The 72,089-nt window shown below is 38.3% G+C and overlaps 1 protein-coding gene across 1 annotated transcript; it reads right to left on the bottom strand.

Moving 5' to 3' along the window:
- Positions 1 to 42,438: 42,438 nt before the first annotated feature.
- Positions 42,439 to 44,528, bottom strand: LOC111901755 (transcription factor bHLH118). Its single transcript, XM_023897632.3, has 3 exons — positions 44,134 to 44,528; positions 43,719 to 44,042; positions 42,439 to 43,570 (listed from the first exon to the last, which is right to left on the bottom strand). The coding sequence occupies exons 1-3, from the start codon at positions 44,473 to 44,475 to the stop codon at positions 43,487 to 43,489; spliced, it is 750 nt and encodes a 249-aa protein (XP_023753400.1). The 5' UTR covers positions 44,476 to 44,528; the 3' UTR covers positions 42,439 to 43,486.
- Between the last annotated feature and the right edge of the window lie 27,561 nt (positions 44,529 to 72,089).

Genomic DNA, 72,089 nt, shown 5'->3' with positions numbered 1-72,089 from the left:
GAATTCCTAAGGCCTTATGCTAAGAAACCGTCCACCCTATGCTCTAGGGTTTCCTTACCCAACTTTGCAACTATCACATAATTACAAGTTTAGTCCCCTTAATTCAATTAACCTATTTTGACCACAAAAGTAATTCTTGACTAATGTTAATTAAATAAATATGATTTCTCTTTTAATATATTATTCGTATAATATATTAATAAACCATAATAACCTCTTTCTCTATTATTCATCCAGTCAAGTTGCTTTGGTGAAGGAAACCCAAAAGGACCATGCACGACTGGGTCAAGTACACACCAAATGTAGTTATGGACTTAGACATTAATCAAACCGTCTCCCACTTGGATAAGTCTAATAACTATAAATGCAAATATGATTTTAGGATCCGATTAGCAATCGCAGTTCTCAAAACTCTTGATCTTATCAATAACCTGTCCTTTAGATAAGTGATCTTATAGTCCTCCATTCAAGATATCGTGCGAACAATTACATGGAACATAGTCATACTTATTGTCCAACAGTTTTTTTCTCGATCTCTGATTCGTTTGACATAGAACATAACTGAACACATCAATTTAGTCCTGACCGGGCCCGATACATAAGTCAAACCAAATCATCAAGAGGCCCAGATATAGCTTTTACTCTCTTTGGATAAAAGGAGCAGATAAACTTTGACTTATATGCATTTACGATTCACTCATCAAATCATGTACAAAAATGTGTTTTATAACATCAAATTACTGATGCGTTTACGTATTATCAATGGACAACCAACTTGTAAACAATAAACCATATATCTAGGTTTAAAGACCATATGATATTATCGTCTTGTGATCACTTGTGATAAATTCCATGAAGTGATACCAGCAAGCGTCGGTTTAATCCAATGTTCAAATCTTATTCATAAGCACTCATGAATATTGCAGCAAAATTTTGTTGTGTCTAATACACTATAGATAATCTACAAACCAATTCATGACAGTCTTCTTTCATACCTACTTCCAAAGTATGAGCGACTGTGGACTGTTCGAATGATCTTATTTTTCAGGAAGTCAAAACATGCAAAGTGAAACAATAGGTAAATAATTAACACAAGACAGTAACTTTACTCATAAATAATACACCTTTATTTAATCATCAAATGTTAATTACGATGTATCTATTTCACATTTTGAAGCTATCTAATCTAAACAAATATCGTCCTTGAGCCCAATGCTCCTAGCGTGCTGCAAGTGCTTAACCCTACTTAGTCCCTTCGTATGGGGATCTGCTAGGTTATCCGCTGACGATGCCCTCTTCACTATGAGGAGTCCCTCTTCCACCCGATGTTGAATAAAATGATATTTCCTGTCGATATGTCGAGATCTGCCATGATCCCTCAGTTCCTTGGTTAAGACAACTGCTCCTTCATTATCATAGAAAATTTCCATAGGCTCCTTTATGGCAGGCACAACCTCAAGGTCTCCAATGAAGTTCTTCATCCATATCGACTCCTTTGATGCTTTGCTCGCAGTTATGTACTCCGATTCGCATGTTGAATCAGCTACGGTCTCCTGTTTGGAACTTTTCCAAGTCACTGCTCCTCCATTCAGGGTAAAGACCCAACCCGACTGAGAATGGTAGTTGTCTCGATCGGTCTGAAAACTGGCATCACTATACCATCTCACCCTTAAGTCATCACTCCCATCGAGTAACATAAACCATTCCTTGGTCCTCCGAAGGTACTTAAGAATATTCTTGACTGCGGTCCAATGTACTTTGCCAGGGTTCCCTTGATATGTGTTGACCATGCTCAAAGAGAAGGCCACATCAGGGAGAGTAAAGTTATAGCATACATGATCGAGCTAACTGCGAAAGCGTAAGGTACTCAGCTCATCTCTGCTATCTCGACTTCAGTACTCGGGCTTTGAGTCTTACTCAACTTGGCATTGCTTTGGATTAGTAAGTCCCCTTTCTTGAAATTCTCCATACTAAAACGCTTTAATACCTTGTCTAAGTAAGTATTCTGACTGAGTCCTATTAGTCTTTTACTCCTGTTTTTCACTATCCTTATTCCTAGAATATAGGAAGCCTCTCCGAGGTCCGTCATAGCGATACACTTCCCAAGCCAGGACTTAACCTCCTGCAGGGTCGGGATGTCATCTCCTATGAGTAGTATGTCATCGGCATACAATACAAGGAAGCTAACTGTACTCCCACTGTCTTTGACATATACACATGACTCATCCTCGCTTTGCAAGAAGTCAAACTCTTTGTCTTTCTCGTTGAAACAAAGATTCGGTCTATGAGATGCTTGTTTCAATCCATAAATGGATTTCTCAAACTTATACATTTTATTAGGATGCTTTGCTTCGACAAAACCCTCTGGCTGAATCATGTAAACATCCTCAGCCAACTTCCCATTAAGGAAAGCTGCTTTGACATCCATCTTCCATATTTCATAGTCATGAAATGCAGCAATGGCCAGCATCACCCAAATAGACTTTATCTTTTCAACTAGTGAGAAGGTCTCATCATAGTTAACTCCGGGAGTTTGAGTAAAGCCCTTCGCAACCAATCGTTCCTTATAAGTGTATACCTTCCCATCCATATCAGTCTTCTTCTTAAACATCCACTTGCACCCGACAATCTTACGACCTGACACATTGTCAACCAAATTCCAAACTTGGTTGTCATACATGGACTGAATCTCACTGTCTATAGCCTCTTTCCATTTTGCAGAATCCGGGCCTGCCATGGCTACCTTGTACCTATTAGGTTCATCCAAATTTATTAGTGTTTTATCAATAATAAACGTATCACCCTCACTTGTTATATTAAAACCATACAACACAGGTGGAACACTAACTCTACTAAAACCTTTAAGAGGTAGGGACTCATCAATTGGTTCAGGAGTTTCCTCCTCAGGTTGAGTGCCAGCGTTAGAGGTTCCTTCATCGCTTAACTCTTGAAGCTCTTCAAGATCAATTTTCCTCCCACTGTCTCCTTGGCTTATGAGTTCTCGCTCTCGGAAAACCCCTCTTCTCGCAACGAAGACAACATTGTCACTTAGTCTATAGAAGTGATATCCAAAGGAATTTTGTGGGTAGCCAATGAAAATATACCGCTCACTAAGAGGTTTGAGCTTATCGTGAGTCTCTCATCTTACGAAAGCCTTGCAACCCCAAACCTTGATATGTGCCAACGAGGGAGCTTTCCTTGTCCACATTTCGTGAGGCGTTTTGGCAAACTTCTTTGTATGGACTAAGTTAAGGATATGGGCGGCAGACTCTAAGGCATACCCTCAGAATGAGATAGGTAGCGAAGCACGACTCATCATGGAATGAACCATTTCTAGCAAGGTTCGATTACGCCTCTCAGCAACACCATTCAAATGAGGTATCCTTGGTGGCGTTAATTGCGAAACTATTTTGCATTCCTTGAGGTAGTCATAGAATTCAAGACTAAGGTACTCTCCACCTCGATCGGATCGAAGCATCTTGATTTTGCTGCCCAGATGATTCTCCACTTCCTGATTATACTCTTTGAACCTTTCAAAGGATTCTGACTTGTGCTTGATTAAGTAGATATACTCACATATGCTATAATCATCGGTGAAAGTCACATAGAAGCGACTTTCATCCCTTGTGGTGGATCTAAAGGGCCCACACACATTGGTGTGTATGAGATCCAGTAAACCCTCAGCCCTTTCACAAGTACCAGTGAAGGGTGACTTGCTCATCCTTCCAAGTAAACAAGACTCGCACATGTCATCGTCCCTAAGGTCGAATGACTCCAACACTCCATCCTTTTCGAGTTGGGCTATGCATTTCTTGTTGACATGTCCAAGACGACAATGCCACAAGCATGCTTTGTCGAAACTATTGGAAGATTCAATATGCAACACATCATTTCCTAAGTTATCTACAACCATCACAGTTTCATATATTCCTGTAACATCCCAAAAATACAGGACAAAAATTTCATTTTTAAATACGTCATTATAAAACCAACAGTGTAATAAAAAATTTGTAATATCATGTCATGTCAAAACCAAAGTAGAAATAATCAAACATGTTATCATAAAACAATATCAGAGTGTAATCCCAAAGATCTCATGTGCGGAAAACCATAGTGTGATGCGCTGCAATCAAGCCGACTCCTTTCCTTTAAACACGAAGTACCTGAAACCAAAACTGAAAACCGTAAGCACGAAGCTTAGTGAGTTTCCCCATCATACCGCATACCCTACAATCACATAACATACATATATTGTCAGGCATATCTGGGTGCCTGACCTACCCCTTCGGTCCTCTCGACCGGATACTGACCAGTATATCTGGGAGCTTGCCTCCCCTTCGGTCCTCTCGACTGGACACTGACTAGCATCTCTGGATGCTAGTCTCCCCTTCGGTCCTCTCGACCGAATACTGACCAGTATATCTGGGAGCTTGCTCCCCTTCGGTCCTCCCGATCGGATACTGACTAGCATATCTTGGTGCTGGTCTCCCTTTCGGTCCTCTTGACCGGATACTGGGGACTATTTCACCCCTACCACTACCACACAACACATATATCTCAAACTATCTAGCATGGCTGGGCATATCTGCCCCTTTGGCCCTATCGACCGGTGTTCTGGGGGACTATCTCCCCCTACTGTCACTAGCACATAGCATCATATCATACTAGCACAATAACATATCACAGGTAGTAGCAAACCTAGATGAATATCACAAAGACAAACATCTATCATACAATCCTACTGGTGGGCCGACATTGTGGCCGTAGACCCACCGCTACTGGAAGGTAACTCACCTCACACTGTTGAAGTCCCGAAGAAACAATCCCAAATTTCCTGAAGTCCCGCAGACTCAACCCCAGCTGCTGGCTGACAGATTCCCGAACTGTCAACACCAAAATAACACCTAATTAATAATTGGGTCCCAATACATAACCATACGTACATTATTTGGGTGATTACTACATTACCCCTCGCTTGGCTTATTCAAGCCCAAGGCAAAATCCGTAGGCCCAAAGTCAATTAGGAATCAAAGCCCAACACATGGCCCAATTTTCCAAATTGGGCCTAGGCCTATACATGGTCTCATTCTGAGGCCCAACATCATATAATCATTAAGGCCCAAACTATGGCCCATCTATGGCCCAATTTTCCAAATTGGTCCCAAACCCCTTACATGGACCTTACCCTAGGCCCATTAAATTACTCTAGACCATTTGCTTGATCTTAGATAGTCCATTTAATAACCCAAATCATCAAGGCCCAATAAAAAGGCCCAACAGTAAACCCAAGTGAAATTAGGGTTTCACATAAAATGATGATTAGGGTTAAGTTTCCTACTTAACCCATTAAGGACTTAATCCATTAAGGACTTAGCCCATTAAGTCCAATATTGCTTAGATTAATTTCCGCAAATGATTATTATTTAATATTCAAAATTATTAAATAATTCTTGTGTGTGTGACCCGATTAATTCTTAAAGTTAGGTTTTCATTGGCATTAGGGTTTTCCAATCCAAATATTAGCCCACTTATCAATTTGTTGGCCTTTTATGTCAATTAGGGCTTTATTGGGCCTATTAAGCCCACTAAAATCTTAATAAGTTCATTAGGGTTTTATTGGGTCCATTAGAGTCCATTAAGCTTCATTGGGCCCATTAGAGCTCCTTTGAGCCCATTAGGGTTTCAAGAATTTCCAATCGAGTCGACTCATAAGAAAAGCACACCGCCACCCGACACGGCGGCCGGTGGCGGCAGGAGGCGGCAGCCACCACCTCACGGTCGTGGTTTGAGTTTCTTTTTATTATTTTTTCCTTCCGGTTACATTTTACAATGCTAAAACCCCAAATAATCATACACACACACACACTAATACAAGCACATATACAACAACCTAATGGCGGCCAATGGTGGCAGCCACCACCCTATGGTGGTGGTGATGTCCTTTTCGAGCAATCCAGTCAACACCCACACATATCATCACGCCTTCAGCTTGGGGAGGGAAGCCAACCATCCATTTGGTGGTCTGTGGCGGTGACAGATGGTTTTACGTCGATAGCCACCACCTCGTGGTGGTGGCAGCGGTTCCTTTGGGTTCCCAATCGAACAGCCTCCCCTACACCCGAATCTTGAAGCAGAACCACACCCATTACTTCACAACAACAAACACCCTCCTGATAGCGAAAAGTCGAACGCAAAACCCCTTCACGACCTCGCAGGCAACTTGAAGCAACACGACAACAGAACGAAGGGAAGGAGAAAGAGGAATGGTGGCAGCAAACAGCGTCCACCCTTGCGCCTACAGGCGGCGGCAATGATAACCCCGACCATGACGACACCTCACGATGGTTTCAGCTTTGACGGTGATGGCTAGCTCATCCCGGTGGTTCCCCTACAATAATAAGAACTCGACTCGGCGGCAAGGCATCAGCCTCCAACGACAGTGACCGGCTGAGTGGTAGTCGTCGGCGGCCATGGATGATCGGGGGATGAAAGAAAATAGGTGGTATCGGCTAAGAGGTTTGAGTATAGCGGATGCGTAATCGTTTTTTTGGGTTAGGGTTTTGGTAGCGATTCTTTAAACGGGAAGGAAGGACATCGGGTTTAAATCCCGCTTCTCTCAAAACTTTGCTCCTAATACAACTTTAGTCCCTCCCCATAGGATCCTTTTCCAATCAAATCCTATATTTACCCATTAAACCCCAACATTAAAAATTCATTACAAATTAGGTACGAAATTTACCAATTTCACCCCTGCTTCCATAATTCCTCACAAATCCGATCCCAAGTTTACCAAACAGCCCCTTAGCCGCAAAATCACTTCAAATGAAGTCCTAGAAGTTACCATTTAGTCCCTGCCTTCATAATTACTTACAATTTGAATCTGAACTTACATTTTACCCCTGAATAATCCAACTCATGACATTTGGCTTCCCAAAACCAACACATTGCTATATAATTATAAATTTTAGGGCTACGAGTCATCCATTAATTAATTTATTTGTTTAATAAATAAACAGGGTTTTACAACTCTCCCCCACTTAAATTAGATTCCGTCCTCGAAATCAATCCTTACCATTCCTTACTCGCCCAACCACTCTAGTAGCATGGTCACCAACTTGGGCACACCCTAGCCTTCCCAGGGTAGCCATGACCAATCCTCGTAAGGCCCTACAATCCGTAGATGAACAAATTTCTCGCAACAAGGTAACATTTACTCGATCTGAATTTGTTGTCTCGAGATGGTCTGAATCCCTGGCAGACCACTCATACTGAATCATTATCGTTGGACCCAGTCCACTTTATCCTTCAACCGGCTACTCAATTTCTGATAACTCGAGGTTCCCATTATAAAATAGGATCACCGACCTAATCATTTCTGTAGATCACTTGTCACTCCGCAGTAAACCAGCTGTTCGATGTGTACTAGCAACCTAAGACACAAGTACTAATACTACCCAGACGCTAAAAGTAGTATGTAGCCACACGGCTGCTTTCCAAAATTTAATGAGACCTCCCTGATCCCCATTCGTTCACTAATTATCTGAAATATCGGGTTCCTGCCCGGCTGCGGAGCCAATGGACTCCCACCTAGTTGCCTTACACGACTTCTGAATGAAATCCTTCTCTGGAACTAGTTGCCACTGAGGCTCTAACAACCTTCTGGTCTAACCGATCGGGTCCATGCATCGAATCTTGTCATCATCACATCCAAGACTAAAAGTGATTGTTACCTAACCAATGGTAGGCTTGCATCACAAATGCCCTTATGCAATCCATTACTTCCCTGGTATCATAACTGTAGTGGCGTTTCTACAGTCTTATCACTGGCTCAACCAGATCTAATCCATCTGGGTAATACCGAAATCTAATACTTGGATTTCCATATCCTCACTGCTGCACCCGAACTGGTGGGTACTACTATTCCTTCCGCGTTCTAACAACACGCTCATGCCATCTACCAACCTAGTGAATGCTACGACTACACCTACAAACTTACAACACTATAATACTATCTGGATGCTAGTGAATGCTACGGCTACACCCGTAGACTTACAACACTCTAACACTATCTGACTGCCTGGTGAATGCTACGACTACACTCGCAGACTTATAACACCCTAACATTATCTGCTGCTAGTGAATGCTACGGCTGCCCCCGTAGTCTTACAACACTTTCCATACTATCTGATCGCTAGTGAATGCTATGGCTACCCCCGTAGTCTTACAACACTTTTTCCAAACCGGGTCGAACACGCACTCGACCTAACACACCACTACACTTGAGTCCTTACCAGAACTCTAACCTGATTCCCGAAACTAGCTATCATGTGACCCCACTGTATCAGTACCATCCGTACCCATGCCCGTGATCAAAGCGTCACAGTAAACCATGAAATCATCTACGCCCTCTTGCATGGTGAGAATAAGTGCCTCGCACAACCGCTGTCTAAGAGTCTCTAAGGCTGCCTGCTGCTCAAGCCCCCAATGAAAGGCCACCGACTTCTTGGTTAGTCGGGTCAAAGGAACCACAATCTCAGAGAAGCCCCCTGAAAATCTCCGGTAGTAACCTGCTAGACCCAGGAAACTCCGAATCTCAGATGGAGACCTCGGAATCTCCCACTGCATCATGGCCTCTATCTCGGCTGGATCAACTAGAACACCATTTTGGTTCACAAGGTGCCCAAGAGATTGCACCCCGCGCAACCAGAACTCACATTTGGGGAACTTTCTAAAAAGTCCCTCCCCCACTTAGATTCGACTAAGTCTTCACATTACATGAGAATGGAAGGATTTCCAATCCTTCTCGCTTTCTAATATCCCACTAATGGCAACTTGTGCCTGCCAATGCTAGCATTTAATCACCGATTAAACCTTGAGATCTCACATCCTCAGAAGTCTCGATGAGTACTCTTGAAATCTGATCTAGTCTGACACCTCACTCCATTTAACATGCTATCAATTGAAGACCTTAATCTTCACTCTAGCTGACGAATCCTCGTTCCCACTACCAATCTTGTAGTACCACTAAACTCTAACCGAACACAGCCCATGCGAAAACACAATTCTCTTGAAAATCCAGTAACCAACCACTTATGCATCTAACACCTGCGACTGACACTACCCTCTTCCTGTCACCAGTTATGTCCTAGCAACGGTAGTGCCTTGAACTCCAAAGTTCGTCCATAAACAATTAGCGACCATACCTCAACAATGATAGAACCTCTGAATGCTAACTTCATTAGAGAACAATCACTCCAACCCTGATCGAGTATCCTTAAAATAATACTCCTGCATAGATCCTAACAAAGATCTGAAATGATAACGGTGTGTGCGGAACCCACTCCGCAAGATGCGTCCCCCTGTGGGTTCATCAAGGACCTTTCGGCATGCAGGATAGCATATATGATCCTTGGTAACCCAAACTCTAGCAGAAAACCAACCCGAGATCTGACTTATCCAAACTCACTCACAATTCCAAAGCGATATGTATTCCAAACATCCACCTAATATCAAAGAAGATGACATACCCGCAACATCTGGAGGAATACTAACCCCCTTCTGCTGATATGACCAATCCTGCTACCCTGTAGCAGCCTAAACCCTTGGAGTGACAAACTCCCTTGTGTACTTTCTCATACGTGCTGCACTGACTCAGGCCATGATGGCCTTTCACCTGATGATCAGAAGTCATGGGTCTCTTCCCGGGACCCTCTACTATACGCACCTGGCACACACCTCTCTTTCCTGGGTGCTCCCAAATCGATCCCGCATCTGCAACTCTTAGAAATCATATCCTTCAGGGTCTGACACCCTGTCACGCGCACTAGCTCGCTTGCCAATGGCTAAGCTACAACAACTGGAACATCCTCTGTCCCCAAACTGGGTCACGAACTCTTCCCTGAAGCTTCTTAGATTCACCAAAACTCTCATTGATTCGAGTATGGATCCTGTGCTATCAGTAGTACGGGCCCAATACTACCTTCCACACCTATCCATACTTTCCTCAGAAATCCTTCCGGATCCTCCAAGTCACTTCCTCAAACTGGTACTCCCAAGTCTCACTGAACGTCACTACTAACTCACTGAAATATATCCTAGGCTTCCCTAGGTTTCGGAACTCACCCAGTCCTCAGCTGCTGAAATTATCCAGCCTGTGTCCCATGTGACTTAGCATATTCACTTAATAGTTAGCTCACATTACTAAGGGTCCCACAAAGCACAAAGCAAGCAGCATTCAGACAATGGAAAATCTAACAATCATATTCCAATCAAATCATTCTATCCCCTAATCAAGAATCTGAACATGCATTTCAAAGGCTCATACAATCAGGCATAACCTAAATAGGATATCCTATCACTGAATGATCTGTACTACCATGCAAGTGTACAAGCACATACAATAGGCATATAAGGCATCCTCCAAGATCCTTATCCCTAATCTAGCATGCAGCTCTCATAATCATATCACATCGTATCATAACATGTATGGGTATCTTGGGAAAAACATATTTGAGCTCGGCTGATTGCACGCATCACACACTTTGTTCTTCTCAAAGTTCTTTCTCTTTTCAGATTCTTTTCAAACTCCTTTTATAAAATGGTTTTACTTTTGAAACATTTCATACCAAGCCCTTAGTTTGAGTTCAGACACACCCGAGAGTATGTCCGAATCCCTCAAACCAAGGCTCTGATACCAACTTGTAACATCCCAAAAATACAGGCCAAAAATTTCATTTTTAAATACATCATTATAAAACCAACAGTGTAATAAAACATTTGTAATATCATGTCATGTCAAAACCAAAGTAGAAATAATCAAACATGTTATCATAAAACAATATCAGAGTGTAATCCCAAAGATCTCATGTGCGGAAAACCATAGTGTGATGCGCTGCGATCAAGCCGACTCCTTTCCTTTAAACACGAAGTACCTGAAACCAAAACTGAAAACCGTAAGCACGAAGCTTAGTGAGTTTCCCCATCATACCGCATACCCTACAATCACATAACATACATATATTGTCAGGCATATCTGGGTGCCTGACCTACCCCTTCGGTCCTCTCGACCGGATACTGACCAGTATATCTGGGAGCTTGCCTCCCCTTCGGTCCTCTCGACTGGACACTGACTAGCATATCTGAGTGCTGGTCTCCCCTTCGGTCCTCTCGACCAGATACTGACCAGTATATCTGGGAGCTTGCCTCCCCTTCGGTCCTCTCGACCGGATATTGACTAGCATATCTGGGTGCTGGTCTCCCCTTCAGTCCTCTCGACCAGATACTGGGGACTATTTCACCCCTACCACTACCACATAACACATATATCTCAAATTATCTAGCATGGCTGGGCATATCTGCCCCTTCAGCCCTATCGACCGGTGTTCTGGGGACTATCTCCCCCTACTATCACTAGCACATAGCATCATATCATACTAGCACAATAACATATCACAGGTAGTAGCAAACCTAGATGAATATCACAAAGACAAACATCTATCATACAATCCTACTGGTGGTCCAGCATTGTGGCCATAGACCTACCGCTACTGGAAGGTAACTCACCTCACACTGCTGAAGTCCCGAAGACACAATCCCACACTTGCTGAAGTCCTGCAGACTCGACCCCAGCTGCTGGCTGATAGATTCCCGAGCTGTCAACACCAAAATAACACCCAATTAATAATTGGGTCCCAATACATAACCATACGTACATTCTTTGGGTAATTATTACAATACCCCTCGCTTGGCTTATTCAAGCCCAAGGCCCAATCCGTAGGCCCAAAGTCAATTAGGAATCAAAGCCCAATACATGGCCCAATTTTCCAAATTGGGCCTAGGCCTATACATGGTCTCATTCTGAGGCCCAACATTATATAATCATTAAGGCCCAAACTATGGCCCATCTATGGCCCAATTTTCCAAATTGGGCCCAAGCCCCTTACATGGGCCTTACCCTAGGCCCATTAAATTACTCTATACCATTTGCTTGATCTTGGATAGTCCATTTAATAACCCAAATCATCAAGGCCGAATAGAAAGGTCCAACAGTAAACCCAAGTGAAATTAGGGTTTCACATAAAATGATGATTAGGGTTAAGTTTCCTACTTAACCCATTAAGGACTTAATCCATTAAGGACTTAACCCATTAAGTCCAATATTGCTTAGATTAATTTCCGCCAATGATTATTATTTAATATTCAAAGTTATTAAATAATTCTTTTGTGTGTGACCCGATTAATTCTTAAAGTTAGGTTTTCATTGGCATTAGGGTTTTCCAATCCAAATATTAGCCCACTTATCAATTTGTTGGCCTTTTATGTCAATTAGGGCTTTATTGGGCCTATTAAGCCCACTAAAATCTTAATAAGTTCATTAGGGTTTTATTGGGTCCATTAGAGTGCATTAAGCTTCATTGGGCCCATTATAGCTCCTTTGAGCCCATTAGGGTTTCAAGAATCCCTAATCGAGTTGACTCACAAGACAAGCACACCAACACCCGACACGGCGGCCGGTTGCGGCAGGAGGCGGCAGCCACCACCTCACGGTGGTGGTTTGAGTTTCTTTTTATTATTTTTTCCTTCCGGTTACATTTTACAATGCTAAAACCCCAAATAATCACACACACACACGCACACACTAATACAAGCACATATACAACAACCTAATGGCAGCCAACGGTGGCAGCCACCACCCTATGGTGGTGGTGATGTCCTTTTCGAGCAATCCAGTCAACACCCACACGTATCATCACGCCTTCAGCTTGGAGAGGGAAGCCAACCATCTATTTGGTGGCCTATGGCGGTGACAGATGGTTTTACGTCGACAGCCACCAACTCGTGGTGGTGGCGACAGTTCATTTGGGTTCCCAATCGAACAGCCTCCCCTACACCCGAATCTTGAAGCAGAATCACACCCATTACTTCACAACAACAAACACCCTCCTAATAGCGAAAAGTCGAAAGCAAAACCCCTTCACGGCCTCGCTGGCGACTTGAAGCAACACGGAAACAGAACGAAGGGAAGGAGAAAGAGGAACGGTGGCAGCGAACGACACCCATCCTTGCGCCTACAGCCGACGGCAATGATAACCCCGACCATGACGACGCCTCACGATGGTTTCAGCTTTGACGGTGATGGCGAGCTCATCCCGGTGGTTCCCCAACAGCAATAAGAACTCGACTCGGCGGCAAGGCATCGGCCTCGAACGACAACGACCGACTGAGTGGTAGTCGTCGGCAGCTATGGATGATCGGGGGATGAAAGAAAATAGGTGGTAGCGGCTGAGAGGTTCGAGTATAGCGGCCGCCTCATCGTTTTTTTTGGGTTAGGGTTTTGGTAGCGATTCTTTAAACGGGAAGGAAGGACATCGGGTTTAAATCCGACTTCTCTCAAAACTTTGCTCCTAATACAACTTTAGTCCCTCCCCATAGGATCCTTTTCCAATCAAATCCTATATTTACCCATTAAACCCCAACATTAAAAATTCATTACAAATTAGGTACGAAATTTACCAATTTCACCACTGCTTCCATAATTCCTCACAAATCCGATCCCAAGTTTACCAAACAGCCCCTTAGCCGCAAAATCACTTCAAATGAAGTCCTAGAAGTTACCATTTAGTCCCTGCCTTCATAATTACTTACAATTTAAATCTGAACTTATATTTTACCCCTGAATAATCCAACTCATGACATTTGGCTTCCCAAAACCAACACCTTGCTATATAATTATAAATTTTAGGGCTACGAGTCATCCATTAATTAATTTATTTGTTTAATAAATAAACGGGGTTTTACAATTCCATTACAAGGAAATAATTCCATTACAAGGAAATGCTTCAAAATAGAAAACACCATTAAAATAAGCATAAATAGAACCCTTTTCATTATCAAATGAATGTCTAAATCCTTGTTTATACAAACCATGAAAAGAAATGATGTTTCTTGCAATTTCTGGCGAATAGAAACAGTTATTCAAATGTAGTCCTAATCCATTACTAATAAATAAAGAGTAAACTCTAATCTTAGTGACAGGCGACACTCTTCTGTTCCCCATGACCAGGTTTATCTTCCCATGCTCCACATCCCTATTTCTTCTTAGGCCCTGCAAATCATAACAAATGTGAAAACCACATCCTGTATCAAGTACCCAAGAAAGAGCATCTGATGAATCATTAGATTGAATAGTGTAAATACCTGTGAAGGATGGTTTTCATTGGTTGTAATCATCGAAGTGATGATCTCGTACCTCTCCTTCCTTGTACTTTGGTGGTACCTTTCAAGCAAGTCCTAGTGCATTTTGTAGGGATAGAAGTCCTCGTAGGACTTTTGGAGTTCAACAGTCATGGTCGCTAGCATGATGTAATGGACTTTCATGGCATCACGCTCATGGGCCTAAAATGCAGCGATCTCCTTGGGAGTGGCGGTGTTAACATCCACGTCTTTCAGCTCTTTTTCGAGGACATACTCCTTGTCCTCGTAGCGGGTGACCATCCTTATGTTACGGATCCAATCGTTAAATATGTTTCTGTCGAAGATCACTCTCCCAAACAAGTTCATTAGTGAGAATGAGCCGGAAGAGTTTGAGTCGGAAGCGTTGTTGTTCAAGTTCGACATCTGAAAAGGAAAAGAGACAAAGTTTGATTAGATAAGAATCCCCAATTAAACACCCAAATGAGAGACTAGGGCTAGGATTTAACAACATTATTTGCAATTTATAAGAGAGATGTCGTAATCTAAACAACAAATAATTTGAAGGTAAGTGAATGACGATTCACTAATTTCCACCACGAAAAAAAAAGAGAATTAAGTTTAAATGTATTGAAAACTCTTAGATCTTTTGAGATTCATTGAACTTTTCAATGACGTGTTTAAATCTCAATATGCCCCTCAAGTTTGTAACTGGGATACCGAGGATCACAAACAGGGTGTGAATGACCATGCAAATGTACATGGTGCCCCGCAATGTTACTGTCACCTAATCAATGTGTCGGTTAACCACACATGGTCCATTGATCTATGAAAAACATCGAGTCACCCTTTTCCACCTTTGCTTAGAGCCAAATTAGTGTGCCGGTTAACTACACACGCTCCACTAACGTCTTAGCAAGGGTACAAAGTGTAATTTCATGGAATAGCATCAAATTCACATTTTGCCTAAAGTAACTAAGATTGAGAATTTTGTAAAAGCATTTAGTTACTATATATATCCTTATACTTTTAATGAGGAAAGATTGCCCTATCCTACCCGTTCGGCTAACGACCCTCCACCAATCAAAGAAGCAGTGGGTGAGAGTGGACACCCATTAAACGACCATTGTATAGGCCATAACTTTATACCCCCCGTATAGATCGGCTTCGTGAATGAGGTCTACTAATGGTAAGACTAGAATTTATGTTATACATATATATAATAATTATTCTTATAATATTATAATAGTATAGGGTGAATTTTAACCTTGTAAGATTCTAGGGTTTGGAATTTAATTATTTCAAAATTAAAATTTTAATCCAAAAATTTTAATTCCAAAACTTGAGGACACGTTTTGAAACATTTCAAAACTATCTAGATCAAAATTCAAATAAACAATTAAACAATTAATTTGGGTGATTATCTAATTTTGACCTAATCCATTTTCATACAAGATAATGATCAAATAATTCAAATTAATAACATTTATCAAATAAGGTAATAATTATCTAATTAAATGACAAAATCTTTTAATTTTGACAAGGATAATCATAGAGAATCAATAAAATTCATATTTTATCAATTAGAAACAATTATGGTAATTATCCGAAGTCAAAAACAGCAAAAATCAAGAAAATCCGCCTGTCTGATAGCCCGACTCGCCGAGCCCCTTGCAAGAGTCGTTTAGTTCATCCTACTCATTAAGTACCTCATTGGGCTCAACGAGTCTGTCAAGCAGATGGCACAAAAATCGATTTTTAGCAATAAACAAATACACCATGCATCAAATACAATAGAAACCAAGCAAGGCTCTGATACCACTGATGGGTTTTAAGCAAAAGAACATCCTATATGCACATCCAAAACCCTAAAGCTTTGGATCTAGGTTTCTCTATTGTACATGCAAATTTATCCAAAGCTTATAAACCCTAATCTAGTATATAACAAAACTTATTGAATGTCTAATAAACAAGTTAGATGAATACCTTAGTTGTTGATTGTAGATCTTGAAGCTCTGAGAACCTTAGCACCCTAAATGTTATGCCTCTAATGAATCACAGACACCAAAAGCAATTGAATGAAGAAAGAGAGAGGGAGGGGAGAGGGAAAAGCTGGCTCCAAGGCTTCTAGGGTTTCAGTGTTGCCGAAATCTCATGCCCAAGGGGTCTTTATATAGGTGTGGGAATTAGGGTTTCAGTGATTATCCTTATCTGGTTACTTAGCCACCAAGCAGCCCAAGGATAATTCTAGATCCCCCTTGGACAAATTCTTAAGGCCTTATCCTTAGAATTCGTCCACCCTATGCTCTAGGGTTTTCTTACCCAACTTTGCAGCTATCACATAATTACAAGTTCAGTTCCCTTAATTCAATTAACCTCTTTTGACCATAAAATTAATTCTTAATTAATTCTTGACTAATGTTAATTAAATAATATTATTTCTCTTTTAATAAATTATTATTATAATATATTAATAAACCATAATAACATCTTTCTCTATTATTTATCCAGTCAAGTTGCTTTGGTGAAGACAACCCAAAAGGACAATGCACAACCGGGTCAAGTACATACCAAATATAGCTATGGACTTAGACAGTAATCCAACAGTATGGTCATCTCTCAGAGTAGGATGATAACACTTGACCATTCTAGACTATCTTGTGAATTATGTTGTTAGTGCAGGCTCATAACCTACAGATGTAGATGAAAGGTGATACCCTATTTATCAAATTATTCTGACGGTTTGGGTGCCTTAAGACTTACACCGGCCAAGGGAGTTCGTAGATGTGGAGACAAGCCCTTTCCTTAAATGGTTCATCGGATAGATAATTCTCTCTGATAGTCTTGGACTAGGATCTACGAGGATCGGTAGGAATAAATATGTAGGAATGTATGCCTATATGGATTTAGTATGGTAACGGTTGGTTTTGCGGGTTTGATAATTAAGGAATATTATCATATCAATATTGTGGGATTGAAATCCCTATGTATCTCATCAAGTTTTCCCAACCTGACTCACTCAGTTTATATGCATCACAGATATTAAGACTTAAGTTAATGGAACCGGATTAGGATGTTCAGTGATTAAGAGAAAATATGAAATAGTGTTCAGGACCATTAGGTCTTTATAATGTAACTTATGTTTCTGTATTGATTATGACATCCTTAGGTTTTTCACATTTTGGAAACAAACATTTGTAATCAAAATGATCTTTTGTACTGGGATTTTCCGCAAATATAAATAAATGATTTTAAAAGCGTAAAGAAAAGTTTTAATTGGTTCTGAAAATTTGATGATATCGCACATTTGCCAATGATTTTGAGGCCCTCCCCTCCCCATTTGTTTAACAATTTTTTAGAATAGCTAACAAAGGTTAGGGATGATGAGGGTAGATTAGAGTTTTAAAATATATTTTTTTAAGACAATTAAAGGTTACAAGCATAGTTGTTAAGATGCTAATCTTGATATTTAGTTACTATTTTTAGATCCTAAAAGCAAAAAAATGATATTGATCTAACTAGGATCTATCTAAAGCAAGATCTATAGTGAGATCTTGAAATTGACTATAGCAAGTGCAAAAGTCTCATCGAGTATCACCATTTCACCAATTCATCTCAAATTATGCAGGTTACACTTTTGATATTTCTTTTGTAACCTTAAGCCTAAAGTTAGTTGTATGTGATCACAATGATCATGTTTTTTGTAATTAAGATGTTTTGTTTCCTAATATTTGTGATTTGTAATAACAAAAATGATGGTTCTTACTTAAGAAGTTAAGGTTGTTGTCATATCGATGTCATAACTAACTTCAAGTTATAATGTTTGCCACACACCCACGACCTTATGAGCAAATTTAAATTTGAGTTGATTTTAGTAGGGTCTTTCGATCCCGGTTTGATCTTACGATTACAATTTTGCAAAACATAAAATGATCTTGCTTAAGATCCTAATCTTAGCAACCTTGGTTGTAAGTATTTCTAAGGCATATGTCTCTATTTATTAAACAACTTTATACTCCTTCATAAGGATCATATTTTTCTCGTTATGTCTTCCACCTTCATATTATGGAGTAACATCAACTCACTATCGTATGACTATTCCATGATTGATGTTGAAAAACTACATCATTTCCTTACCATCATGGATACTAAAAACTACTTGTGCTTATTTATTATCTAAAATCAATATATCAACAATATCATTAACGAAGTCTCTATGACAGACAATAAATCCTACAACTATCTCGGTGAACACTTACACTAAACTTATCCAGATAGACAATGATCGTATTGTTGACTCGTCTTTATATCATATCCTTAAGTTCACATAAATACCTTACCATCATGCGACCATACATCACATACATCATGTAATATGAGTGTCTATTTATGTATCTATAGTGGGCATTTGTACATTTGTGTTGGGTAAGAGATCGGATAAGAGTATCATCTTTTGACTATAGGGTAATTAATCGATCACTAAGAACCAAGGATTAAAATTCTTTATCAAACTCGATGGCACATGAGTCTTTGTTGTCACTAAATAACTTTCTGAGGCTTGTCCATACGAGTCAATTGGTGACACATTTCTTTAGAATCATGGTGAAGAGAGGTTGTGTATCGTGCCATAGATCTATATTTTTTTACCAAAATCTTATTTGCATTATTCAACATCGTCCAAGTTAGTTGGGTTTGAGGCGCCATCTAGATGCCCCTCCTTATGTTGATCCACAATTTGTTATTGCATGTTTCCATGAGATAAATTATTATATTGGCCTCCTAAATGGAAACTAATTGTATCTTGATTTAGTGCGGAAGCCAAATATGTTTGGATCTGTAATCTCCTTTAAGAGCTTCAAGCTTCAATCCCCTCTTGGTAAGCCTACAATTGTATACCATGACAACTTCAATGCTGTTTATCTATCTAACAAAAATATACAATACCAACAAACGAAGTAAAATAAGATCGATATCAACTTTGACAGTGACAAATTAGTGATTGTTGGTCAACTTCGTGTATTTCTTAGTCTTCAACATGTCGGCATTTTAGAGACAATTTGAATGTTTGCTCACGCCTCCTTAAATTGCATATACATATTAGTGTGCATATTTGTCTTGTAGATTCGGACCATACCTTAATCTGTCCACATGTATTAGTCCAGTTTAAGCCCATTGGGATTCTACATGTATTTAACCCTTTCGTTAATGCAAAGTTCGAGATATTATTGGACTACAACATTATATTTATTTACACTGGCAACCTCTCCTTTTGGTTACCAAAAAATTTTTGACTTCATGGGAAATACGTTATTTTTGTTTGGATCGGAGAAACATAAAAAATCCAGCCGGAAATCAAAGAATGAGAGCGAAAACCCATGTGACCTAACACTAGTAATTTATAGAAAACCACAAATCTATCCTGATAAATAAGAATGATTTTGCTACATATCCTCTCATCTTTTATTTTGACACTTGTCATTTTCTAGATTTTTTTGATTTATTTAATATCCATTTTTCATTTTTATAGGTTTTTTCTTTTTAATTCAAATCTCACCTATTAAATGTCATCTTACGTTAATTAATTCTATAAATATATTAATTAATATACATAATAAATTTCTATTTTTAAATTTTTTTTCTATTAATATATTAATTAATGTTTATGAATATTAATGTAGATAATAATTCCATTTGTGAATTCATATTAATTAATTTTATTAGTATAGATTAATTAAGACCAAATTACATAAATAGTCCATACGGTTTACCAAAAGGTCACAAACCCGATCCTTATTTTTTTATTAACAAAGTCTTTGTGGTTACCAAAACTTTCTATTAATAAACTCGTGTAATACACAAGTTTCACACCTAATTTGTAATTATTTTTGTTAAGGCTAATAAGGGGTGTGGTGTATTCTTATTAATGCTAAAAATGTGCCACGTAGGCATCAGATTAATTTTTATAGTTTTTTGAAATTTTATCTACCAACTATGGTATTGTAAATGTTTCATCTACACGTTTTTCTTTTTTATATATATATTTTTTAATTTCAAAAAAATAAGAACTTTTGTAAAAACCATACTAAAATTAAAAATAACATAAATATAAAAATTACATTTTAGAAATCCTAAAAATAAAAAATAACATGAAATTAAAAATTAAATTAAAAATCTAAAGAAAACACATGAAGTGAAAAAAAAACCTAGAAAAAAACATAACATCGAAATTTCATTTGCGGTTTAACTTATATTTTTTGCGAATCGACTTTCTTATCACTTTAGCCGCCTCTTGATCATCTGGTTCGAGTTGTCTCACATCTTGCCTTAAAAACGAATATTCTATGAGTCGGACGGTATCAGTCATATGCATCTACAAAGTTAAATTCAATTGTGTAATTTGTGTCATCATTTTCTCCGATATAGCTGTCCGCTCGGTTCCGACCGTCGAATTTGAAGATGTCGGTTTCCTTTTTCCTCTTGCTCGAGCTTTTGTTTTGTCCCTCCTGTTAGAGGAGGAGGCGGGCGTATTTCATCGATGTCGTCATTATCATCATTAAAATTAATGTCTAAGTAAGCATCCGATGACACTTGTTGTGAGCTCGAATATGAAGATGTTCGGCTTCTTTTTGGCGGATTAGCTATATCTTAATGTATTGCAAGTTCCCTCCATCTAATGCTTCTTTTGACAACTTCCCACACATGAATACACTTAAAAGGATTTAGCACATATCTTAGAATGTAGTGTGCGTTTTTTTAACAAAATCGCTTTAGTTTCTCCATTAGCCCATTGTTTTTCAAAGTTTGTCTAAATTACATTCCAATGTATCACGAGTTTGTTCATAAGATTCTATTTCAAGTTACATTGGACGGAGGTCCGATAATCTAGATCTTGACCCATTCTTTACAAAACCGCTCCGTGATACGTAATCAAAATTGATCATGATTTTGACCATTTCCCGTGCCACCATCTTAGGATATGTCGAACCATGCCTTTGCTAACTCAACTTCTTCTTTTTGTGTCCATCTTCTCGAATCGGTCATCCCTTTCTTTTGTTGTTGAGGTTGTTGTTGTTGTTCTTCGTCGGAATCAGGAAGAATTTTGGTTGAAGGCGCGAAAAGCGGTTGGGATGGAAATTGGGTTTGAGATGATTGTGTTTTGGGTTGAGATTGGAATTGGCTCTGTTGTGACATTTGGAATTTTGAAAAATAGCTAGGAACACCATCCATTTGTGGTTGGTAACGTGGTAGTGATGACGGTTCATAGCCAAAATGTGCGAAAGGGTTGTTAACATTCACTACTAGAAACATGGCTTTTAGAGACGGAAGAATATGTCGCTATTCCGTTGCTAAATGTTGTTTGCGATGGATCATCAACGGATTCACTCCGTAGGTAATTAAAAGGTGGCAAATAACTCAGCGAGGGTTTTAGCGACATATCCGTTTTTCCTTGCGACAAGTTTAGCGACAAGATATTCGTCGCTAAGGTGCTGTTTGTTTTGGAAGTGGTTAAATGTCTTTTGTCTTTTTTCAAGTTTGCGGAAGAAGACGTGCACTTGCAAAACGTCTACCCGCCAGAAGGGAAAAGTGCTCAAAAAGTACTTTTGTAGAAAAACAAACGAGGCCTAAATGTTACTCAATACATCTTCTCAGGGCATTAGCGGCAAATTTTGTTAAAGTCATTACGTCGCTATGATAAGGACCTTAGAATTCGACTATGATAAGGATTCAAGGCTTATCTTATGGGTTGCTTGGTAAGCAAGCAACTAGATAAGGATAAGGACTGAAACCCTATCTGTACACCTATATAAACCCCCTTTGGCTCTTGATTTCGTCCAGACCTTCCCAAGGCATCTTAGGGACGAATTCTTATACCTCTCCTCTCTCTTTATACCTTCTCCATTTGCTCTTGGTGTTTGTAAGCCATTAGAGGAGTGACACTTGTGACTCTAAGCCTTCCAAAGTCAATTCAAGGAGGAATTGGGATTGTTATTGCTACATAACAATCAAGGTAATATCTTAAACCTAATTATATGTTAATATCGATTTCCATATGCTAGAATTAGGGTTTATAGTCTTGGATTCAAAGCATGTACAACAGAGAAACATAGATCCAAGCATTAGGGTTTGTATGAGCACATAGGATGTCTTATGACCAAAACCCATCAGTAGTATCAGAGCCTAGACTGGTTTCAATTGTATTGATGCATTACATGTTCAAAAAATTCAATTTTTGATGTTCTGGAGGCTGGACTTGCCGAGTCCATAGCTGAACTCGCCGAGTCCATGCAGACTCGACGAGTCCATGCATACTCGACGAGTCCAAGCTTGACTCGACGAGTCAACTCGTCAGATGGAGTATATCTCGGGATTTCTTGCTGTTTTTGCTTTGGGATAGTTATCTTATTATATTAGATCAATATAAATCCGATTTTATGATATATTTGACTATATTCTTGATCTAATTGAAGATATTTATCAATTAATAAGATAATTGTTTCCTTATGTGATAATTGATTAATTATTTTGAATAAATTGATAAATTGTTTTGCAAGAAATCATTAAATAAATCAAATATGGATAATTATGTGTTTAATTGTTAATTTAGATTATTTGTTATTTGATCCTTGTTGTTATGAAAAGTTTCATATTTTCCCCCTTAGGTTTTATAGTTTAAATTTGAACCTAAAAGTTTTGTTGTTTTGAAATTTAAATAGTTGAAACCCTAATGTTTTGAAAAAGGTTTCAAAACTTGCCCTCAAGTTTTGGAATTTAAATTTTTGATTAATAGTTTAATTTGATGTATATTTAAATTCTAAACCCTAATGTCTTGAAATGTTTCAAAACTTGCCCTCAAGTTTTGGAATTTAAAAGTTGATTAAAAGTTTAATTAGGAATGTTAAATTCTAAAACTCTAGTATTGTTTTGAAAAAGTTCAAATCACACCCTTATGGTTTTATTAATTAATTAAGGTGTATAATTAAAAGAGATTTAATAAATCCATAAAAGTTTAGGTTACAATTTAATTGAATTAAAAGTATAATTGTTAAATTAGACCACCTAGTATTTTGAAAGTATAAAATACACCCTATACTATATATAACATTAAAAGTCTAACATTATATATATATATATATATATATATATATATATATATATATATATGTATGAGTAAAAGTCAGTCTTACCGTTAGTAGGCGTCATTCACGAAGCTGGTCTATAAGGGGTGTTTAAGGAAATTGCCTATAAAATGGCGATTGAATGGGTATCCACTCTTACCCACCGCACTCTTGACTAGTGGAGGGTCGTTAGCCGAACGGGTAGGATAGGACGAAACCTTCCATTATAAGTATAATGAATTACTAAAGTAGCTAAATGTTTTTCAAATCCCCAATCTTAGTTACTTAGGCAAAGTGAATTGATGCAATTCCATGAAATTACACTTTGTACCCTTGTGAAGACATTAGTGGAGCGTGTGTGGTTTACCGGCGCACTAAATGGTTCTAAGCAAAGGTAGCAAAGGGTGACTCAATGTTTGTCATAGTTCGGTTGAGCGTGTGTGGTTTACCGGCACACCGAATAGGTGACTGCAACATGTGAGGGCACCATGTAAGTTTGCATGGTTATTCACACCCGCTTTGTGATCCTCGGCATCCCAGTCACAAACAAGAGGGGCATATCGAGATTTAAACATGCCATTGAAAGTTCAATGAATCTCAAAGGATCTAGGAATTTTCATAGATTTAAAACTTAATTTCTTTTTCGTTTTTCGTGGTGGAAATTAGTTAATCGTCATTCACTTACCTTCAAATATTCTGCAATTAGGGTTACGACATCCCTCTCCCGAGTTGTAGAATATTGTGTTGGGTCCTAACCTTAGTATTTCATTTGGATGATTTACTAAGGACTCAATCTATCAACTAACTTGAATTTGTTTTTCTCCCGGTTTGTAGATGTCAAAGTTCGACAACTATGGTCTTCCCAAATCCCATGGAACAAGCTTTCCACATGAAGATGGTATTCCACGATTCAATCGAGGAACGAGAAATCATGCTTCACTTCCTCCTCCTCCTCCTATTGTTCTCCCCAACCCACATGATCGAAGAATTGAAAGGTTCAATATCACTAAAGCCCTATTGGAAATGAAACATGAAGATGGTAAACCCGTGTGTGCCAACGTTCTAGGAATGAAATCACACATTGATAGGTTGATAATGTTGGGTGTGTCATTCCCAGATGAGTTGGCTGTGAATTAGGTTTTGCAGTCACTTCCTGAATCATATAATGAGTTCAAAAGAAAGTATTATATGATGGATCATGACGACAACCTCATTGACCTAACTTACATGCTCATTGCTGCTGAATCAAAAATGATTTGGCGAAGCAATGGAGCGTATTTGTTGGGAAAGTCAACCGACCATGCTTCCGAGGACGTTCTAGGAGAACCGACCTGGGTTTGCTGCCAAAAGAAAGGGCGTTGGATACAAGTCTGCCCAAAGAGCCTGAAGAGTCCAGAAGATGGGAGAGTCAAGGAGTATGGCTACGCTTCAGGTAAAATCCATTATCTAATTCCGTTAATCTCCTATTCATTGATTCTTAATACATGATGTGATAAGATTGCATTTGAATGTTTTGCAGAATCGGTGAAAAGAAAGGAAGCTTGGTGAAAGAGCAAGATGAATCTAATCACAAGGAATGGATCTTGGTCATATGGACTTGAAGATTAGATTTTGAGCTTAGATAGTTAGAGTTGTTAGAAATTTTCCTTTTGAAATTCATAGTTTTCAATGGATTTTGCATAGTAAGGACAAATGTTTTCCGCTGCTTTTATAAATAAAATAAATTTTCGTTTGACTTATTTATTTATTTGTTTCCTTGCAATGAAATCGTTATGAAAATTGGTGTTTGCATATTTCTACAACAAATGGATATGATTCTTATTTATGTTATTCATGGAAAGTCGAGAGTTTACCAAATAGGGAGAGTTTTCTCATCGCCCAAGTTTCAATTGGACAGAAACTTGGAATCATGCAACTTGGTTGCACGATGAATGAGAAATTTCATATTTGGACTAATTCATTGACAAAGTATCAAGTAAAGGACTTGGAGATCGAATACACAAAGTTGTGTGTTGATCAAGTCCACCATAAGAGTAATAATGATATTCGTCATGATTTACTAAAGGTTTAGTAAATATGATTATACTTATAATATTAAGTGTAATTCTGAATTGATTGAAAATGTTTAAATCAATAGCAGAACGAATAAGAAGAATCAGGTAGGCAGGAAGATAAAAGTTTCTCCATTCTAAGAAGAAGGGAGAGTACCTTTTATGCTTTATGATAGGTCTTAATGATTAAGAACCATATCTCAATTGATCCTCTAAGTGAGTCTAAGCACAATTGTATGTCTAAGAAAAGGAATCAAGAATTGAAGAAATGGTTAAATCAAAAAGTCAATCATACTTCATTCCAAAACAAGTCTCAGAGTTAAGATTGTGACATTGAGTAAGTATAAAGAAGGTTTATAACATTCATTAAATGTGGAAAGTTGTGATGTCTTGAATAAGACAAAGACCAACTAGGACCAATTTATGAAGTGTTTTGATAAAAGCTACACTAACTCTTGAATATCTGTTTTTCAAGAAATGGTTATTGACAAGAGAGTCTTATATGTCAAGGAGTCAGTGGGAGTCTTAATAGTCTTGAAAGGTTTCAGGAACAAATCAAATGAACCTTATCGATGATCACTAGCACACAAGTTGAGGTTCACAACCTATCGTGATGACATTATTTTGTTTCCGTGCCAATCCAATCGAGTTAATTATGCATGTGAGTTCTATGAGTTCTCATTTTGAACGCATAAAAGGCAAAGCACCTTAATCAATGAAAGATACATTGATAGGAAAGGGTGAGCTGCTTAACTACTTGGAAGACATGGTGGGCAGCTGTGCTACCATAAGGCAAGAAATCAAGATTAAGAAAGTTCGGTCCATATGAGTTTGAATTTGTCGTAAACTTTGGTTTTAACAAATTCACATGGATAGGAACACATACACCATTTAAATCTAAGTGTCATAAGATTTCCTCCTTCGTGAAAATGATTGTGAGGAAATGCTTTCACTAAGAAAGATTTTAAGAAGATAGTGATCGTAAAATTGCATTCTCGAATTTGATTATGGTTACGGTATCCCTTTCCATAATTTGAATTGTGAGGTTTGGCAATTGTTTACACACACATATGAACTATCTAAGGCAAAGGTGTATAAGTTCAAGAAGCCTTGATAAAAGATTATCAAAGCACTAAGTATTAGAAACATGAACGTAAGAAATTCAATAAGCACTGTTTTTCTGAAAGTTAAGATGTTTATGAATACATGTCGAAGCTAGTGGGAGCATAAGTGTTATGCTTATAATAATCATCATGATAATGGGAGCATAAAAGTTATGATCGTATGATTATTAAGGCACGTATTGCAAGTTGGCAATATTAATTATAGAAAACAAGAGTCATTCTTTGCAAAGTTGTAAGGAAGGAATAGTTGTTTTGCTATAATTAAGGGAGAGAATATTATGCTTCATTTCAAATCTAAAGGTTTAGGTTGAGAAATGTTAATAAATTTAGTCAAGGGTACATAGTGTGTTCTTAAAATTTCGATTATGATTACGGCATTCCTCTTCACAATTCGAATTTTGAAAACATAGCAAATAAAACATTATGCGTCGTGTCCCATACGCTTCGGGTATAGGATCGATTGCAAATGCTTTAATGTTTTACCATTCTAAAATTTTCCAAATGTCTAGCGCATTTAGATGGAAAAAGGACTAGAATCGGTTTTGACTAAAATAATTAAGCAACTATCAAAGGACAATCCAAAGTTCGACGAGGATTGGTTACTTGTGAGGAGTTGGAAGCATGGTATTGGATGGACAATATCGATATTATTATGAATAGAAAAGATTCTATTAAGAATGAGTTGTCATATGGAAAATATGGAAACGTATCCATATGGGGAATTGAATATTGAAAATCTATGTCTAGATTAGAAACTTTTATGCAAAAGGATGTTCAAAGGAATGTACTTCGAGTGATAGACATCAAATCTAAGGAATTGTCTTGTAACAATCTCCGATAGAGGACTTTGTAATATCATTGGCAATAGTCTTTGTGACTTTGGTGCAGTGAAATCACAAAAGGATCATTGCATAAAATGTTAGAATCTAGCATATTCTATAAGTAGCAAGAATTTGATATTCTTTCACTTATGAAAAGGATTTGGAGTTGTGAAATGAGAATGATTGGAAATGTGTTCAATGTGATCTATTTCACAAAGTAATAACCATAGTTAAACATTATGTGCATGCTAGGAGCATGGGACAAGTGTTGTAATTCAAGTAAGAAGTTGATTACCCGAAACGACAAATAATGAGTAATCAATATGGTGATAAATAAAAGGCGTTTTATTTATACTCAAAGGTTTGAGGCCATATGGGATTAGTATTATTCTTGTGTTTCACATTTGCATGTTTTGACTTCCAGAATAATTGAGTTTATTAAGAATAATTGAATTATTCGAACGGGCCACAGTCGTTCATATGTTGGAAGTAGGTATGAATGAAGACTGTCATGAATTGGTGTATGGATTGTCTAAAAGAGTATTAGACATAAGCAAATGTTTGCTGCAACGTTCGTGAGTGCTTATGAATATGAATTTGAGCATTGGATTAAACCCACGCTCACTTGGATCATTCCATGAACTGTATCACGAATGATTGGTGAGACAATAACATCTTATATTCTTGAAACCGAGATGTGTAAGTTGTATCTTGCAAATCGGTTACACATTGATCATATGTAAACGCACTAGTAACTTGGTGTTATAAAACATATTGTTGTGTGTAATTCGGTGAGTAAGTGCAAGCAAGCATTGTATCAAAGTTTATCCATTCCTTTTATCCAAGGTAGGATAAAAGCGATATCTCTGGGCCCCTCGATGATTTAGTGATGACAAACGTAAATGCTCGGCCGGGCTAGGGCTAATTTTATTTGTTCAATTAGTCAGTCGTCATAAATCGGGAATCGAGATATAGTACAAAGAGAATGATTTGAAATCATATCTCATATGATATCTAGAATGGAGGAATATATGATCCCTTATCTTAAGGACACGCGTATCTAATAGGATCAGAGTTGACAGCGGCTTTGGAAAGCTACGATTGCAGATCAGGATCTAAAGTCATACACATAATAGTTATTAGACTTATCCAAGTGGGAGACTGTTGGATTAGTGTCTAAGTCCATAACTATTTTGGTATGTACTTGACCCGATGGTGCATGGTCCTTTTGGGTTGCCTTCACCAAAGCAACTTGATTGGAGAAATAAATAGAGAGAGAGGTTATTATGATTTATTAATATGTTATAAGAATAATATATTAAAGGAGAAATCATATTTGTTTAATTAATATTGTTCAATAATTAATTAAGAATTAATTTTGAGATCAAATGTAATTAATTAAACTAGAGGGGCTGAATTGTAATTATGTGATAGTTACAAAATAAGGTAAGGATTATCTTAAGGATAGGTTGGATGAATTTGAGGTGATAAGGACCTTAGAATTCGACTATGATAAGGATTCAAGGCTTATCTTATGGGTTGCTTGGTAAGCAAGCAACTAGATAAGGATAAGGACTGAAACCCTATCTCTACACCTATATAAACCCCCTTTGGCTCTTGATTTCGTCCAGACCTTCCCAAGGCATCTTAGGGATGAATTCTTATACCTCTCCTCTCTCTTTATACCTTCTCCATTTACTCTTAGTGTTTGTAAGCCATTAGAGGAGTGACACTTGTGACTCTATGCCTTCCAAAGTCAATTCAAGGAGGAATTGGGATTGTTATTGCTACATAACAATCAAGGTAATATCTTAAACCTAATTATATGTTAATATCGATTTCCATATGCTAGAATTAGGGTTTATAGTCTTGGATTCAAAGCATGTACAATAGAGAAACCTAGATCCAAGCATTAGGGTTTGTATGAGCACATAGGATGTCTTATGACCAAAACCCATCATGAAACGACCCAAAAATATGACCCAAAAATTTCGTTTTTCAATATAACCAAAAACCACAATCTGAGTGTTATATCATAAAACCATACGTGATGTATCCCAAACATAATAAAAACACTGTGCGGAAAACTGTGTCATATATATGTCATATCAAAATCAAAAACTAAATCAACTCCCAGGATAAAAGCTGAAGCTGTGGTGTGTGCGATGCCATCATCCCGAGCTCTTCCCTCTGCTTGCGGAAGTACCTGAAACCAAAACTGAAACTGTAAGCACGAAGCTTAGTGAGCTCCCCCAAACTACCACATACCATACAATAACATATCAAGCACATACTGGGGCCTTGCCCCCTCCATCGGACCGAAGTCCGAAGCTGACTGACTGGGACCTTGTCCCCTACATCGGACCGAAGTCCGAAGCTAACATCAGACCGAAGTCCGAAGCTGACTGGGACCTTGTCCCCTACATCGAACCGAAGTCCGAAGCTGACATCAGACCGAAGTCCGAAGCTGACTCGGACCTTGTCCCCTACATCGAACCGAAGTCCGAAGTTGACATCGGACCGAAGTCCGAAGCTGACTGAACATAGCATAAACATATCACTAGCATGAACACACATAAATCCTGTCTGAGCCACGAAGGCATCAAACATGCTAACTACTGCATCAGATCAAAATCCGGATACTACTACTAGCTAAACGGGTCGGCATTGTGGCCTTAGACCCGTTCCTACTGGAAGGAAACTCACCTCATGAACTGGCTGCTGTGTGTATGGCTCTGGAAGCTAACTGCTGCTACTCCGGTATCTCCCCGGCTACAAGTCCATAAACACACTCAATCAAATACTAAACACTGCACTGGGTAAAATGACTCTTTTACCCTTGGTTAAAGTCAACTCTCGGTCAAAGTCAACTCTTGGTCAAAGTCAACCCACAGTTGACCTGACTCGCCGAGTTGGGCCGCCAACTCGTCGAGTCTCTAATCTCACTTCTCAATCCTACTCGTGGCTACTCGTCGAGTATGACATCGACTCAACTTGTACCCTCTCGATCCAAGAACTCAGACAATCTTCATCCGACTCGCCGAGTCATATGAACAACTCGACGAGTTTTTCTTGAGCTTAAGAAGATTGCCTTGGACTCGCCGAGTTGTATGAACAACTCGCCGAGTCCCTCCATTACTGAGTCTACCCTCAAACTCACTGAGTCCACTCCACTACTCACTGGACCCACTCGACACCGCTCAAAAGGAAGAAATCGGGGACTCGCGACTCGACTCGCCGAGTCACAGCCATGCAACTATTCTACACTCGATTCTGCTCGAATCCAATACATACAAATGATAGATCTGAGTCCAATAAGCTGATTTACCACGTAAAGTTTCCAACTTTACGTGTACAAACACATGAAAAAGGGAATAAAGGCTAAAAGACACTTAAAAGGGGTAGATCTAGGGTTAATATGCAAAATGGCTCCATAAAGGCAATAGATCTGGGCTCTACAACTCCTAAATGAACAGATCTAAGGATATCTCGGCATAATAGGGCTTCCATATCAACATAAGGCTTGAGAAAAGCATTAACTAGATCTAGAAAGGGTTTTAAAGCATGAAAGTGAAGGAAATATGAAGAATACCTCAAAGAGCTCTTGCTTTCCCTTGAATCTCTGCTCTACAATCCTTCTCCTTGCTCCTTTCTTCTTCTCCTTCTTCAAGCCTTCACAAATTGCACACAAGATCACTTAAAACACTCAAGGTGGAAATAGGGTTTTCTCACAGCTTACTGAGGGTGAAGGAGGCGATAATGGAGGCCATACGGTGGCTTAAATAGTGGGCAACCCGGGGATTTAGGGTTTCTCCCAGACGGACAGACTTGCCGAGTCCAGAATACGGACTCGCCGAGTCGCCAGCTAACACGTGCTTGAAATCCCGTCCCTACTCGGCGAGTCAGGCTATGAACTCGCCGAGTCCCTCTTGCAAAACTTCAAAATAAATACCAAGGAATCATCATACCGGAGACGGGTCGTTACAATTCTCCCCCACTTATCTCAGACTTCGTCCTCGAAGTCTGCTACGGCTGAATATGCAAATATCTCTGGGTAGTGCTCTCTCATCTCCTCCTCAGCCTCCCACGTCCATTCCGATCCCTTTCGGTGCTGCCACTGTACCTTCACTAACTGAATTTCCTTGTTCCTCAAGGTCTTGGTCTTCCGGTCCAGAATCGCGACCGGCCTCTCAATATAATTCAGGCTGCTATCAACCTGAATATCCTCTAGGGGAACGACTGCCGACTCATCTACCAAACACTTCCTCAACTGAGACACATGGAAAGTGTTGTGGATCTGACTAAGCTCCTCAGGAAGATCTAACCGATAAGCAACCCGACCCACCCGGGCCAAAACCCTGTAAGGACCAATAAATCTGGGGCCCAACTTGCCCCTCTTCCGGAATCTGATGACACCCTTCCAAGGTGAGACCTTGAGAAGGACCATATCTCCCACCTGGAACTCCAAATCCGAACGCCTCCTGTCGGCGTAGCTCTTCTGCCGACTCTGCGCAGTCTGCAGTCTACTACGGACCTGCTGGATCAACTCGGTCGTCTTGACCACCACCTCTGTGCTCCCGATAACCCGCTGAACGACCTCGCCCCAACAAATCGGGGTCCTACACTTCCTCCCATACAGCATCTCAAAGGGAGGTCGATCAATGCTCGCATGATAACTGTTGTTATACGAAAATTCCGCCAACGGAAGATACGTATCCCAACTGCCACCGAAATCTAGAACACATGCCCTAAGCATGTCCTTGAGAGTCTGGATCATCCTCTCGCTCTGCCCGTCCGTCTGAGGGTGGAAAGCGGTGCTGAAATGGAGACGAGTACCCATCTCGTCGTGGAACCGCTTCCAGAATCTGGATGTGAAACAGACATCTCGGTCTGACACCACCGATACCGGCACTCCATGACGTGCCACAATCTCTCGCACATAGATATCGGCTAACTTCTCCGCCGATATACTCTCCTGGATCGGGATAAAATGGGCACTCTTCGCCAACCGATCCACTACTACCCATATCGAATCCACTCCTCGTGCGGTCCTGGGGAGCTTGGTGACAAAATCCATGGTGATGTCCTCCCATTTCCACACAGGAATGTCTAACGGCTGCATCTTGCCGTGAGGTCTCTGGTGCTCCGCCTTGACCTTCCGGCAGGTCAGGCATCTCTCAACGTACCAGGCGACGTCCCGCTTCATGCAGGGCCACCAATAATCAGGTCGAAGATCTCGATACATCTTCGTCGCCCCTGGGTGGATAGAAAACCGAGACTTATGAGCCTCATCCATCAACACTTGCCGTACTCCACCCCAGTACGGTACCCACACCCTCCCGTGAAGCGTCAGCAATCCCCGACTGTCATAATCAAACGAGGCTACTCGGCCCACGATCCTCTCACACTTCTGTCTCCCCTCCTTGAAGCCCTCCACCTGAGCCTCCTTGATCCGCTCCAACAACGGAGTGATCACTGTCATCCTCAAACACAGATCTCTGATAGGGGCCGCCGACACTTTACGGCTTAGGGCGTCGGCCACCACGTTGGCCTTCCCTGGATGGTAAAGGATCTCACAATCATAATCCTTTAGCACATCCAACCACCTCCTCTGCCTCATGTTCAGACTCGGCTGATCCATAAGGTACCTCAAACTCTTGTGATCCGTGTAAATAGTACAACGGACCCCATAAAGGTAATGCCTCCAAATCTTGAGGGCAAACACAACTGCCCCCAGCTCCAAATCATGGGTAGGATAATTAGCCTCGTGAGGCTTCAACTGTCTCGAGGCATAAGCTATGACATGGCCTCGCTGCATCAATACCGCTCCCATACCTGTGATCGAGGCATCACAGTAGACTACGAAGTCCTCTACTCCCTCTAGCAAGGTAAGGATCGGAGCCTCGCACAATCTCTGCCTGAGGGTCTCGAACGCTGCCTGCTGTTCAGGCCCCCAACGAAATACCACCGACTTCTTGGTCAGTCGGGTGAGCGGCACTGCTATCTTGGAGAAGTCCTGAATAAATCTCCGATAATACCCTGCCAACCCTAGGAAGCTCCGAATCTCAGATGGAGACTTCGGGACCTCCTACTGCATCACGGCCTCTATCTTGGCCGGATCTACCAAAATACCCTTCTGGTTGACGAGGTGACCAAGGAACTGCACCTCGCGCAACCAGAACTCACATTTGGAGAACTTTGTGAAAAGTCTCTCCCTCCTCAAAGCCTCCAGCACCTCCTGCAGGTGTTCCTCATGCTGCTCCTGCGTCTTGGAATATACCAAGATATCATCTATGAATACTATCACTGACCGATCCAGCATCGGCCTACACACGCGGTTCATGAGATCCATGAACGCGGCTGGAGCATTGGTGAGCCCAAATGGCATCACCACAAACTCATAATGACCATACCTGGTCCTGAAAGCAGTCTTCTGTACATCCTCATCTCTAACCCGCATTTGATGATAACCGAAGCGTAGATCGATCTTAGAGAACCAAGACGCTCCCTGAAGCTGATCAAACAAATCATCTATCCTCGGGAGTGGGTAACAGTTCTTCACCGTTACCTTATTCAACTCCCGATAATCTATACACATACGATGCGACCCATCCTTCTTCCTCACAAACAGGATCGGCGCTCCCCAAGGCGAACTGCTCGGCCGAATGAAACCCTTGTCTAACAGCTCCTGTAGCTGTGTAGACAACTCCTGCATCTCAGGGGGAGCTAGTCGATACGGTGCCTTGGCTATCGGAGCCGCACCAGGAATTAGGTCGATCCTGAACTCAACCTGCCTCTCAGGAGGTATCCCCGGCAAATCCTCGGGAAACACATCCGGGTAGTCTCGCACTATAGGAACATCATCAACTGTCGTCTTACCCTTCTCCCAGGCATCCAAGACGTAAGCTACAAAACCAGCGCAACCCTGCTGAACATAGCGCCTCGCCCTTGCGGCGGAACAAAAGGACGGTCCTCGCTGTGGCCTCTCGCCCTGAATCACTAACTCTCCCCCACTGGGAGTGCGAACCCTCACTAGCTGAAGCTCACAATCAATCACCGCCCCATTGGGGCTTAGCCAATCCATGCCCACAATGACCTTATTCCCTCTCAGGGGAATAGGTACCAGGTCCACTGAGAACTGCTCATCGAACAACTGAAGGGAACACCCTCTATGCACTCTGCCGACCCTCACGGTCCTATCATCTGCTATCTCAACCTCTAATGGACAATCTAGCTCCCCTGGAGCTCTACTAAATCTCTTGCTAAGCGCAAGCGATACGAATGATCGGGTAGCCCCCGAATCGAATAATACCATAGCAGAAATGTCGTTCACAGAGAACGACCCTAAATAAAACATACAATCATAAGCAATATACAAACGATAATAATAATAAAGAGATGAAGGGAAGATACATACCCGTCACCACATCAGGAGTCGCTCGCGCCTCCTCTGCTGTCATCTGAAACGCCCTACTCTTCGCCACTGGTGCATCAGCTCGGCCCTGCCGGCCATCTGTAATCCTCAAAGTAGCAGGGGCAGGTGCAGCCACCTTCCCTGGTGCGGCTAAGCTCGGACACTGGGACTTTTTATGTCCCCTCTGATTGCACTGAAAGCAAATCAAATCTGATGCTGCAACGGCAGTAGCGGGAGCCGTACAATCCCTACTCAAATGTCCAATCCGACCACACTTGTAGCAGCCGGAACTCCCTGCCTTGCACGCTCCCTCGTGCATCTTCCCACACCTACCACATCGACCGTGGCTCGGCTGTCTCCTGGACCTGTGATCTGAAACCCTGAGCTTTTTGCCCGAACCGCCTGAACCCGAAACCGCCTCCGGTTTCCTCTTCTTCTCCATCTCGAGATCAATCTCCCTCTCCCGAGCCCTAGCAATCATATCTTCCAGCGTTTTACAGCTGGACCGGCTCACAAACTGGCGGATATCGCTCCGCAACATCTCATGATAACGGGCCTTCTTCATTTCCTCATCAGCTACGTACTGAGGAACAAGAAGAGCCCTCTCCCTGAACTTGGCAGTGATCTCCGCCACTGTCTCTGTAGTCTGGGTGAGGTCCTGAAACTCCCTAGCAATCTGTTGCACCTCAATAACCGGTGCAAAATCCGCCCTGAACCTGGTAGAGAAATCAGCCCAGGTCATGGCGTCCAATGCTGCATCATCCCCAATGGCATGTCCTACCTCCTCCCACCAATCCCGTGCCATGTCCTTCAGAAGACAGGACGCCAATCTGACCTTGTCCCCCTCGGGACACCTGCTAGTGCGGAAAGCGTTGGCCACATCCGCCAACCATCTGGTACTCGCTATGGGGTCCCGCGCCCCATGATAGTCCGGAGCTCCACATGCCCTGAACTCCCTGAAAGTAAGGGTGTGCGACCCCATCATGGCCGCCACCTCGGCACGGAAGGTGCCCAATCTCTCATCCATCAGCTCCAGAATCCCCTCCTTGATCGAACCGAAGATCACAGGAGTCTGCTCTAAAATGATGCCCGTAATCTCCGAAGAAAGAAACTCTCGGGTCTGCTCATCCATGCGCTCGTCCCCCGAGCCTGAACCTGATCCCTCCCTGGCACCTCCGCTGCCGGCTGCTGGTCTGGAACGCAAAACCACCATTCTGAAACACATCACAACTACATCAGAAAACTGAAATATCTCAAGGGATCATAGATACTACAACTAGCTCCCTGGTCTTGTCTCAGCCTTTCTTGATTCGAGTACGGATCCTCTGCTTTCAGTAGTACAGGTCCATACTACCTTCCACATCTATCCGTACTTTCTTCAAGAACTGCCTTGACTCCACCAAGTCACTTCTACTACTACTGATCTCTGCTACTCTCATCCTAGGCTTGCCCTAGGGAAACCTCAGACTCAACTCAACTAGTCCTCAGCTACTGAAGGTATCCTTATAATGCTAATTAGCCACCACCTGAACACAATCACATGTGAAGAGGATCAGATAATCCTTCAAGTAAAAGACCCATCCCTATAACGGTTGGACTCAAACAAGAGCTGCGCAATAGGGCCAGTTCCAGCACTCTGGGATTATTCAACCCTGATCACATGTGGTGTGATGTGTTCACCTAATGGCTAACTCCTACCATTCAGAACCCCACAAAGCACGAAGCAAGCATCATTCGGATAAAGGAAACATACTCAGGCAAAACTATTCTCATAACGAGAAACTGTACTAGCATACAATGCTAAGCTCATACTATCAGGCATAACCTAAACAGGCTATCCTACTGCTGTCTACTTAATACTAGTATGCAATACTCATAAAGCTGTAACACATAAAGCAGGCACATAAGGCATCCTCCTAGATCCTTAGTCCTATACTAGCATGCTGTTCTACTGAAACTGTAACTGAACAAATAACTTGTATGGGTAATTTGGGAGTACTTACTTGAGCTCGGCTGATCGCATGCACCACACCCTTATCTCGTTTAAAAATTTCTTTCTTTCTAAGTGCTTTCAAAATTCTTTTAGAAAACATTTTCCTTTTTTTTTTTTTTTTAAAAAAATCTTTTTATTTCCCCTTAGTTTGAGTTCAGATACACCCGGAAGTGTATCCGAATCCCTCAAACCAGGGCTCCGATACCAACTTGAAACGACCCAAAAATACGACCCAAAAATTTCGTTTTTCAATATAACCAAAAACCACAATCTGAGTGTTATATCATAAAACCATACGTGATGTATCCCAAACATAATAAAAACACTGTGCGGAAAACTGTATCATATCTATGTCATATCAAAATCAAAAACTAAATCAACTCCCAGGATAAAAGCTGAAGCTGTGGTGTGTGCGATGCCATCATCCCGAGCTCTTCCCTCTGCTTGCGGAAGTACCTGAAACCAAAACTGAAACTGTAAGCACGAAGCTTAGTGAGCTCCCCCAAACTACCACATACCATACAATAACATATCAAGCACATACTGGGGCCTTGCCCCCTCCATCGGACCGAAGTCCGAAACTGACTGACTGGGACCTTGTCCCCAACATCGGACCGAAGTCCGAAGCTAACATCAGACCGAAGTCCGAAGCTGACTGGGACCTTGTCCCCTACATCGAACCGAAGTCCGAAGCTGACATCGGACCGCAGTCCGAAGCTGACTGGGACCTTGTCCCCTACATCGAAACGAAGTCCGAAGCTGACATCGGACCGAAGTCCGAAGCTGACTGAACATAGCATAAACATATCACTAGCATGAACACACATAAATCCTGTCTGAGCCACAAAGGCATCAAACATGCTAACTACTGCATCGGATCAAAATCCGGATACTACTACTAGCTAAACGGGTCGGCATTGTGGCCTTAGACCAGTTCCTACTAGAAGGAAACTCACCTTGTGAACTGGCTGCTGTGTGTATGGCTCTGGAAGCTAACTGTTGCTGCTCCGGTATCTCCCCGGCTACAAGTCCATAAACACACTCAATCAATACTAAACACTACACTGGGTAAAATGACTCTTTTACCCTTGGTCAAAGTCAACTCTCGGTCAAAGTCAACTCTTGGTCAAAGTCAACCCACAGTTGACCTGACTCGCCGAGTCTCTAATCTCACTTCTCAATCCTACTCGTGGCTACTCGTCGAGTATGACATCGACTCGACGAGTACCCTCTCGATCCAAGAACTCAGACAATCTTCATCCGACTCGCCGAGTCATATGAACAACTCGACGAGTTTTTCTTGAGCTTAAGAAGATTGCCTTGGACTCGCCGAGTTGTATGAACAACTCGTCGAGTCCCTCCATTACTGAGTCTACCCTCAAACTCGCTGAGTCCACTCCACTACTCACTGGACCCACTCGACACCGCTCAAAAGGAAGAAATCGGGGACTCGCGACTCGACTCGCCGAGTCGTTCTTCCGACTCGCCGAGTCACAGCCATGCAACTATTCTACACTCGATTTTGCTCGAATCCAATACATACAAATGATAGATCTGAGTCCAATAAGCTGATTTACCACGTAAAGTTTCCAACTTTACGTGTACAAACACATGAAAAAGGGAATAAAGGCTAAAAGACACTTAAAAGGGGTAGATCTAGGGTTAATATGCAAAATGGCCCCATAAAGGCAATAGATCTGGGCTCTACAACTCCTAAATGAACAGATCTAAGGATATCTCGGCATAATAGGGCTTCCATATCAACATAAGGCTTGAGAAAAGCATTAACTAGATCTAGAAAGGGTTTTAAAGCATGAAAGTGAAGGAAGTCTGAAGAATACCTCAAAGAGCTCTTGCTTTCCCTTGAATCTCTGCTCTACAATCCTTCTCCTTGCTCCTTTCTTCTTCTCCTTCTTCAAGCCTTCACAAATTGCACACAAGATCACTTAAAACACTCAAGGTCGAAATAGGGTTTTCTCACAGCTTACTGAGGGTGAAGGAGGCGAGAATGGAGGCCATAAGGTGGCTTAAATAGTGGGCAACCCGGGGATTTAGGGTTTCTCCCAGACGGACAGACTCGCCGAGTCCAGAATATGGACTCGCCGAGTCGCCAGTTAACACGTGCTCGAAATCCCGTCCCTACTCGGTGAGTCAGGCTATGAACTCGCCGAGTCCCTCTTGCAAAACTTCAAAATAAATACCAAGGAATCATCATACCGGAGACGGGTCGTTACACATCAACCTGTAACAATCAAGAAACACACAAGGTAGAAAACTGTAACTTACCTAAATATAAATGTATTAGAAGCTGAAAGACAATAATCCCAGATTTAAGATCAAAATAGCAAAGACATGCTAAAACATAAAGCCATGGGGGACAAAATGGTCATTTGTACGTGTAATTTAATATCCATCTAACTTCAAGTGTGAAGAAACTATGCTTTAGGGAACCAGCAGTTAAATATCAAACAACTGGACCATACCTGTAAAAATGAACAAACCACAGGGACTAAAAATACAATTGTAACTTTTACCACAAAAATAAATGTTATTGCTCACCTTCCCAGCAAATGGTATATGAAAAGGCTCTGTATAAAATATACCACGTCTTGCTAGTGCAATCAATGAGGTATTAATAGCTATTGACAACTCCATTGGCAATTCAGGGGGAATCACAGATAAAGAAGCTTGTATCTACTCCTTTTTGGGTCCTCAAGCCCCTAAATCATGAAAAAATTACAATTATAACCTTCATCACACCTTTAAAACACTAATAGATGTTAAATTTCAACACCAAGTTGAGAGCTTTATACCATAGGATACTAAAACTGAGCAAAGATCACTTCAAGATTCTTCAAAAAAAGAAAGGCAAACCAAGGGTAAAACGATGAGAAAAGAAAAGCAAAGCAGGGGCAAACAAAATGAACATGAAAAGAGACATGGTAAAGATTCTTCAATAAAAGAAAGAGAAATCTGAACATGTCAAAATAGATATGATGAGACAAGAAACTTGAATCAAGAAAAAGACATAAAAGAGACAACACAAGGTCAAATTCACCTTCACCAAGATTGTGCTAGTATTCCTTCCAAAGATAGCCTTTTGAGATCACTTCAAGAAAAGAACCAATAATTAGTGTAATACATGATAGCTGTTAGAAGAAACACATAAATACATAACAATTAACAAAAAAAAAGCAGAAATGAACAAATTACAGAATGGTTATTACATAATTACAAAATTATGTATTTCAAAATTACATAAATGATAAAAATGATAACAGATTGAATAATTAAAGCGATGGTAATTGAAGAAACAAGCAACATATAACAGATTACAAATGATAAAGTACAGATTACAGGGTACTGGATGGTGATATTGTCAATGAAACAACAACTAACAGGTAACAAATAAAATCATAGAATAGTTATAGAAATGGTAAACTAAATATGAGTACATAACTCGAGAATGACTAAAATACAAAACTACAAAGTATTGGATGATGATATCCAAAATCCAATACTTTGTAATTATATATTTTAGCAATTCTCTAATTATGAAAAACAAAGTTCATTCTTAGCACTAGGTTACAACTTACAACATTGAGATCAATGTTAACAACACAAATTTACAGTAACAAGAAACTTCATTGAGTTCATTATGATGCTTAAAGGAACTTCATTGAGTTCATCTTAGCACTAGGATACAGTTACAATATAAAATAACTCGTCATGAGGATGTTGAAAAAGAAGAACAAACAAGTAGCACTGCTGTAGTATGCAGATAAATGAAGACTTATTAATGATGAGATGATGAGATGAAATAACTCTTCATGAGGATGTACTCATCAATGTAAAATAAACTTGAGCTCTCAACTTTTAGCTTCTGGCAGAAGAGGTGTTGTTGGGTGGAGTTCCAGGGACAGGTGGATTTGATCTTGTTTTTTCCATTACTTTAAGTGAATCGAATGCCAATCTAACCAAAATATGGAGTTCACACAACGTATTGGCATTGTTAGTTAGGGAAGATCCTCGTGTATGTAATGCTAAGAGATAAGAGGGATGATGATTGAAAAAGAAAAAAAAAATAGGGAAATTAAACCCTAATGAAGTATTATATGCAATTGAACTAAAACTAACCTAATATGTGACTAAAGCAAATAAAATCAAGAGATTTACTTGAATAGGAAGTTAAGGAAGAATACTTTCAGATTAAAAATTATGGAGGTTGCCAGAATCGGGAGCTGCAATGGTGAGTAGTGTCGTCATCCGTTCGAACAGAGATGGTGAGATAAAGTAGAACCGGAATTGGGTTAATAGATCGAAGGGACTTACTCCAGAGTCCAAAGTGATAAAGTTGGATGAAGGAAACTTAAATCACCATCGTGAGAATGAAACTGGGTTGTGCCAATTCCAGCAAGAGATTGACGATAGAAAAAACAAAACACGAATACCCCAAATATAGTTTTTGTCGCCGTTCTCTCGCTAAATGTGTACTGGATGACACGATTTTTTTATCCCTTGTTGAGCCCTAGCTAAGTGCCTTCATTTTTCGACTGATTAGCGAGGAATAGGTCTGTCGATATATACTTGCGAGATCCGTAGCTGAGCCCTCGGTAAATCCTCAATAATATTCCATATGTCAAATAAATAAAATAATTATAAAAAACATGGTAGATCTGTGGTAATTCCCTAGCCATAAGTCTAAATTTTGCTAGAGAATAAATCCGTAGCAAAATTCCTAGCTGAAACTCAAGTTTCTAGTAGGGATTTTGGTTTGTAGCATTTAGTTTGGAAGAGTTTGGGTTGTTAGAAGACATTTCCAATGAATGTTTATCGTAAGGAGTATGTAGTGTGATCATATTTTGAAAAAATGAATTGTTTATATATATATATATATATATATATATATATATATATATATATATATATATATATATATATATATATATATATATATATATATATATATATAGCCGTTGCCAACAGTGTGGCAACGTCTATTTCTCCAAAACATTTGAAATTTTAAAATTTTGCAGTTGGTACAAAGCCACCACCGATATTATACCGGCGGTAAATCTGAAGTTGAGGCCCGGTGTTTACTGACGGCGAATCGAACCATGTCAGATGCCAGCGTTATATGGTTATGACACCTCTTAGCCTAATATTTTAGCTCTTCAAAAAATTCATAACCAGATCATATGACACTTATTACACTTATTAAAACTCCCTTTAAATTTCAAGAATCCAGCACATGTTGAAATCGGTTTATAGTTTAATATAACCAGATCATATGACTAACCTTAATTAACTAATTAAGTTAATAGTCGTGTGTTGGAAAGAGTAATTTATCAATCATATTTAAATTCTTGATAAATTACATTGAGAATGGTGCAAGATTATTAATTCCCACACCAAATAAATAATGGTACAAAATGACAAAGTTGAATACCTCTTCTAACCTCAATATCATCTATAATCCCTAAAAAAATTTGTCTAATGGTATCATGTTTATTACTAAGGTGTATCTGTCATAATGGTTGGATGTTTAAGACATATTGTTGTAAAAAAAATTATAATTTGCTCTCCTTTACTTTTTTAGTAAGGTTTTACCCTTGGAGTGTAAAATATGGTTTTTGGTTTTTTTAATTAAGTTTTTACCCTTAAATGGACTGTGTTTTTAGCTTAATTATATGCATCAAAATATTAAAATGAATTCAAGACTTACATTTAAAAATATTGTGTATAGTTAAAACCATTTAGAAAATCGAAAAAATATAAGTTAGCATGCAGACATCATATATAGTCGCAGAACTTACATAACAAGTTATCACATCTAGGGTTTTGTCTTTCATGAGAGGTAGCCATCTCCATAATAAAAGTCCATATCATGGTTGCTTTTCCGACCCACAATTATTTGTTTAGAAAGAGTCGATAGATGCCCATTGCACATGAAAAAGACTAATTAACAAATCACTTCGATCATTTTATTGCCATTTTTCATGTCGGTGGTCTCACTTGAATCATTTTATCAACATAACGAATAGACAAACTGAGAACAATGAACCCTTGTGTCCATATTGCTCTGGAATTGAAAATCGAACCTGCAACTGCAATTAGTTCATGCCTCATGTAAAACGCAAAACTGGAACAATATCCACTACAAAATCTTGATGTTCCATTGTAATAACGCATAGTATTATACAAGAATTTATAAGAAATTAAACACAAGAGACCACATCGATGTCAATCAGCACAAGCTTCATGTAAACTCGCCATTGGAAATTCCTTGTACCAATTAATAAAGAACTTGCAAATATGCATTTTCTACATCTTTAATCTCCATGAAAGTAAACCTAAGATTAATTAGTTTCCAAATTGTAATTACAATCTTTCTCGAAATTTAGCCCAGTGTTTGTGATGACAACTACTCTTAATTCCTTACATCATAATCTTATAAATCGATATCATATCACTTGCATGTAAGAATAATCCATGAAAGTGAGGGTGGAATTTGATGTTCTTCCATAACAAGAACAACTATTGCAACCCATGACATCTACTGATGAACGTAATTAAGAAGAGACATTTACAAAAGAATTTCAGGAAAACACAAATATTACATTATCGGCACAAAATTCATATAAACTAAGCCTTTGATGTTATGCACAACAAACTAAATCATGCGAAGGGTCAAATAAATGTGTTTTGTGACATCTCCTAAGAGCTGGAAAAAGAAAATAAAAATACCATAGTTTTCAAATTTTGAGTAGAACGATCTTAAATGAAATTTGACTGAGTATTGGCTACCAACACTAGTCTTTGTTGCAACATTAATGGATCAATGAATGCCTTCTCACTTACCTACAAAAACAATCCATGAAATGAGGGTTGAGTTTAATGTTCTTCGAAATTTTCTTATGGCATATTACGCTTTTATATATCATCAAGAACTAAGAAAACCATAAGAATTGACAATGTATAACTATAAAGAATGATGTGTAGGATGTACCTCAGATCGGATAGAGTGAAGTAGCCGATTGTTTACTTTGGTAGAGCTACAGCTTACTATGTTAAGACCTTCTTCCATAACTGCATCTAGTACTTGTGAAAGGGCAAACCCTTCTTCTATTGAGCAACTGTTGATCAAAATTTCGACTCCCCCATTGCAGAACTTGACTGAGACTGTATTAGATAACTGATTCATCGAGCTTTCATTAGTGTCAAAAGGTTTCTTGAGTCGATCTCTCTTCGTACTGATTTCCTTAATGCTTTCCTCCTTTTGTTTGATGTAATGCACTGCTTGGTTCATATGATCTGACACCGAACGGTTTCCCTGAACACCAAAAATCACCGATTCCAACATTAACAGACTATTTTTTAGCATCTTTGATAGCATTTGAAGGAAAGAATAGATGGAAATTCACCTTTACGAATTCAATAGGAAGTAAACCTCTAAGTGAAGCATAAAGCTGGCTCATTTCTTGCCTCCGCTGCCTTTCGATCTCTCTGTGAACCATTTTCTTCTGTGTTTGGTCATCTTCACCATCTCCTCCCCCACAAGTAGAACCTAAAGTAGGCTTACTGGATGCTCGGCATCCAGCCCTTTTCCTGGTTTTACACATACCATCCACCATGGAAAGATGTTCATCATGTGTATGATCTTCTTGGTGAAAGGAAATCAGATAAGGATGATCATGAATCACCAAATCGTCACTTTGCTGTAAAGAGAAGATTATCTGATTATGTTTTGTATTTGGTAAATCCATTTTGCAAATCTTTAAGATTTCTTGTAATCTCTTATTGATCTTTAATAAGTAGGGTTTTCTTTTGTTAACAAATAATTTAAAGATCACGAGTTCCACCAGCACAATATATATTCGTTTTTCTTTTCTTTTATTATTATTATATTTAATGTCACTGTAGTTTTGTACAAACGCAACCATACCCATCTGTATTCACATCAGCAGTCCAACATAACCTAGAAGTCGTTTTCCTTTGTCTTCCAACATCCGGAAAACCATATTCAAAAAGCGAACTTGTCGTTTTGTTGTTTATAATAGGATGTGCATAAATAAGTCAGTGGATAAACATATATGTGTGCCAAAGATTGTGAAGTATTTAAAGAAAATGTCATCCATTAAAATAAGAATTACCGGCCAAATTAATACATTTTTGATAATGAAAAATTATAATGGTTATGTCTGTATAAATATAAAGTAAACTTCACTTTTGAACATATTTAACTTAAAGAAATTGCTTTCAATTATACTATTAATCAGCAAAATATTAAATTCTATCAACCAAAACCAATAATATTTTATGATTACTTTGATTGTATTTTTGTTTATTTATGATTGGTACGAGCATAGAAGGAGATATGAGTATCTTCCTGAAGCCTTTTTTTATTTACTAAAATCCCATATTTTAGGGACCATAAACCTAGGTACAATGTATCAATTTAGGGATGAGCAAAGGCACCGACCCGGCTGGAACACGCCTGAACCGGAACCGGCCCGGGAATCAAACTTTGTGGAAAATAGGAATCAAACCGAACCACGGTTCTACCAGTTCCGGTTCTGCCGGTTCTTGTCATGTCTTCAATGTTGGAACCGGTCCTCGAGAAATAGCAACATAAGGTTCCGGTTTTTGTCAGTTCTACGAGTTCTGGTTTTTGTCAGTTCTACGGGTTCTGGTTCCTACCGGTTTCCGGTTCCAAAAATCCACAAGAATATCGTCCCGGTCTCGGCCCGACCGGTTTCGTCCAGTTCCCTGGTCGATATGCTCATTCCTATATCATTTTTTATGAAAAACAACTAGAAAAACAGTAAATTTACAACATTACATTTCCAAAAAGGGAGCTCGCTAAGTGATCATAATACACATTTATTCGTGTGACCATGTTCTATGTCTGGTCGGTATAAAAAACTCACTAATCATAATGACAAACTTCTAGACCAACGATATCGGGTGTTGTCATCCTTTCTTAAGATCGAGGGTTCAAGTCCCATTAGAGATATATGTAGATTTAAAAATAAAATACATTTGTCGTTTAAAAAAAAGACATATAATCTTATCATTATTTGTAGCCAATCCACGGAAAACATTTGGATATAATATTTTTTAGGTATTGTTGTTACGCTTTCCGTTTTCATTTATTTTCGTAATTCCAAAATAAGTCTTTCGAATAAACCAATAATGAAGAGGAAGATGGTGAATATATATATATATATATATATATATATATATATATATATATATATATATATATATATATATATATATATATATATATATATATATATATATATATATATATATATATATATATATATATAAATAAAGAGCGTTCAATCGAAAATATTTTTTATTGCGATAATATTTGAGAACAAAAATCATTCTTTAATTTGCAAAGTGACACTTTGTAATTAAATAAAATAATAGATGCCTAGCTAAAAGAAATTTAAAAACACGGGGGGGAATACTGTAAATGGATTCGTTCTTCACATAACTAGTCGTTCCCCCCTCATTTCCTTAATCATTGTTCCCTATAATTTCTCTTTCTAGTTTTGTGAACCGAAACCCTTAAAAAAACAATAAATCTTCGTCGATAATCGTTGAATCAAACACTAAAAGCTTGATAAAATAAAAAATGTCATCAACGACTGATTTTGCGAGAACAAGTGCTACAGATCAAGGTAAAAAACGACATATTCTTTGATTTTGTTTTAAACTTACAACAATCGTAAAAGGAATTTTACATTATTATTTGACATTTCGACACCTGTTTTCAAAATAGAAACAGTTGAAAGATTTTAGTTGATAACACTCAATTTCAACTGTTATTTAAATGATTTTAGTTGATCACACTCGATTGGGAGATTGTAGTTGAGCTAGGACCAATCATAACACCAGAAGCACCTGCCCCCGTATCAGATACGTTGACAGTTACTGGCGGTGTACTCATGTTTGTTGTGGTTGTAGCGGTGGATTCGGTGTAAAGAGGAGTGGTTTAAGCAACTGAAACCTTAGGTTGTGAGACATCGATAGAAACATTTGGACATGGAGCGATAATGATCGGTGTGGAAATAGGTGTAGAAGTAGCACTAAGAGAAGGTGGAGGAGTAAAGCCACGAAAATGATCTTCTGTTAATGGAACAGATGTGGGCATCGAAAAAGTTACCTCTAGATGGGATTGAGTAGTTGTATCTTCAGTTTCTGGATGGACTTGCTCTATTCGTTGAATGTCTGAAATTATATGTGACTTTGAATCCTCCTCGGCAATAGGAGTAGGAGACCTTGGCTTGCGAGCGGGTTTCTTTACTTTCTTCTTTGGAGTTTGAGCTGGTTTGGAAGGACTAGCCTTCATCTTTCGCTTACCTCCCTTCTTAGGCTTGTTCGCTTACTCCAAATCCTTTTGCATTTCAGGTGTTAAAGGGCGAGGACCTGATGCAGGTTTCTTCCGATATTTGTTGATGAGCTCGTTGTCTGTTGGAACATAGTTGAGCATTGCGTATGGAAGAGATCCAATAAATGCAAACTTCTTAGGATCAGACACGATGAAGTTCAAAGTATGAAAGGTCAGAATAGCTTCCATTTTACACCCTTCAGTCACCGAAATATTAAGTTTAGTGATAGCTCTGTGGACAATGACAAACCAGAAAGAGCACACAAAATCTCCGAGTGCCATGTTGTAGAGAGAGTACTCTGAACAAGTTGTACCCAAAGGATGGAACCATAGTCCAGGTTGATTCCATGGTAAAGTCCATAGATAATAGTACAAAAAAGCTTACTTGCACTGTCCAAGCCCGTGACCAGCTCTGAAAAACTTTTGAAGAGAAGGGTAAAGAGGCCATTCCACATCGGAGGTAGGTTGGTTTTCTTGAACTTGGATAAAATGGAGAGATTTCCCATGTAACCCATCTGGTAGAACTTCTCCAAGATTACAGAGAAAGAGATGGACTTCGGATGAACCAGATCCCTAGCTTAAGAAAACTCTAGCAATCAGTTGAAATGAGACTTGGAGATTGATGTTTTGTTTGGGAAGCGATGTCAAAGGTAATCACATACTCAACTTCTTGATAACTTGAAGTTGAGTATGCCCTGGATAGATGTACCAAGGGAACACCTTCTGTCACTGTGAACGCTTGAGACAGCGGAGAGTGACGAAGACACTCGATCATAGGTTGAAGGAAATCAACATAATTAGATGAATCGAGATCAAGACTGAGATTGTGACTGGGTTTGAAATGTAGAAGCGCCGACGAGGCAGTCTGTTCAGCAGCATATGGGGTTTCTGATGAGGTGGCCATGGAAATCCTTGGAGAAGATGATGAAAGGTGTCAAGAGTAAGAGGGTTTTTGCGTCCGAGAGTTTTTAAAATCTTTGCTAGTGGTAAAAGAAATCAATCGATGATTTTCCTTTTATACGTCAGCCTTGGAGAGAAAAATACAGCTAGAGACGTTTCCTTTTCCCTTAAAAAGCGCCTAAAAAGTCATGATAGCTATGCGTGTGTCAGGTGGCGTAACTGACGTCAATGATGTCAGGGTTTTCAAAAATTCCCGCACCTGATTTGAAAGCTTATCCTTTGTAAACCGTCATTTCAATTATGAACGTTCATAATTCAACATCATTCACCAGAACCTCTTCTCATATTTGAAAGAATCATTCAGAATTTAGAACCAGACAGTTGGAAAATCACGAGGATTTTTGTGCAAGAGTGTGCCAAATAAAGAAATAAAACAAATATATTTGGGATTTGGTGATGTCAGCTTAAATTTAACACAAAACCAGATGGATCTTGGGCAACGATCTCTTTCTTCAGAGTCAAGAGAGACTCGAAAATGCTTGCATGGCATCTCGTTGAATTACGATCATCTATTTGTTGAGAAATATTGAAAGAATTCTTTTCATTAGGCTTTAAAGGATGGCTTTGCTTCAACCAAACTACAAAACTCAACATAAATTCGAAAGTGTGGAAGAAGTACTTGTCTGACCGGTGTAGCCATAATAACAAGTATGTTTTGGATTCATTTGAGTGGCTAGATAATATGGAAATCACAAGGAAAAATAAAAATTGGATCTATATGGAAGAAATGTCTTAGGACGACAACATTTCATTAAGATCTTGCAAAAATAAAAATAATGAGATTCTTGTTGGATTTAGTGTCTAAGCCCCTAACTATAATTGGTATGTACTTAACCCGAGAGTAGCATGGTACATTTGGGTTGCATGGCACTGGAACAATTTGTAATGATGGACTTTTGAGAAAAGGATATTCATGATTTATTAATATATTATAGGTTCTAATATATTAATATGAAATCATCTTATTTAATTAGTATTGATCAAGAATTAACTTGGAATTAATTTTGTGTTAAAAAAGAGACTAATTGCATATAAGGGGTTGATTTGGTAAATCATTTATTCTTATGGTGTGGGCGAATGATCCATGATTCCTTATGTTGGGCTAAACCCGTGTGACAACCCATGGATGATCCATGGAGGTTTAAGCCCATGGAGCATGAGGAATACGGAAGGTCATGCACATTAGGGTTTACATGGTGTAACCCTAGTTTTGCCACACTATATAAGAGACCCTAAGGCTACCAAAATCAGCACCTAAGTGGGCTTAGAAGAGTGCTAGCCGAATTTGTAAAGCAAGTAACTCCCTCTCTCAAGTCCTCCATTGTTGGTGGTGTTGTGTGAAGCATTTGAGGCATCGCATTTGGGGAGCTAGGCTCTTAAAGGTCCAAGGAATCAAGCTACAAGAGAAGGTATGTGTTCTAACTAGATTTTTGTTATACAAGTACCTATGTTTGCATGCTAGTTAGGAAATGATTTGGAAAATCATCTTACATATATAATTAGAGAAAACATAGATCCAAAGCATTTAGGGTTGTATGTGGACCTTAAGGTTGTTAGGATGCTCAAAACCCTTCAGTGGTATCAGAGCCTAGGCTTGTTGTCTATTATACTTGATATTACTTTGATTTTCAATGTTTAAAAAATTGAATTTTTGCCTTCTGCCCAATGAACTCGTCGAGTCCACTAGGTGACTCACCGAGTCCCTTTGTTAAATGACCAACTCGACGAGTCCAGTTCATGTGCTCGCCGAGTTGGTGCTACAGATGGCAGATTTTCGACTTTTAGCCAGAAATTGGATTAGGATCGTTACCCTAAACTCGACGAGTCCAGTTCATGTGCTCGCCGAGTTGGTGCTACAGATGGCAGATTTTCTACTTTTAGCCAGAAATTGGATTAGGATCGTTACCCTAAACTGTTTTTAGAACCATGAAACCTATTTTTTTTTCATAAGGTAATGATAACTAGAAGATAATTGTCAAAGTTTCAAGATTTATATTAGTTTATATGATTTCTTGAAAATCGTTGATGTGAATTATCTTTGCTTATGAGTTTGTCTAGATCATAGAAATTATTTCACACTTCTTGTTAGTTTAATTGTTGATCTAAATACCTTTTAATGGATTAAGTTATGGAAAACCAAAAGTCTTTTTCATAAAAGTCATTAAACTCGTAAGTTAGGAAAATGAAAAGTTTTGAATAATGTCAAAAATTGTCCTCAAGTTTTGGAATTTGTATAAACACTTAAGATACTTTAATTCCAACCCCTAGAATTTTAAAAGTTTAAAATTCAACCCTTCTACTTTATATTATTATAAGTTTAATAATATAGATATGTATAAGATCAAGTCAGTCTTACCGTTAGTATGCCTCCTTCACGAAGTCGGTCTATAAGGGGGTATAAGGTTACTGCCTATAAAATGACAATTTAATGTGTGTCCACTCTCACTCACTACTTCCTTGACTGGTGGAGGGTCGCTAGCCGAACGGGTAGGATAGGACTATAATTCTGATTAAATTCCCAATCTTAGTTCATGATAATAATAATAATAATAAAGTAACTAAATGTTTTATTAAATTCTCAATCTTAGTTACTTTAGGAAAATGTGAAATTGATGCTAATCCATGCAATTGCACTCTGCACTTTGCCAAGTCGTTAGTGGAGCATATGTGGTTAACCGACACACTAACATGGACTAGTAAAAGTGGCAAAGGGTATCTTGATGTTTATCATAGACCGGTGGAGCATGTGTGGTTAACCGGCACATCGATTAGGTGATAAAATTAAGAGTACCAAGTTAATTTGCATGGTTATTCACACCTTGTTTGTGATCCTCGGTATCCCAGTCACAAACCTGAAGGGCATAATCGAGATTTAAACATGCCATTGAATTTTTCAATGAATCTCAAAGGATCTAGGAGTTTCAACCCAATTAAAACTTAATAATCTAGTTCGTTTTTCATGGTGGAAATTGGTAAATCGTCATTTACCTACCTTCAAATATTTTGCAAATTGGATTACGACATCCCTCTTTCAATTTTTAAAATATTGTGTTGGGTACTAGCCTTAATATTTCATTTTGGGTGTTATATTAAGGACTCTTTATCTAATATAAACTTTTTCTTTCTTTCTTTTCAGATGTCTTCCAACACTGCTTCTGGCTCAAACCCTACCGGCTCCTTCTCTCTCATGAACCTTTGTGGGAGAGTCATCTTTGATGGGTCCAACTTCAATGATTGGATTATGAACATCAGGATGGTCACTCGCTATAAGAACAAGGAATATGTCACAGACAAGGAGCTTAAGGAAATCAATGATTGTTCAGCTACTCCTGAGGAGATAGCTGAGTTTAGAGCTCATAAGAAGGATGCCACTAAGGTGCCTTGTATCATGTTGGCCACCATGACATTTAAACTCCAAAAGTCCTATGAGGAATTCTACCCTTTTGAGATGCACCAGGACCTGATGGAAAGATACCATCAGAGTGCTCGTCAAGAGAGGTATGAAATCATCTCTTCCATGATAACAACTAAGATAAAGGATGGTGAACCCATCACGGGCCACTTGCAGAAAATGCAAATGTTTGTGGACCGGTTGCTAAAATTAAATGTGGACTTCCCTGAGGAGCTGGCTATAGATATCATTCTACACTCCTTACCTCCATGTTATGATCAGTTCCGCATGACATATCATATGAACAAGGAGGAGGTCACGCTTAGCAAACTTCAAGGGCTTTTGAGGACTGCTGAAACCGGTCTCAAAAATAAAAATGTTGTTTCTACTCCTACCGCAACTGCTCCTGTTCTGGAAATTGGACAAGGGAAAGGGAAGAAGAGGAAGGCTCACTCAAAGAGCCACAAGGGAAAGTCTCTTGATGGATCCTCTTCAAGTGGGACCAAAGCTGGTTCTGCTGCTCCATCTTCCATTCCTAAGGAAGCAGAGTGCTTCTACTGTCACAAAAAAGGGCACTGGAAGCGAAGCTGCCCCAAATACTTGCAGGATGTCAAGGACGGGAAGGTTAAAACCACCCATGCAGGTATTTATACTATTCTATCTAAAAACTCATCACATTTTAACTCTTGGGTTCTTAACATAGGTTGTGGATTTCACATTTGTTCTGATGTGCAGGGCCTAAAAGGAAGTAAGGATGTGGAGTACGGGAAGATAAACTTGATCATGAGGAATAGGAAGGTTTCACCTATCACCAAGATTGGAGTTTACTCTTTATTGTTTAGTAGTGAGTTAGAAATAGATTTGAATAATTGTTGCAACTCGTCTGAAATGGCGAGAAATATTATTTCCTTTCATGGTTTGTACAAACAAGGCTATACTTTTTCATTTGATAATGAAATTGGTGCTATAAATGCTTATTATAATGGTGTTTTTTTTTATTTTAAAGAATTACCTTGTAATGGTGTATATGAAACTATGAATGTTGTAGACAACTTAGGAAATAATGTGTTGCATATTGATTCTTCCAATCAATTGGATAAAGCATGCTTGTGGCATTGTCGTCTTAGACATGTCAGCAAGAAGCGCATAGGACAACTCCAAAAGGTTGGAGTTTTGGAGCCATTCGACTTAAGGTTGGATGATACTTGTGAATCTTGCTTACTTAGAAAGATGACCAAGTCACCCTTCACTCGTACTTGTGAAAGGGGTGAAGGTTTGTTGGATCTCATACACACCGATGTGTGTGGGCCCTTTAGAACCGCCACAAGGGATGCTAACCGCTTCTATGTGACTTTTACTGATGATTACAATAGATATGGACATGTCTACTTAACCAAGCATAATTCAGAAACCATTGATAAATTCAAAGAGTTTAAACAGGAAGTGGAGAATCAGTTGGGCAGGAAGATAAAGATGCTCTGATCCGATCAGGGTGGTGAGTATCTTAGTATCAAGTTCCTTGACTATCTTAAGGAATGTGGAATTGTTTCACAGTTGACGCCACCTAGAACACCACAGCTTAATGGTTCGTTCCATGATGAGTCGAGCTTCGTTACCTATCTCATTCTGGGGGTATGCCTTAGAGATTGCCACCCATATCCTTAATCTAGTCCCTACCAAGAAGGTTTCCAAAACACCTCACGAGATGTGGAATGGGAAGGTTCCCACATTAGACCACATCAAGGTTTAGGGTTGCGAGGCTTTCGTGATACGCGAGACTCACAACAAGCTCGAACCTCGGAGTGAGCAGTGTATTTTCATCGGCTACCCACAAAAATCCTTTGGTTATCTCTTCTACAGACCGAGTGACAATGTTGTCTTCGTTGCGAGGAGAGGAGTCTTTTGCGAGAGAGAGCTCATAGGACAAGGAGACAGTGGGAGGCAAATTGACCTTGAAGAGCTTCAAGATTCAAGCGGTGAAGGAAGCTCAAACACTAGCGATTAACTTGAGGAGGATACTCCTGTTGAGCCAATTGACCAATCTGTACCTCTGAGGCGTTCCAGTAGAGTTAGTGTTCCACCTGTTTTGTATGGTTTCCATATAACATCTGAGGGTGAGGCATATATCAGTGATAGAACACTGATAAATTTGGATGAACCTAACAACTACAAGGAATCCATGGCAGGCCCCGAGTTTGCTAAATGGAAAGAGGCGATGGACAACGAGATTTAGTCCATGTATGACAATCAAGTATGGAACTTGGTTGACAATGTACCGGGTCGTAAGACAGTCGGGTGCAAATGGATCTTTAAGAATAAGACCGACATGGATGGGAAAGTACACACTTATAAGGCGTGACTGGTTGCGAAGGGCTTTACTCAAACTCTGGGAGTTGATTATCATGAGACCTTCTCGCCAGTAGCGAAGATTAAGTATATTAGGGTTATGCTATCCATAGCTGCATTTTATGATTATGAAATATGGCAAATGGATGTCAAAACTGCTTTCCTTAATGGAAAGTTGGCTGAGGATGTTTCCATGAGTCAGCCAGAGGGTTTTGTCGATGCAAAGTACCCTAATAGAGTGTGTAAGCTTGAGAAATCCATTTATGGATTGAAACAAGAATCTCATAGATGGAATCTTTGTTTCGATGAGAAAGTCAAAGAGTTTAGCTTTTCAAGAAGTGAGGATGAGTCATGTGTATATGTCAAGGCTAGTGGGAGCATAGTTAGCTTCTGGTGTTGTATGTGGATGACATACAACTCATAGGAAATGAAATCCCATGCAGGAGGTTAAGTCTTGGCTTGGGAGGTGTTTCACTATGAAGGACCTCGAAGAAGTTGCCTATATTATTAGGATAAGGATATTGAGAGACAAGAGTAAGAGACTAATTGGACTTAGTCAAAGTACCTTCTTGGATAAGGTGTTGAAAAGATTCAACATGCAGGATTCAAGAAAGGTAACTTACCGATGCAGAAGCAATGCCAAACTGAGTAAAGGTTAGAGTCCGAGTACAGAGGCTGAGATAGCTGAGATGAGTCGAATACCATATGCTTCCGTTATTGGATCGATCATGTATGCTATGACTTGTACTCGTCCTGATGTGGCCTTTGCTTTAAGCATGGTCAACGGATATCAGGGGAATCCGGGCAAGGCTCACTGGACTACGGGAAAGCACATTCTCAAGTACCTACATAGGACTAAGGACTGGGTCCTTACCCTCATTGGGAGTGATGACTGAGGGTGGTGGGGTATAGTGACGCCAACTTTCAGACCGACAGAGATAATTTCCGCTCTCAGTCGGGCTGGGTCTTTACCATGAATCGAGGAGCAATAACTAGGAAAAGTTCCAAGCAGGAGACAGTAGCTGATTCAAATTGCAAATCAGAGTACATAGCAGCAAGCAAGGCGGAAAAGGAGGAAATACGGCTGAAGAACTTCATCGGAGACCTTGGAGTTGTACCAGCTATAAAGGAGCCTACGAAGATTTTATGTGACAACGATAGTGCAGTTGCCCTAGGCAAGGCACCATGGGATCATGGCAGATCCAGGCACATCAACAGAAAATATCACTTCATAATACATCACATAGAAGAAGGCCTCCTCGTGGCAAAGAAGGTATCGTTTGAGGGGAACCCAACATATCCCCTCACGAAGGGACTGAGTAGAGTTAAGCACTTACAACATGCGAGGCACATCGAGCTGAAGGACGATATTAGTTTTAATTATTAGATAGCTTTTGCAACATGTAATAGTTGAAATGTAATTGACATTTGATGCATAAATAAAAGGTGTTTTTTATTTACTAGTATGGTACTGCCTTATGTCAATCATTTACTATTGTTTCACTTTGCATGTTTTGACTTCCAGAATAATTACATTATTCAAACTATCCATAGTCGATCATACGTTAGAAGTAGGTATTGAAGTAAGAATGTCATGAATTTGGCATGTAGATTTGTCTGAATTGTATTAGACATAGCAAAGTTTGTTGAAACATTCATGAGTGCTCATAAGGTCTGAGTATTAGATTAAACCCACACTCACTTGTACCACTTCATGGAATTTATCTCGAGTGATCGTGAGACGATAATATCATATAAGTCTTCAAACCAAGATATATGAGTTTTTGAATATGAGTTGGTTGTGCATTGATAGTACGTAACAGCTTCAGTAACTTGATGCTATAAAACATGTTGTTGTGTACAATTTGATAAGTAGTTAGTACAAGCATATGAGTCGAAGTTTATCTGTTCCTTTTAGTCCATGGAGGATTAAAAGCGATATCTTCGGCCCCTCGATGATTTTTTTTACCTATATGTCAAGCCCGGTCAGAACTAAATTGATTTGTTCGATTAAGTTCTACGTCAAACAAATCGGAGATCGAGAAACAAACTGTTGGAAAATAAGTATGATGTTGTTCCATGTATTTTTCCAACTGATATCTTGAGAATAGAGGATTATATGATCACTTATCCAAAATGGAGCGTCTCAGTTCGACAGAGGCTTTTAAGAGCTACGATTGCTAGTCGGTGTTTTAAGTCGTACTTGCAGTTATAGTTATTAGAATTATCCAAGTGGGAGACTATTGGATTTAGTGTCTAAGCCCATAACGATAATTTGCATGTACTTGACTTGAGAGTAGCATGGTCCATTTGGTTTACATGGCACCAGAACAATTTGTAAGGATGGACTTTTGAGAAGAGGATATTCATGATTTATTAATATATTATAGGTTCTAATATATTAATATGAAATCATATTATTTAATTAGTATTGATCAAGAATTAATTTGGAATTAATTTTGTGATAAAAAAGAGACTAATTACATATAAGGGGTTGATTTGGTAAATCATTTATTCTTATGGTGTGGGCCAATGATCCATGATTCCTTATGTTGGGCTAAACCCATGTGACAACCCATGGATGATCCATGGAGGTTTAAGCCCATGGAGCATGAGGAATATGGAAGGTCATGCACATTAGGGTTTACATGGTGTAACCCTAGTTTTGCCACACTATATAAGAGACCCTAAGGCTACCAAAATCGGCACCTAAGTGAGCTTAGAAGAGTGCTAGCCGAATTTGTGAAGCAAGTAACTCCATCTCTCAAGTCCTCCATTGTTGGTGGTGTTGTGTGAAGCATTTGAGGCATCACATTTAGGGTGCTAGGCTCCTAAAGGTCCAAGGAATCAAGCTACAAGAAAAGGTATGTGTTCTAATTAGATTTTTGTTATACAAGTACCCATGTTTGCATGCTAGTTAGGCAAATGATTTGGAAAATCATCTTACATATATAACTAGAGAAAACATAGATCCAAAGCATTTAGGGTTGTATGTGCACCGTAAGGCTGTTAGGATGCTCAAAACCCTTCAATTCCAAGGTACAAAACCATGAGGGTTGATATTCGTTAATTCCTTGGTGAATAATCTTGAACTTGTTAAAGGTTCACCGTCAATTCATAGATAGGATTAGAAATTTGGGTTTCACTCAAATTGTGGTAATAATAATTCGAAGATCATTAACACAGAAGAGGTGTAACCATAAACCTCAGTGGTAAACCCTGAGCGTCTCAAGGGTTATGAGTGTGAAAGCGAATGTGATATGGAGGAATGTTAAAGGTGGTTCCGAAGATAAAAATGTACCTCTGCTATATTGCGAATGACTAAGCAGTCAACTCTTAACTCGATATGAAAAGAATAAGGTAGCACAACGACTTTGTGAACATTAGCCTGATAGGGAAGAAATATTTGGAGTGAAAGTTTCATTAAGGCTTCAACATAGAGTCTTAAAGGCTTTGGGCAACATGCAACAACATGCTTCTTGGGACACTTAGCTAGTACATAGAATTGGAGTTATATACATGCCCCATCATTTCGACTTGTAGTGATAATAAAATACCTAAGATAAAAAAATAGCACACAACTAAACAAAACAAAAAATATTTTGGAGTTTTTGATTTTCTAAAAGATAAAACATAAACAAGAAAATAAATATATTTTTGGATTTTGGATTTTCTTGAAAAAGAAACAAAAACAGAAAAGAAAAATATTTTTGTATTTTGAATTTTATTAAAAAAATAAAAAGAAAAGAAAAATAGAAAAGAAAAATATTTTTGTATTTTGAAAATTTTCTGAAAAAGAAATAAAAAAGAAAAGAAAATACTGAAAATACATATGATACAAAGAAACATGAAGTTCCGAGTCCCAGATGAACAGTAGACTACGAGTCGCTTTGAGCGCTCAGACCCGTTTAGAGTGTGAACAGCTAGTTGCAAGTACCACTGAGGGTTCGGACCGGTTCGGAAGTTAAGTTATGCATTCTGAGTACGAAGATGGTTTTTGCGCAGATTCTACTTCTATCATTCCTAATCCTTGTAGAATACGATTGAAGATTGTTTCTGGTAAGGCTTTCGTGAAGATATCAGCAAGTTGATAAGAGGATCTTAAGAATTGTACTTCATCGTTCCCATCTTCTACGTGATCTTTTATAAAGTGATACCTCAATGTTATATGTTTTGTCTTGGAATGTTGCATTAGGTTGTGACAAATTCGAATAGCACTTTCTGAATCACAATAGAGTGGAATCCTCTTCATGTTGATGCCATAGTCCCGAAGTTGGCATTGTATCCAGACGACTTGTGACGTGCATAATCCAACTGCGATGTATTTAGCTTCTATAGTTGATAGGGACACACAAGTCTGTTTCTTTGATTGCCAACTTACTAGTTTGCCATCTAGAAACTAAAATCCCCCAGAAGTGCTTTTACGATCAAGACGGCATCCACCTAGATCCGCATCCGAAAAGGCTTGCACAAAGAATCCGTATTTTGACAGATACCATATTCCAAGAGAAGATGATCTTTTGAGATATCTCATAATATTCTTCACAACATTCATGTATGGTTCACGAGGATTCGCCTGAAACCTAGCACAATAACAAATAACAAACATAATTTCCGGACGACTAGCAGTTAGACACATTAATGATCCAATCATCTGCCTATAGATAGTAATATCGACTGCATGTTTATCCAAGGACGGTGTTAGCCTCGTTCTGAATGCCATCGACACCTTGACTCGTGAATCTCCTACCATTCCGAATTTCGCAAGTAATGACTTGGTGTGGGCTTCCTGGTTGATAAAAATCCCCTATGAACTCTGTCTAATATTTAAACCAAGGAAAAAAATAATAGGACCCATTGAGCTCATCTCAAATTTATCCTCCATCAACTTTCGGAATTTAGCAGTCAATCTAGGATTGGTTGATCCGAAAATGATATCATCAAAATAGATTTAGACGATCATCAGATGGTCACCATCTTTCTTAAGAAAGAAGGTTGGGTCGACCAAGCCTTGTTTAAACTTTGATTGTTTTAAAAATCATGTAAGGGTTTCATAACATGCTCGAGGAGCTTGTTTTAAAATGTACACAGCCTTATCCAAGACGTAGCGATGGTTTGGATACTTCTCATTTATGAAACCCAAAGGTTGCTCTACGTAGACCGTTTCTTCTAACTTACCATTCAGAAAGGCGCATTTGACATCCATCTAATGGACTTCAAAGTTCTTATGAGCTGCGTAGGCAAGAAAAATGCGAACAGATTCTAGCCTCGCAACCGGAGCGAATGTCTCTTCGTAGTCTATGCCTTCTTCTTGGCAGTATCCTTTAACAACCAATCGAGCATTGTTCTGGATGACATTTTCTTCCTTGTCAAGCTTGTTTCGAAACATCCATTTCATATCGACCACAGAAGAATACTTCGGAGTTGGAATCAGTCTCCATACTTTGTTGCGTTCGAACTCATTAAGCTTTTCCTACATAGCTTGCACCCAATCAGAGTGATCAAGAGCAATCTTTACATTCTTGAGCTTATTTTTGGAGATGAACGAATTGAACATGCAAAATTCCATCTTTGAAAATAATGAAACTCGATTCGCATTTTGTTAAGCTCTCGTGAGAACTCCCGAAGTTAGTGCTCCGATTAATTGAGTCTTCGGATGATCTTTGGTCCATTTGGTTAATGGTGGGTAGTTTCGATCATAAGTTGGGTCCACTTCGGCATTCACATCTTCATATTTCGATTGAGCATCGGAGTCATTATTTTCATTCTCATTCTCCCCCTGGGAGTTTGCATGTGACTCAATGTTCATAATAGGATTCTCCCCCTGGATAGGTATATCAGTACTGAATTAGGGGTTTGAATTCTCCCCCTCAATTGATGTTTCGAATGTGGAGGTTGAAGTGGAACACCCCCCCTAGAATGTAGCAGTAGAAGGTTGTGTTTGGGGTGGAACTTCAAAAGTCTTTGGAATATCTTTGTTGACATATGGATCCTTTGGACATTATGGTTCGGAGTCAAGATCTTTTGCAGGATCGTCGATGATCTTCTTTAACTCAACCTCTTGATTATCCTTAGCCTTTGATTCAGAGGATATGGCTTTCTCAGTTTCATCAAACAAATTCATGAATTCCTCATATAAGTTCATCAGAGGAATCATTTGTGAGAGTGTTGATGGAAAGATCTTTTCGGATGGACTGGTAGACTTCTGATACTTCTTGAGATAGTTGTCATCAAACGTGACATAGTAGGTTTCTTCTATCTTTTTGGATTTCTTGATTAGAACCCTATATGCCTTCGAAGTGACAGAATACCCTAGGAAGATTCCTTCGACTCCTTTCATGTCAAATTTGTTCCTTTGCTCTTTAGAGTTGAAAATGAAGCACCTGGAACCAAAAACATGAAAGAAATTAACGTTAGGTTTTTCTTTATTAAGAATCTCGTAAGGGGTGATTAAGAATCTTTTGTTAAATAAGGATCGATTCTAAGTAAAGTAGGCAATTCCGATCGAATCAGCCAAGAAATATAGCGGTAAGTTCGCAATTGAAAGCATGGTCCTTACAGCTTCGCAAAGACACCGGTTTCATCATTCAATTACTCTGTTCTGCTGAGAAGTGTAAGGAGCGGCAAAGTTGTGAGAAATTTCCTTTTCAGTCAAGAATTCTTCAAACACTTGGTTTTTTAATTCAGGACCGTAATCACTGCGAACGTTCCTGACTGGATTTCGCAATTGATGTTTGATCAGCTTGATAAAATCCTTTAACCTTGAGGTAGCATCTGATTTCTGTTCAAGAAAATAAACCCAGGAAAATCGAGAAAAACCATCTACAATAACCAAAATATACTTGTTACCACCAATCCGCTCAATGGCAGAAGGGCTACTAAGATCAATGTGTAAGAGTTCAAGTGGCTCAATGATTTTGGTATTTATCATCATGGAGTGACTCTTCCGACTTTGTTTGCCTAGTTCACAAGCTGCATACAGATGCTCCTTGTCATACTTCAAAAGGGGAAGTCCTCGCAAAAGATCGCCAAGTACAAGTTTGTTGATGTCCTTGAAATTTAAGTGCGAGAACCTTCGGTGTCAAAGCCAACTATCATTCGAAGATGCTTTCGTAAGAAGGCAAATGGCTGGTGTGACAACCCGATACTTTTTGCAGTCAACAAAAGTCAATTCCGTTAAATAAAATTTCGAATTTTAGTTATTCCTTTAAATTAGTAAGGGTTAGAAAACCATTTAAATTATATAAATAAAATTTATATAAGTTTCTGAACCAAAAACACTCGAAAAATCAAGTTTTTCCCTCGAAAAACAGCAAAACTCGTTCAGCTATGCGTTTTCTGCTGAAAACCCTCGGACCGAAAACCGATCTCGGCCGAGAACCCATCTTCGGCCGAAAACCCAACCGTTATAAAGGTTTTTATCCGAGAACTTGTTAATTTCTCACCCTTTCCACCCGAAAACTCTCTCATTTTGCTCCCAATGATCACCCAAGAACACTCATACATTCAAGTGGAAACCTTCAAATCTTCATATTTTTCCTCAAGAACAACAAGAAGAACCTTCATATTTTCAAGGGCAGAAAACACCAGCAGAATTGAACACTTGATTTCGGCCGAAAACCAGTTTCTGACCGAGAACTCATCCAGATCGAAAACCTTGTTCTTGGATTTAGCATGAACGAAAACCCTCCCTTTCACTTCAAACACTCGAAATAACTATTCCTAACACAAAAACAAGTGTTTTTCTAACACTTAAATTAATGATTTCACTAATTTAAATACAATTATGTGTTTAAATACTATTAGGATACCGTTAGTTTCGTGTACGCCAACTCAAGGGTCGTCTTTTCAGTCCGCTATCCAGTTGCAAGCATACACTATCTGTGAGTTCATACCCCTACCCTTTTTACTATTTTTTTAATGTTTTTAGGGGGGGGGAATACAAGTAAAACACAACGAGTTTTGTGTTTTTATACAAATTATTTTAAACAGATATAAAACTTTTGCAATTGATATAAACCGGGAAATTACTACATTTTATAAAAATATTTAGATATTTTTATCCCTTTTGTAACATGCTAAGCATAAGGGTAGTTGACAACACACGACTATAAATGCAAAGTTGTAAGTACAATACATAACATACAATAAAACTATGGTTAATATAGTTTGGGAACATTACAGGACTATTATAGAATTCAATACATGAAACGAGAACATACATACAAACTATAATAGGTATAGTTTGGGATACATTACATGATTTCACTAACTCAAGAGCTTTATACAGAAACGAACATATAAACTATGATAGAATAAGTTTATGGAACACAATACTAGTTTTCCGGAGTATAAGGGATGAATTACTAAATAATTATTTAAGTATAATTATTTTACATTACAAAGTTCATTACTACAAGGTTATACATACATTTACAAAGTACAAGAGAACACTACAACGCTACACGTAAAACTAGTTAATACAGGTTTGTGATGCACTACTTCAATTGTATCCTCTAGGGTGCGGAACTAAATCTTATACAGTATAACCAGTGTCTCCTGGAGGGAGAGCATGAGATTTGTGTATAGATCTATACGGGACTATCAATCCCACACTTGGACTGCTTGCTACAGTTAAGCAGGCATGTCTGGGGTGACAAATGTCATAACATCTGATGCCTGAAGAACGTCGTAGAGGTCACTAGGTCATATCAAACATGGTTATATGAAACTCACAATAGTATAAACTAACCATTTGTTTACTGAATTGAATTTCTTTAAATAGTTTTATTTTAATTAATAGAACTACTACACAATACAACTGGAGGATTCCAGGGAATACAAACACATGGTTTTATTTTAAGTAATAAAACTACTATACATTACTAGTGGTATCCAAGGTTATCATACAAAACAATACTTTACATTACTGGTGGTAGCCAAGGTGTTTATATAGTACATTACTATACATTACTAGTGGTATCTAGGGATTTCATACAAGAGTTTTCATACAAAACAATACAATACAATACAGTTGGTGGTACACAGCCATACATACAACAATATTTATATACAATTTCAGAATACAATAACAAACATACATTTGGTCTTAAAGTCTAAGACTACTTTTCACTACTAAAGAAAATATTGGATTCTCTTGAGAAACATACAAACATTTTCACAAATTCAAAGACAAGATTTCATTACAAAAACATACTTATGAACTCACCAACTTAAATGTTGATACACTTTCAAAATCACTTGTATTCTCAGAGAACCAGTAGACAGGTACACCCGCAGGATTTTAAGAAGACGGAGCTTTTAGAGTCGTGTCTTTTATACTTTTGTTATACATTTTTGATGTCATACAAACTATGTATTGAACAAATGTAAATACAATATTTTATTAATGTAATGGATGTCTTTGCTTTGATTACTATTATACAATTGTTGTGATACTGTACATGACGTCCTCCGCCCCCCGAACATTTCCATCGTTCCGATTTGGGGGTGTGACAGCTGGCTTCCCGACTATTGGTTTAATGTTCAAAGGAAACATCTCTCCCTTTCTTTTGGATGTTAATAGCACTGCCTTTATTTTCTTCTCTATTACTTCATATCCTTTATCGTCAAACGAAACCTTCAACCCTATACCTACAACCAATTGAGAAACAATTATCAGGTTATGTTGCAGGCCTTCTACATAGGCTACATTATGAATAGTGAACGCACCATTCATGATCATGTCGTATCCTTTGATCTCTCCTGTGGCGTTATTTCCATACTTCACTTTGCCACCATCCTTCAATGTTCGGAATTCCCTAAACTCTTCCTTTCTCCCTGCCATGTGATGCAAACAGCCATTGTCGACGTACCATTCAAAGTCATACTGTTCATCACAAATCACCTACAAAATTCAGAGAGATTTAGGAAACTAAAAATGTTATTGATTCATCAACTAAATAAGATCTCCTTATCAAAGTTGAATTCTCTCATTTCATTATTTTGAAAACAATAATCCTTTCATCATTTTGATGTCTTCTAAAAATAATTTTTATTTGTTTTGAAGCTATTTGTTGCTTGATTGCCTTTTTCGCACTTCTCTTTTCCTCCTTTTTCAAATGAGCTTCGGAATCCTTGTAACAAATTTTAGGTTCCGAAACTAGTTTGCCTTTTCCCTTAACATCTTTAGATGTATTGCTAGTTTTTGAAACACTAGATTTAGGAGAAAATTTTATTTTAGCTTTTTCAAGAGGTTTCGAAACTTGAGATTTTGCAAAATGTTCTGGTTTCGCAACAGGTTTTGTAACCAGAGGTTTCACAACTTGTTTTGAAACAGATTTTGGTTTTGAAATTTGAACAGGAGATGATTTCACATTTCAAACCAGAGATCTTACTGAGTTAGTATTATAGTTATAAGAATAATGACTTTTCTAGAATTTCCTACCTTGTTGATTTTTCTTATATCTACTATGTTAGATTAATGTCCAAGTCCATAACTATAATTGGTAAGACTTGACCCGACCCGGCATGGTCCATTTGGGTTGCATGGCATCATGCACTTGGATAGACTAAATGAGAGAAATAAGACACTTATGGTTATTAATATATTATAAGTTCTAATATATTAATAATAAGAATAATAGTATTTAATTAGTATTGATCAAGAATTAATTTAGAGTTAATTATGTGATCAAAAGAAGACTAATTAAATATATGGGTTGATTTTGCAAATCATCAATAACTTATATAGTGGGCCAAAGCTCCATGGATAATCAAGTTGGGTTAAACCCATAGGATACTCCATGGATGCTCCATGGAGGTTACATAACCCATGGGTCATGGAAATGAAAGGTCATGACAATTAGGGTTTACATGGTGTAACCCTAATTGTAACACACTATATAAGCATCATATTATTCACCAAAATCGGCACTGGTGTGTGTAAAAGAAGGGCTAGCCGATTTCATGAAGTGTAGAATTCTCTCAAGTTATTCCAAGTGTATTTGGTGTTGTGTGAACCATTTGGGGTGTCACACTTGAGACACTAGGCACTCAAGCTTCATGAAGACATTCTACATCAAAGAGGTATGTATTCTATCTTGTTATATTCATTGTTTTGTATGCTAGATTAGGATAATACCTTGGATGTTCACATTTGTATGTATAATAGAGAAAACATAGATCCAAGGTATTTAGGGTTGCATGTACACTTAGGAGTGTTAGAATGCTCAAAACCCAACAGTGGTATCAGAGTCACGGGTTGTTTTATGTTATATTAATGCAAATATTTTATTTTCAAAGTTGAAAAAAAGGAAAAAAAACATGAAGTTTGTCAAATTTTAAGATAATTACTTGTTCTTGTGAAAAACTAATTATTTGTAAAATTTTAATAATTTGCTTTATGAGTTGAATTAAGTCAAATTTAATAAAAGATAAAATGATGTGATTATTTTCTTAGTTTTAAAAGTTTGATCTAAAGAGTTTTATTTTTTGAAACCTCCATAAGTTATGGATATGAAAAGGTTTTAAAAAAAATTGATTCAAAGTTTTTATGGAGTTACAAAATTTGGTGTTAATGTTTTAAAGGATTCCATAACTTAAGAATAAGTTATGGATCACCAAAAGTTTTTTGTGTTACCTTGTTTTATGAGTGAATTTAGATTAATGAATAAAATTATGTGATAGTTGGTTTTAATCCAAATTAATCTAAAAGAAGTTCATAAAATGTGTTTATGTAACTTATAAGTCACATTTATGAATCTTAAAACTCATAAAAGTTGCCATATGTTACAAAATGAAGAGTCTTTTTCCTCATTAAATTGTTTTATGACTCCATAACTTGTCCTAAGTTATGGATGTTCAAGAGTCACTTCATTAAAGTTTTTAAAACTTTAATTAAACTCATAAGTTATGAAAATCCAAGAGTTTTGAATAGTTTCAAAACTTACCCTCAAGTTTTGGAATTTGTAAAGTTTTCCCCATGAATACTTTAATTCCATGTTAGCCGTTAGAATTTTAAAAGTTAAAATTCAACCCTTATACTTTATAATATTATAAGTTAGTAATATTTATATATATGTATAAGAGTAAAGTCAGTCTTACCGTTAGTAGGCCTCATTCACGAAGCCGGTCTATAAGGGGGTATAAGGTTGCTGCCTATAAAATGACAGTTTAATGGGTGTCCACTCTCACCCACCGCTTCCTTGACCGGTGGAGGGTCGTTAGCCGAACGGGTAGGAAAAGGCCTAGAATTCTCCCTTCATTAAAAGTATTAATGATAAATACTAAGTACCTAAACCTTTTATTAATACCCAATCTTAGTTACTTAGGAAAATGTGAATAAGGTGCTAATCCATGAAATTACACTTTGCACTTTGTTTAAGTCGGTTAGTGGAGCGTGTGTGGTTAACCGGCACACTAACTCGTATTTCACAAGGTAGGCAAAGGGTAACTAAATGTTTATCATAGTATCGATGGAGCGTGTGTGGTTAACCGGCACATCGATTGAGGGGTAAACACTTAAGGGTACCAAGTAATTTGCATGGTTACTTCACACCTTGTTTTGTGATCCTCGGCATCCCAGTCACAAAACCTGAAGGGCACACTCGAGATTGAAACATGCCATTGAAAAGTTCAGTGAATCTCAAAGATCTAGGAGTTTCAAAAACCAATTAAAACCTAATAATACATTTCGTTTATCTTGGTGGAAATTGGTGAATCGTCATTCACCTACCTTCGAATATTTTATAGCTTGGATTACGACATCCTTCTTCTAAGTTATAAAATAGTTTGTTGGGTCCTGGCATTAATATTTCATATTGGGTGTCATATTAATGACTTTAAATCAACTATCTTGAATATCTCCCAAAAAAGATGTCTGGTTTAGACATTTATGATCTTCCTAAATCTCTTGAAACAAGCTTTCCTAAATGAAGATGATGTCCCATGGAAATCATACTTCTTTCACCTACTCCAATTATTCTCCCTAACCCACAAGTTCTTGAAAATTTTAAGGTCACTCAAGCCCTATTGGCAAGCAAAGGTCTATGTGTGATCACATCTTGGAGATGTAGTCACATATTGACAAGCCGAGAGAGTTGGGTGTCAAAGTGTTGAGAAAGTTGGTGCCTCAACTACTTTATAAGTCACATAGATAGTTCCTTTGGGACTCCTATCAAACAGACTATGACAAGACCCTTAATGATCTTATCTATTTGCTAAGATCAACTTCCTAAAACTTGTGGACATTGACAATAATGACATTGGATATCCAGTAAAGCTCTCTGTTTCCAATGGAAAGGGATCGGCCATAGTCAACTCGGTTGACCAAATGGTAAAGAGAGAGGCTAAGTCTGAGATAGTCTCATTATCAAGGGTCCATAGGTAACAATTGCCAAAGGAAGGGGAATTGGTTGCGAAGCTACCAATTTTACCTAAGGATTTTAAAGTCAATAAGTTTGACTCTTCTTCAGGTAAAGTTCACTATCTAACTCTGCTAAGTTTCTATTATGAGATTCTTGATACATGATGTGACTGGTTTACATGTTGATGTTTTAAGAATCAAAGAAAAGTGAAGAAACTTAAAGAAAGAATATGTTGAATCTGATCGCATAGATGGATTTCTATCGCATAGTTTGAAAATCGGATTCTTGAGCTACTTCTTAGGAGTTATGATATATTGCTTAAGAATAGATAACAACAAAGTTTTCATGTGCTTTTGCACTGTAAGGATAGTTTTTCCGCATAGTTTTAAAATAAAAGGAAAATTTTTGAATTTATTTATTTTAAAATATCCTTACAATGGCATTTGAGGAAAAATTGTTGCTTATATGATTCCATTAATAGCAAGAGTGGAAATATGAAATTGATTCTTTCATTTATGGTAATGTCTAAATTTACCAAATAAGGAAAGATCCTCGTCACCCAAGTTTCAATTGGACCGAAACTTGGAATCATGCAAGTTGTATAGCATGATGAATGAGAACTTTCAAGTATTGGAAAATTAAGACTAATTACTTGTTCACATGGATGTGTGAGTCAAGTGAAGGACTAAGGGATCGAGTACACATTCTTGTGCACTGGTCAAGTCCACCACAAAAGATCGATAAAACTATTCATCATAGTTTACTAAAGCTCAGTAAATATGATTATACTTACAAGCTTAAGTGTAACTCTAAGACATTGGAAAAGCTTCCAATGTAAGGCAGAGCGAATAAGAAGAATCAACTTAGGCAAAAAGATAAAAGTTTCTCAAATCTGAAAAGATGGGAGAGTACTTTAGTATCAGTTTTGTGATCATCTTAATGATTAAGAAACCATAGCACAATTATTTCTCTAAGGGAATCTTAGTGCATTCTTATGACTAAGAAGAGAAATCTTGAATTATTGAAATGGTTAAATCAAGAAGATGAGTCATACTTCGTTCCAATACAAGTCTTAGATTCATACTCCAAGATTGTAATTTGAGTGACATGTCTTTAAGAAGGTTTAATACACTTGTCAAATGTAAGAGTAAAAGTTTTCTACTCTTGTACATTTGAACTTGGTAAGTTGTAATGTTTTGGAGAAAACAAAGACCAACTAAGGCCAATTGTGTGAAGTGTTTGTCTTGATTAGAATCCACACTATCTCTTGAATATCTAACAAGAGAGTCTTATATGTCAAGAGGACAGTGGGAGTCTTAAAGGTCTTGAAAGTCTCAAGAACTAATCAAGAATAAAACCTTAAGTTCTTCACTAGCACACAACTTGAGGTTTATAACCTATCATGTTGACATATTCTGTGCCCATTCCAGTTAAAGTTGGCTTTGCATATGAGTTTTTAGAGTTCTCAATTGGTTGCACAACAACTTTAAAGCAATGGCAGGCCCTTGAGCTGCTAGGTGGCAAGAAATTAAGATTGAGTTCAATCCATATGAGTTTAGATTTGTCATTATCCCTGTCTTGTGTTTATGGTTTTGACAAATTCATATGGGTAGGAACTCATACACCATAAAAATCTAAGTGTCATAAGGTTTCTCTCTGATTCATGAAAATGATGGTAAGGAAACACTTTCACTAAGTAGATTTTAGCTAGATAGTAATTGTGATATTTTCATTCTCAAAGTCGTTAGTGGAGCATGTGTGGTTAACCGGCACACTAACCTGGACTTGTGAGAAGTAGAAAAAAGGTCTAACCATTATGATTACGGCATCCCTCTTCATAATTGTTTAGACACACCTATGAACTCTCTAAGGGAAGGTGTATGATTTTGATAAAGTTTTATCAAAACAATCTAGTATCAGAAATCTGAACTTTATTAAGAAAGTCAGCTGATTTCTGAGTTCATGTCAAAGCTAGTGGGAGCATAAGTGTCATGCTAATAATCATCATGTTAGTGGGAGCATGATAATTATGATAAGTATTGCAAGTTGGCAATGTTAATTATAGAAAACAAAAAGTTTCAATTGGGAAAGAGTTGTTTTGCTATAATTAAGGGAGAGGAAATTATACTTCATCTCAAATCTAAAAGCTTAGATTGAGGTTTTAATCATATTTAGTCAAGGATATATATATATATATATATATATATATATATATATATATATATATATATATATATATATATCCTTGACTAAATATGATTAAAACCTCAATCTAAGCTTTATATATATATATATATATATATATATATATATATATATATATATATGAATTTCATGTTGGAATGGCTCAACATAAGGAAATTTTGTATATGGGTCCATTATTTGCGTTCTAAAATTCGATTATGATTACGGCATCCCTTTTCATAATCTGAATTATGAGAACTTGGCAAATAGAAATGGAAATATTATAGCAAAAGACTGGTGTATTCTTTATGTGAGACAATGAATCGTGTCCCATATGCTTCGGATATAGGATCGATTACATGTGCTATATTCATCCTTTCTAAAATTTTGCAAATGCCTGGGGCATTAAGAATAGAAACGGTTTAGAACTGGATATGACTAAAAGGATTAAACAATTGTCGAGGAGAATCTAAGGTTTACCAAAGATTGGTTGCTCAAGGACAGTTGGAAGTATAATGATAATTCTGGAAGGACCATATTGACATAATCTGAAAGGAGGCAACTCTTGTTCAGAAGTGATATTCAAAATGGAATCTAGAAATGTTTCAAAGTTAGAAATTATTCAATCTGTGTAAGATTAGGAAACTTAATGCAAGAAGGATGTTTCCAAGGAGTTGATCTCCTTTGGAATGCTTTGTAATGTTTGTTGTCAAGTCCTTGTGACTTTGTGTATAATCATTACAAGAGGATCAATGCATATAAGTTTAGAATCTAACAGATTTCAGTAAATGGCATGAATTTGGAATTCTTGCATTTGTAGTAAGGATTTGGGACTGTGAAAGAGGATTATTGGAGTTATGTTCAATTGATCTAATTCACAAAGTAAAGATCATAAACAAACATAGTATCCATACTTGGTGTATGACACGACTAGTGTTTAGAAAACATAGTGTACATGCTTGGAGCATGGGACAACTATTGTTTTAAATTCAAGAATAAAGTTGATAGCTGAAACAGTATACAATGAATAATGTGTAATCATATGGTGATAAATAAAAGGTGTTTTATTTATGTTCATAGGTTTTGATACCATATTGGATTCAATTATTCTTGTGTTTCATTTTGCATGTTTTGACTTCCAGAATAAACTAGGTTATTCTTCCGGAATGACTAAGTTATTCAAACCATCCACAGTCGGTCATATGTTGGAAGTAGATATGAATCAAGACTGTCGTGGGTTGGCTTGTAGAGGTCTAAGATATTGGACAAAGGGCGACAACACTCATGAGTGCTCATAAGTTCTGAATATTGTATTCAACCCGCGCTCATTGGAATCACTTCATGGATTTTATCACGATTGATCATGAGACGATAATATCTTATATTCTTCAAACCTAGAGATATGAGTTGTTACTATGAGTTGATAGTACATTGATTGCACGAAAACGCATTGGTAACTCGATGTTATAAAACGTGCCTTTATGTATGATTCAACAAGTAGTAGAACAAGCCATATGAGTCGAAGTTTATCCATTCCTTTTACCATTGGGATAAAAGCAATATCTGTGGGCCCCTCGATGATTTGATGATGACAAATGGAAGTGCTTGGCCGGGCCAGGACTGATTTGATTTGTTCAATTAGTCAGTCGTCATAAATCGGAAATCAGGAAACAACAAATGGACAGAGAGAATGATTATAATCCATGTCTCAGTCCATATGATATCTAGAATGGAGGAATATATGATCCCTTATCTAATGGACAAGTCATTGACAAAGGTCAGAGTTCGACAGAAGCTTTTGAGAGCTATGATTGCCAGTCGGTTCCTGAAGTCATACGCAATAATAGTTTTAGACTTATCCAAGTGGGAGACTGTTAGATTAATGTCTAAGTCCAAAACTATAATTGGTAAGACTTGACCCGACCCGGCATGGTCCATTTGGGTTGCATGGCATCATGCACTTGGATAGACTAAATGAAAGAAATAAGACACTTATGGTTATTAATATATTATAAGTTATAATATATTAATAATAAGAATAATAGTATTTAATTAGTATTGATCAAGAATTAATTTAGAGTTAATTATGTGATCAAAAGAAGACTAATTAAATATATGGGTTGATTATGCAAATCATCCATAACTTATATAGTGGGCCAAAGCTCCATGGATAATCAAGTTGGGTTAAACCCATAGGATACTCCATGGATGCTCCATGGAGGTTACATGACCCATGGGTCATGGAAATGAAAGGTCATGACAATTAGGGTTTACATGGTGTAACCCTAATTGTAACACACTATATAAACATCATATTATTCACCAAAATCGGCACTAGTGTGTGTAAAAGAAGGGCTAGCCGATTTCATGAAGTGTAGAATTCTCTCAAGTTATTCCAAGTGTATTTGGTGTTGTGTGAACCATTGGAGGTGTCACACTTGAGGCACTAGGCACTCAAGCTTCATGAAGACATTCTACATCAAAGAGGTATGTATTCGATCTTGTTATATTCATTGTTTTGTATGCTAGATTAAGATAATACCTTGGATGTTCACATTTGTATGTATAATAGAGAAAACATAGATCCAAGGTATTTAGGGTTGCATGTACACTTAGGAGTGTTAGAATGCTCAAAACCCAACATACTATTCATCTGCCTTCTCTTAGCTATCATTTCTTCTACAGACAAATGAACCTTAGATCTAGGACTTTCCTTTCGGATCTTAG

Source organism: Lactuca sativa, chromosome 9 (genome assembly GCF_002870075.4).
Source record: "Lactuca sativa cultivar Salinas chromosome 9, Lsat_Salinas_v11, whole genome shotgun sequence".
NCBI lineage: Eukaryota > Viridiplantae > Streptophyta > Magnoliopsida > Asterales > Asteraceae > Lactuca > Lactuca sativa.
Note: the sequence above shows the minus strand (reverse complement) of the source record. Positions and strands in the feature narration are given on the sequence as shown.

What these genes read in the sequence shown, in the direction of transcription:
- LOC111901755 (XM_023897632.3), bottom strand. Translation starts at nt 44,475, where the DNA reads ATGGATTTACCAAATACAAAACATAATCAGATAATCTTCTCTTTACAG. An exon ending in TTCCTATTGAATTCGTAAAG is followed by an intron (nt 44,043 to 44,133) that starts GTGAATTTCCAT and finishes TTTGGTGTTCAG; the next exon opens with GGAAACCGTTCGGTGTCAGA. An exon ending in TTCACTCTATCCGATCTGAG is followed by an intron (nt 43,571 to 43,718) that starts GTACATCCTACA and finishes TTGTTTTTGTAG; the next exon opens with GTAAGTGAGAAGGCATTCAT.